Below are 72,089 nucleotides of genomic sequence, written 5' to 3' on the forward strand. Positions count from 1 at the left end.
GAAGCATTACAGCCTCGGGGAATAGCACCATTAGCATGGAACTCATGAATATATCGAAATATATCATGCTTCAAAGTATCCCAAAACTGCTTTATGAATCTGAAATTAATACCATCAGGACCTGGGCTCTTGTCATTGCCACAATCCCAGACAGCATTCTGAATTTCAGATTCCTGAAATGGTGCCACAAGCATGGAATTCTGTTGATGGTCTAAGGATTTGAAGCTGATGCCATCAATTTGAGGTCTCTGAAAATCTGCTTCATGAAATCTGTTGGAGAAGAAGGTTCTGATTTCTTCCTTCACCTTATTAGGTTCATCTGCCTAAACACCTTCAATGAGAAGTCCTTTGATGCTATTTCTATTTCTATTTGCATTCACCCTGACATGGAAAAATCTTGTGTTGCAGTCTCCTTCCTTTAGCCATCTTGTTCTTGATTTCTGCCTTAGTAATGTTTCATGGGCTTGGGCAGCCACCCACAAATCTTTCTACAGCTTCTTCCTTCTTGAAATTTCCAGATCAGTCATTTGTCTATGCAAGGTGTCCTCCTCTAGTTTATTAAGCTCTACTTCCAGTTGCTGAACTTTTTTAAAAGTATCCCCATATTCTTCCTTGTTCCATATCTTTAATCTGCCCTTCAACCTTTTGATTTTTTCTTTTAATACATAAGCTCCCCATCCTACAACTTGGACAGAATTCCAGCAATGATTGACTACATCTTTGAAAGACTTATCTGTTAGCCAGCAATTTAGAATCCTAAAAGGTTTAGGACCCCAATCCACATTATTAGCTTTAATAAGAATAGGGCAATGGTCTGAAAAATTTCTTGCTAAAGTGAACTGCACACTTTCTGGCCACGTGTCCCTCCATTCAGGGGATATTAATGCCCTGTCTAATCTGCTTTTAGATTCACCATTTGGCCTAAACCAAGTGTATTGTCTGCCCACATTAGGAACCTCCAATAACTCCATATCTTCAATCCATTCATTGAATTCTTGCATACTATTATCACCCACTAATCTGTCTGATTTTCCAATTCTTTCATTCGGGTTCCTTATGCAATTAAAATCCCCAAGCACACACCATAGTCTTACTTGAGAGGCTTGTTTCAGCTGTTTCACAGAATCCCACAATAGTCTATTGTTATTTATATCACAGGGAGAGTATACTGTCACAATGCAGATTTTCATGTCTTCTCTGTTGCAAACTCCTTCAAAGAGAATGAAACCATTTCCAGTGACCTTGTTTTGTAACTTGAAAACTAATTCAGTCCACATGCATAAGATGCCACCAGCTGAATTGATTGTAGGTTGCATCTCCCACTTAACTACATCACTACCTCATATAGCCTGGCATAATGTTCTATCAATGCTATCTTTCTTAGTCTCCTGCAGACATAGCATTTGAATATTTTCTTTGTTGATTAATCTCCTTATGGCAGCCCATTTTACTCCCTTCCCCAAACCTCTAACATTGTAAGAGGCTATATTCATGGGTCCCTATCATTATCTCCCAACCTCTCAGCTTCCAATCTATCTCTGGTTTCCATACTGCTTAATTTTTGTAGAATTTCCCTGTGGTGGACATCCTGATTGTTTCCAGCGGTCACTCCCAATTGTTGGATCATTTTCCACATTTTAAGAGCTTCCTGGGTCTGAATAGAGCCTGCACTTGTCTCCTGTTCTTGATCTGAGTTGATGTCTCCGCTTGTCTCCCTCTAGATTTCTGCCTTAATAAAGATTCATAAGCTATTGAGGCCTCCCACAATTCTTGTTGTAATTCTCTCTTAGCCTTTATCTCATCATCAGATAGGCTTCTATTAGATGCTAAATCCTCCACTTCATTGAGCTTCTTCTGAATTTTGTGGATCCCCTTATCATTTATGAATTGTGCAGTGTGCAAATGAAACAACTACTAGTACTATTGTTGACAAGTTTCCTTCTCCATTACTCACGGAAAAAGCTAAACCCATTATCATTATTATGGTTCTTCTCTATTTGAATACTGGACAGCCCTCATATTGTTGATAAAAGGCTTTAAATACACTGTGGCTAATTTCTGTATGGTTTTTTTAGGGTTATCATTTACTACTGCTAATTGGCGTTGCTGTGGAAGCACTTTAATTATATCTTTGAATCCTCGAACTCAGGTATTTATATGTTTGATTCGAAAACTAATTTGAAATTGTTGTTGTATGCATTACTGGTATATTTGTAACTTATGCTATGCCTGTCTACATGACCTTTCTTTCATTGGACTGATATGTTCATGCCTTCTGTATATATATGTTGTGACTGCCATTGTCGTTCTCTCTATCTTCTATTATGTTTTTTTTTATCAGCAAAATTATAATTTGTATTAATAACTGTGAGTACCAAAGGTACTAAATATACAAGTTAGAAACCAGCAGACTAGCAGAACCATAGGTCCTACGAATCAGGTGCCAATCTAAATAGAATACAATAACCTTGCATTGCTACCCTAATCAAAAAATGTTGTTGATAAATTACTAGACCAATAGTTGTAGGGCTGGGCAAAGCCTTTCTCCAGCTGTCTTCTCCGTAAATTCCCTTTAGTTGGGATTCTATCTTTGATCAATCGGCAAGCAAATGTTTTTTTTTTTATCAGCAAAGATTTTTTTTTGCTCAGCAAACATAGATATGATATATTAATAATGAGTACCAGTGGTACTGAAATTACAAATTTTAGGGGCCAGCTGGTTCCTATTATTATTAGAAGGAACAAAGCCAGCACCATAGCACCCTGCTACCTAACCCATGCTACAAGAGTCCAGCCCCCAAACTCCCAAGCTAAGTACAGAAAGCTAGTGTTAGATTGGAAGACCATTGATTAAAGTGAACTGAAAAATCTTTCTCGTTGGACTTGAGCCAAGACCAAAGTAATAGCAAAGCATCATCCATAACTTTGCTGCTGTTGAAACCTTGATTTTGAAAGACTATTCTATTTCTTTGTTGCCAAATGGTCCACGTTACTCCAACCCACCAACACTTCCACCTAGTAGACTTTGTGGTCCCAGTAACCTGATGCCCATGCTGCATAAAGTGCTTCGTTGGGTGTTGAGGAAGTGCAGTGGCTATTCCAATCCAAGATAGTGATTCCCACCATAGAGGTAGGATCTTACTGTAGTGAAAAAACAAGTGGGCAGCATCCTCCTCATGACTACTGCAGAATGGGCACGTCGTGTCATTCACCACCACTTGCCTCCTACTAAGGTTCAACTTTGTTGGTAATCTATCCTTAACTAGCCGCCAAGCGAACACTGAGGCTTTAGGTGGAATTTTAAGATTCCAAAGTTCCTTAAAAACCACCTCCTGATTTATCCCCGTTAGATCTCCCCACAACAGTCCATATGCTCTTTTTGAAGAAAATTTGCCTCCTGGGTCAGGTTTCCACCACCAGATATCAGGTCTGTGTGGAGAAATTTCCTTCTGAGCTATTCTTCCGATAAAATCATCCGCCATTGCAATCTCATTATCGAACAAAGGTCGCCTCCAAGTAAGCTGCCATTCCCATACTGCACCTGAAAAACTCCCCATCTGCATTATAGTCTACTGCTGCTGAGATGAAATCTGGTATAGCCGTGGATATTTTAACTTCAGTGGTACATCATTATGAACCCAACAGTCCTCCCAAAATCGACACTTGTCGCCACAGCCCAGCCTCCATTCAATTTCCCTCCTAAGTGCCCTGTTTTCTTGCAGATTGTGGATGCTGATCAAGTCCTTCCACCAAAATGAGTCATGGCCACCTGTTTTCCCTTCTTCCAAGGACCTCCAACCACCATACTTCGAGAATAGAACCCTGGCCCATGGTTCATCGGGCTACTGGAACAACTCCCATCTCCATTTTACTAACAAAGCAGTGTTGAAAGTTTTGATGTCTTTTATATCAAGGTTCCTCCATCCACCATATTTGGAATTCAAAACTCTGGTCCACAGTTCACCATTTTGTTGCATTAATAGCCCCTATAGGTATGCCAAGATACACAAAAAGAAGAGTTAAGCAGCTGCAGTCAAGTACTTTGCTACATCATGCTTCCATTGATCAGAAATCCCGAAAGCTCCGAATCTACTCTTAGCAAAATTGATTTTCAGACCCGATAGTTCAGCTTCAGATTCAAGCTTGTTAAGCTCAGCTTCTAACTTCTGGACCCTTTTAACACTGCATCGCTTTGTATGCATCTTCAACACACACACACACATACACAGCCACAAACACACACACACACACACACAGTCACACACACATAAAGAGACAGACAAACACACAAAGACACACACACTGAGTCACAGACACACACATACACAAACACACTCACACACATAGACAGACACACACACACACACACATAAAGAGACAAACACAAAACACACACACACACACACACAACTGTTGATGTCCTTGTATGTTCTTGTACGTCATGAATGTTCTTGTATGTCATGAATGTTGTTATACGTGCTGAATGTAATTTGCTATATAAATAACTGTTGTTCATGCTGAGTGAACCGTAGATTCCCGTTTGAGACTGAATGCAATGATTTTTGCGGATAGTTTGCATTAGTCATTGTATTTAGTCTTGAATTGTCCGTTTGGACAGTTTGGGGAGACTTGTATTTTTATGTTAGACTCATTCGGTCAGGTTATTATTATTTTGATTAATTTGATGAAATTTCGGTTGAATGCATTTCAAGTTGTTCTCTGAGTGCATACTTGATTATCGTGAAATTCGTTTCACCGATGTCATGTCGTGTACTTGGAGACCAGTGCGAAATGCTGCCGAAATTTACTCAAATTGTTCAAAATAATGCTAACCATGACGTTTAAGGCTAACATAAAAGATAGTCTTCCTAAATGGGATAGGGCCACACCTATAAATAAAAAAGTGAGATTTGCATGCATGGATTTGCTTAGATGGATCGAAGTTGGATCAATCAAAGTCGCATGAGCCCAGAATATGAGGATGGCGTCGAACAGTTTTTGCAATTTGCTTTAGAAAGAGGTCGACCGAATGAAGAAGGAAAATATTATTGTCCTTGCATCAACTGTTTGAATGGAAGACGACAACTACTTGATGACATACGTGACCATCTATTGTGTGATGGGATGAAGAAGAATTACACGACGTGGATATAGCATGGTGAAGTGACTGACATGCATACTGGGTCCCAATCTGAACCGTTTGATGTAGAAATGGGAGATCGCTTGGAAGACATGATTCGTGACCTTGGACAAGAGTGTTTTCAACAAGCACACGCCCCTGTGTATGAAGGATTGCAGAGTGATTCAAAGAAGCCTTTGTATACAGGGTGCAAGAATTCCTTAACCCTGTTGTCTGCGGTGTTAAGTCTGGTTAATGTGATGGTCAGGTGTGGGTGGAGTGACAAAAGTTTCACCTCACTGCTTGAGGTAGTGCACAATATGCTTCCAGAGGACAACACGCTGCCTAAAAGTTACTATAAGGCGTAGAAGATATTGTGTCCCATGGGTATGGAATATCAGAAGATTCATGCTTTCCCCAATGATTGCATACTCTACAGGCATGAATTCCAAGAAATGTCCAAATGCCCTGTCTGTGGAACTTCACGGTACAAAGTGAAGGATGAAGAGGAAAGCAATTCTGATGAAAACTTCAACAAGGGCCCCCCAGCGAAGGTTTTGTGGTATCTTCCAATCATTCCAAGGTTTAAGCGTCTGTTTGCTAACGAGGACGACGCAAAAGACCTTACATGGCATGCAAATGGAAGGATTTCTGATGGAATGGTCCGTCATCCGACTGATTGCTCCCAGTGGAAGAAGATTGATGGTTTGTATCCGGATTTCGGGAATGAGCCAAGAAATCTTAGACTTGGACTAGCCAGTGATGGAATAAATCCATATGGCACCTTAAGCACTCAACACAGTTCATGGCCAATTCTGCTAGTAATTTACAATTTGCCTCCTTGGTTGTGCATGAAGCGAAAATACATGATGTTGTCTATGATGATATCGGGCCCAAGACAGCCAGGAAATGACATTGATGTTTATCTAAGTCCGTTGGTTGAAGATCTGAGAAAGTTGTGGGACGAGGGGGTTGTAGTGTTTGATGCGTTTCGCAAGGAGACGTTTGAAATGCGTGCAATGCTTTTTTGTACCATTAATGACTTCCCAGCATATGGGAATCTCAGCGGTTACAGTGTTAAGGGTCATCATGCATGCCCCATCTGTGAAGAAAATACAAGTTACACACAACTGAAACATGGGAGAAAAACAGTCTACAGTAGGCATCGCCGCTTTCTAACACCCAATCATCCTTACAGACGACTGAGAAAAGCTTTTAATGGAAGTCAAGAGCATGATATTGCGGCAATACCATTCACTGGTGAGCAGGTATATCAGCGGTTTCAACACCTGAACACTGTATTTGGGAAGACCCAAAAGAAGGATAAAAGTCAGAGTTGCATATGGAAGAAGAGGTCCATTTTCTTTGATCTTCCGTACTGGTGTGATCTTGACGTTAGACATTGTATTGATGTTATGCATGTGGAGAAAAATGTTTGTGACAGTGTGATTGGGATGCTCCTTAACATTCAAGGCAAGACGAAGGATGGCTTGAATACCCGTCAAGATCTAGCTGATATGGGTATAAGATCACAGTTGCATCCAAGGTCTGATGGGAAGAAAATTTACTTGCCCCCAGCCTGCCATACTTTGTCCAAGAAGGAGAAGATAATTTTTTGTCAGTGTCTTCGTCGGGTGAAGGTTCCACAAGGATACTCTTCAAATATTAAGAGTCTTGGCAGTTGAAGGAGCTTAAGCTTGTAGGGTTAAAGTCTCACGATTGTCACGTGCTCATGCAACAATTGTTAGCCGTGGCTATACGAGACATCTTGCCAAACAAAGTCAGGTTCACGATAACTCACCTGTGCTTTTTCTTCCATGCTATATGTAGCAAAGTGATTGATCCAGTAATGTTTGATGAGTTGGAAAATGAGGCCGCAATTATACTGTGCCAGTTGGAGATGTATTTTCCCCCTGCTTTCTTTGACATCATGATTCACTTGATTGTGCATCTGGTCAGAGAAATCAAATGTTGTGGTCCTGTTTATCTATGGTGGATGTACCCGATTGAGCGATACATGAAGATCTTAAAAGGGTATACAAAGAATCTATATCGTCCAGAAGCATCTATTGTTGAGAGGTACATTGCAGAAGAAGCCATTGAATTTTGTTCAGAATACTTAGAGAAGGCTAAAGCTGTTGGGCTTCCGGAGTGTCGGCATGATGACAGAGTGGGTGGTAACGATTCAAGAGGACTGTAGGTGATCACTCCAAGTGTAGAAGATTTGTTACAAGCTCACTTGTATGTCTTGAACAACAGTAATGAAGTTTTGCCATACATAGTTAAGCATGAAGCTTTAGTCAAACAGAATAATCCAAAAATGTCAAAGAATTGGGCGTTGAAAAAGCATAACAAAACTTTCTGTGATTGGTTTAAAGATACAATCTTTGCAGATGAGAATGCTTCAGAAACATTAAGAAAACTAGCAGATAGGCCTAAAAGAAATGTTATAACCTGGCAAGGATACGACATAAACAGGTATTCATTTTACACAAAAGCACAAGATGACAAAAGTACAATGCAGAACAGCGGGGTCACCCTAAGGGCTGAATCTCAACACTTTGCAAGTGTCAATGACGCCAATCCCTGTGTAGCTTCTATCCCTTACTTTGGGTTCATTGATGAAATTTGGGAGCTTAATTATGTGAAATTTACAGTATGTGTTTTCAAATGTAAATGGGTTGACAGCAACACCGGTGTGCGCACCGATGATATAGGATTTACCCTGGTAGATCTAAAGAAACTTGGTTACCACAATGACCCTTTCATCATGGCAGAACAAGCTAGACAAATATTTTATGTGCAAGACCCTTGTGATGAAAGGTGGTGCCTGGTTCTGCAGGGCAAAATAGTTGGTGTTAATCTAGAAGATGATGATTCATACATGGACACCTATGTTAGTCCTTTGACCGCTCAAATCACGGGTAACGTTGTCGGAGAAGAAGAAGCTGATGACGTTCATGCAAATCGAAATGATCATGATGAAGGAGAATTGATTAACATCGGCTAATGTAATTTTCTGCAGAGACAGAGGTCACCAAACCTAGTAAGTGACAACTACATTTTTCTCTGATTGAGGCATCGGTTTTTTGTTTCAATTTGCCTCCTTAGGACTTCATCCAGCTGATGTTTGTCGCCAGTTTCATCATCCACCACCCTTTTCTTCTCTGGCTTCTCACGTTCATTGTTGTTAAACCCATATTTATGCTCTCTTCCCTTCATGTATTGTTTTATCACAACTTTAGCTGAATCTCCCATCTTCAACATAGTTGAAACTCCTGTCTCATTGTCCAATGCCACACTTTGATGGCCTGTATCTCTTTTCTTCGTATGTTCTAGTGCTTCAGCTTCAGAATGCATAAAGCAATCAGAATTTCCGAGTGATCACCAAAGGCTTCTGCATTAGCATTGACACTCTCCACCCTCTTTGGTTTATGCTTCTGTGTTTTCTTCCGTGCCTCTTCGTTATAAATCTCAGCTTTATTCGAGGTTGCACTAGAACGATCACCACCAATCTGTGCTTCTTCCTCGTCTATCAGGTCAATATCTTTCCTTTCAACTTTTGTTTTGTAAATTACAGTGTAGTTTTCAAAAGCAAAGGTGAAAGGAAAGATATTGAGCTGGTAGAGGAGGAACAGGCACGGATTGGTGCTGATCCTTCTAGTGGGACCTCCAATAAATCTGAGAATTATAAGGAGGAAGCATGGAAGAAAACACAGAAGCATAAACCAAAGAGGGTGGAGAGTGTCAACGCTGATGCAGAAGCCTTTGGTGATGACTCGAAAATTCTGATTGCTCTATGCATTGTGAAGCTGAAGCAGTAGAACATACGAACAAAAGAGATACAGGCCATCAAAATGTGGCATTGGACAATAAGACAGGAGATTCAACTATGCTGAAGATGGGAGATTCAGCTAAAGTTGTGATCAAACAAGACATGAAGGGAAGAAGGCATAAATATGGGTTTAACAACAATGAACGTGAGAAGGCACAGAAGAAAAGGGTGGTGGATGATGAAACTGCCGACAAACATCAGCTGGATGAAGTCCTATGAAGATCCTCCTCATTCTCAAAGAGGGGAACGAGCAACAATTTGAAGGTTGTATATTCAGGAACTAAAGAATTCAAAATAGCTAGTAATAAGAGGGATTTGTTTTTGGGATTTTCTGAGCACCAAGAGCGGTTACGCAAGAAGTTTGCACTTGAGGAGGGAAGGATATTTGCAGCTAATGAACAAGTTTCTTAACTATTTGTCCTTAAGATTTTACTGTTTCTTTTTGCTAATATGTAAATATAAATGGTATAAGGGTATGGCGTAAAAACATGGTCTATATTTATTTCTAAGATTGTTAGGGGTAAAAATGACCATGTCCCTATGGCATAACCTTATATTATTTATATTTACATATAAGAAAAAAAACAGTAAAATCTGAAGGACAAATAGTTAAGAAAGTTGTTCATTAGCTGCAAATATCCTTCCCTCCTCAAGTGCAAGCTTCTTGCGTAGCCGCTCTTGGTGCTCAGAAAATCCCAAAAACAAATCCCTCTTATTACTAGCTATTTTGAATTCTTTAGTTCCTGAATGTACAACCTTCAAATTGTTGCTCATTCCCCTCTTTCTTTTCTACAAAAAAGAAAATCAAATGTTGTCAAAACATGGATGAAGTCCTAAGAAAATCAATATCAAAGAAAACATGGATGAAACCACAATTAAAAAGCACAACTACCTATCTTTCAGAGTCCTTTGGTTAATTTGTCTTGTCTCCTTATGTGGTGGGGTTTTGTTTAATAATCTTATACTTTTGCCTTCCAAAAAAAACTTATCACTAATCCTCTTTTCATTAATCCAATTTTGTATGTTATTGTATAAAAGATCATGGGTTCTCCACCTGCCTCCACTACTCCTCCTCCTCCTCCTTCTCCTCCTTCTCCTCCTCCTCCTCCTCTTACTTCGGACGCATCGGCTTCGACGTCTGCCGTGAAGCGGACATGCAAAGCCTCACGCCTACGATCGTTGTCCACTAAACCACCTGGTGTTGAGAGACCAGTGGTGCATGTTGATCCTGCTACAGGGAAGGCCGACGGTCCCCACAAGAAGAAATTAAGAACATATTTGGGGATTGTGGCACGTGATAAGGTGGACATCACCTACGAGAACTAGAAGGAGGTCCCTACTGCTCAGAAGGACCTGATTTGGGAGGATATTCAGGTATTTCTCTTTTCTTATTTGATTGTGTGTAATTAATAGCCAAAAAATTTCATTATTGTAACAAATAAACTTTGTTTCATGTTGTCAAGTGGAATTTAATATCCCAGAGGCTTCTGACAGTAGGACGAAAAGGAAGTTACTACAGACCGTGGGGGAGAGATGGAGGCATTTTAAATCAGACCTCACGAGGAAATGGGCCCTTACAGCCGATCAAGATGGTGTCGAGGACACTGTCTGTGACAAATACGGCATCAGCAAGGAAAAGTGGGCCCAGTTTTGCCAGACTCGCAGAGACCCTTCTTGGGAGGTATGTTCCTTTGCCATTTAAGTTGTTTTTCATACTAAACATGATGTTGTTATACTTCATTCTACCCATTTCAAACATTATTGTTTAATTTTTCCAGGATGTGCGCATGAAGGCACAGGCCATCCAGAAGGAGAATACTGCCCCCCACGTTTTGTCTCGTGGGGGTTATGATTATTTGGAGCAGAAGCTCCTGGCTGAGAAGACCAAGAAGAAGATGCAGGAAGTTGCACAGTCAGGAAGCGTTGATGGCGTCATCGACCCTCCATCCCCGGTCAGACGCCACGTGAAGTGGAAGATGGCCCGCACGAAGAAGACAGGGGAGATGACGACTGAGGCTGCAAAGGAAATCGCTGAGAAGATTGTAAGTCATGTTCAACTAACCATTACAATTATGTTTGAATATTTTGAGAATGCCATGTACCACTGTGTGTTTTCTGTGCAGGATTCGTTTGAGGAGCAGGCCACACAGGGATCGTTCGTCCCCCATGGATGTCAGGATGTTCTGGCCGCTGCTATTGGACGTCTAGAGCACCCTGGACGTGTCCGTGGTATTGGAGCCGGTGTCACCATCAAGCAATACTTTGGATCGGCTCCACGGACGTCCCGCAGTGCTTCCTCCCTGCCTCCTGACGAATTACACCAGCTGACTCAGCAGATCAGGGACCAGCTAGAGGAGTCCATCATAGAGAAAGTGACGAGGCAGGTCATGGCATCCTTCAGCCACCTTCAGTCGCAGATGCAATCTCAGGGACTTGCAGTGCCTCTTGAGCCTCTGGTTGGTCTTGGTCCCTCCGGTCCTCGAGTGAGCACAAAGGGGAGTTGTGTTGATCCCTCAGGAAATGATCCTGAGACCGGTGACTCTGACAGGTGCGGCTTGTACATAGAAGCAGATCCTGCCCGCCTGGTTTCCATCGGGAGAGTTTATGAGGGATCCACTGTTGTTCATAACACTCCTTTGTTGCTTGGCCAAGTAAAGGTGAGTGTGGAGGAGGTTAGAGATGTAGATGCTCCAGTTCCTGTACCCACTGATGAGGTTTCCTTAGTGGGGCAGGCACTTCACACCTTCCTTGCTTGGCCGACACATCTGGTCAAGTCTTTATCACAGCAGGTACTTATTGTCCTTACTATATGTTTCTTCTTTTCAAATTAGGCTATTTAACTTTGTTTCATGAACAGTAGCTGTGTCTCCGCCAAAACCACCTCCGAAGCCCGATCCGGAGGTCGATGATCCGCATTATCTGATGACATTGACCATCCCAGAGCTTTTCTTGAGGCCTTATCAGGTTAGATGGGATGCCACCGTGTTCGGGGTCGTTAATCCAGATTTCCCCCTGTACATAAAGCACGAAGACCTCTCCGAAATCACACACGGTGGTCAATGTCTCAACATATCAGTGTTACAGTTGTGGATTCTGTAAGTCTTTATATAAAAGGCTTTTATTTACCTAAGTTATGGCTTTCAATTCATAAATATTTAACTTTGACTTAACATAAACAGGCATCTCACTGAAACATGTATGCGAGCGGGGAATTCTGATATCTATGGATTCCTCGAGCCTCAGTCCATTCAGAGGTCTGGGCAATCGCAGTTTGAATCTGAAAGTTACATAAAGAGTTGGATGCCGAGTTCACAACGCGATGTGTATCTTGGAGCCTACCTAAATGGGTAAGTCACAAAATAACAAAATTTAATTAATGTTTACTAATGTACTAACCCATTTTAGGTTCCACTGCAGCGGACATTGGCAGATGGTGGTCATCCTGCCCAAGGAACACTTAGTTGTCTGGTTTTGTTCATTGCATAATAGGCCAGACAACTACCTTAAGGGGATTATTAATAGGTTAGTGTTCTTTTCAATACATTTGCATTGTAATACCTCAACGTACAACACTAGTTTTTAATTGTTACTCATATGGAACAGTGCTATCAAGGGTCTTGATGATGCTCCACAGCCTAAATCAAAGGCTCCTGCTAGGTGGATTGTCGTCAAGGTACGTCATTTACATAAAACTTCCACTTATATATATTTCTTTATGTGTCTGTACACTAGTTGTTTAATTAATATCCAAATTTCATTATGTATTTAGTGTAATAGACAAAAAGGAACTACTGAGTGCGGCTACTATGTCATGCACTGGATGTCCACCATCATTTTAGGAAGTTTTAGAAATAATTGGGAAGCGGTAAGTTTATTTCAAAGAAAATCGATTTATTTATAATTTGTATTACATTATTAACTTAATATGATTTATTTAATCATGCAGTATTTTAACGACCCTAGACCATTGGAGCCCGAGAGATTAAAAGCATTGCGGATTCAGTGGGCACAGTTTTATCTCCGAGTTAGAGATCAGGCCTAGGATTTAGGGACATTTTTTAACATTTTTTACATTTTTTACATTTTCTATGTAACACGAACATTGAATTCATTTGTTGATTGTTCTTTATAATAAATAAATCAATTATTTGATGTTTATTATCATTAAAACTGCTTGAAAGCAGAATAAAATGTATATTTGCTGTGAATTGAGCCTCCTGAAATTGCATTTGACAGGTACAATTTTGGGTTTACTGTAAAAACAAAAAGTATATATAAAAAAAATATTTGAAAACAACATCGGTTATTAACAAAAACCGATGTTAATATCATAACCAACATCGGTTATAATAGAAAACCGATGTTAACGTTTGTATATTAACATCGATTTTTTGTGTATAACCGATGTCAGCGTTTGTATAACATCGGTTATCTGTGGATAACCGATGTCAACTATTGTACATTAACATCGGTTAATTATAAATAAACGATGTGAATATTTGAATAGTAACATCAATTATTTATAATTAACCGATGTTATACACAAAGAACTACACCAAATAAGTGTAAGCATCATCAACGTTGACATCGGTTTTCTAGAAAAACGGATGTTAAGGGCATACATTAACATCGGTTATTCTAGAAAACCAATGTTAAACTAAAATATTAACATCGGTTTTACTGGAAAACCGATGTCAACGTTCATCATGCCTACACTTTTTTTGCTGTTGTTCATTGTGTTTAACATCGGGTATTTGGAGAATCGATGTTGTCATATGTATGTTAACATCGGTTCGCCAAAACCGATGTTAACATTCATACATTCAACATCGTCACTTTCAACATCGGTTTTAGAACCGATGTAGAATGTTCTAAATAACCGATGCTGAAAGTGTATTTTCTAGTAGTGATGCTTCCTGTAGATGATGCTCTCCTACAACCTAAGTCAAGGTAGCAGGAGAATAACGTTGTATAGGCTCAGGGTTCTATCAATCAATAATTCATTCAGCAAAAACTGGGTACAAGGGATAATTCATTCAAGCTTTTTGGCTAAGTGGCTATCACAATCAAACATGACCTTCATCATCCTCAATTTCATGGATTTAGTCCATACTTCAGAGATTCATGCAAAAATCAGTACTAAATGATAGTCGTTTCTCTCAAAATTTAAGGATCACACTCTCATCGGGATACGGTCAATGCATTCCTTCACAATCAATCTGACAAACTGACTAACATTTTCAGTCATACTTCCAATCACATGCTCATTCTCTTCTAATGGCTACAAGCTTGATCAAAACAATTATCTAATTATTCCAATCCACTCAAATCATACAATTGCTCATTCAAATCATTCTCAAACACTCATTTCACGCAAAACAATCCACTACAAATCACTTTCAATCAATTCATTGTTCAAACAAGCTTTTTGGTACAAGCAAACTACTCAAGGTGCTGAAATTTAAGTAACTGAAATTTAAATGAACTGAAATATAAAAACTGAAATTAAAATGACTGAACATAAATCATAAAATAACTAAAAATAAACTAAAATGTTCAAGATGCATAATTTTAAATTTCCTGCTCATCTTGTGGCTGATCTTCATTAACATCCAGTGCTGAAGCTGTTGATGAATCCTAGATAGGCTGCTCTGTCTCCATGATTGGTGTAGATGGCTGGGTCTCCTCAGGAACAGGTGCAGAAGATGGCTCATGTATCTGATCTGTGGAAGTCCCTTCCTCTTGAGCCATGTGTGCATCTACATCAAAATAAAAGGGCTCAGGAAGGGTGAGCTCATCCTCCCCTTCTGCTGTTGCTGCTGGCTCCTCAAGAGCAGGCTCCTGGGCTGTGGGGGCCTTACCCCCTCCATAAGGAGAAGGCTAGGCTCCTGGCGAGGCCACCTACGCATCAAACTCATCTATGCTCATAATGGATGGCAAGCCCAAGCCCTGCAGGCTCTGGATGATAATGGACTACCCCCTGTGTATGCTCTAGAGCATGGAGTGAAGCATCTAAGGTGTAAATATAAAGTCTGATGGTCCTGCATATATAGGAGCTGGAACTGGTAGCTGTGTAGATGTAGGAGGAATAACTGGAGCTAAGGAAGGTACTGGAGCTATGGAAGAAGAAGGAGCTGGTGTCTCTGGTGGTGCTGAAGTAGTGGGGACCTCTGATCTCTTACCCCGGGCCTTCCTTGGCCCTCTAAATGTCACTATTGGATCATCAAGATTCCAATAGTTCTTCTTAATATTTGCCAAGTTAATGGCAGAGCTCAAGTTCTCCAGGGATCTAGAATCTGACTGGTCTCCTCTGGCCTTGCATAAAGCTGCGATCAAGGCAGGGAATCCAAGTCTGGATGTATCATGCTGTGAAATTAGAGAGATCTGGTAGGAGATGAGGTACCCCAAGTTCATATCCATCTTCATAATAATACCATAAATCAACTTGGCTCTGTCCAAGGTCACATCAAATGTGTGGGAGGAAGGAATGAGGTTAGAAAAGGAGAGAACACTCCATGTTTGAGCTAGAGTGGTCATGTTCTTCCTCAGAATCTTCAAAGGCTGCCCATCAACATTAAGCTTGAATCCCCTCCCTAGGATACAAAGCTTAGCAACCAACTCTTGAGGATCAGGCCTCAAGAGTGCAAATCGAGAATAAGTACACAAATTCTCCCCCTCTTCCAACACTACAGGTGCCTTTAAGAATGTGTTCAAGTTATCTTCATCAAACTTCACAAAGTGACCTCTCACCCTCACCTGCTTAGGTGATTTATCCTTGGGGCCATAGAGGTGGGCATAAAATTCCTTTACAATAGCAATGTCTATGCTACTGTCAGAAAAATCAGTTAGCTTCTCATCCCAATGTCTCCTCTCGAGTTCCTCCTTGAACTCATCAAACTATGTGTAATAAACTACCACATTCCTCTCTGATAGTAGCTTGCAAGGCACCACAATGTCAGTGTATCTCTCCCAAGCCTCTTGGGATGTGAACCTAGATCTTTCAAATATGGCCTGGGTAGGTGTAGAAGGAGCTTTCCTTTTCTTAAATGCCATCTACAAAATATAAGACAAAACACAAAAGATTAGCACAGGTTATTTTTACAAAAAAATAGAAAAATAAAACTGAAATTTTGACTGGGCGCTTAGCACAGCAGGCTGAGCTTAGTGCAACTTGTGAAATTTTACTCAGGCGCTCGCTTAGCACGAAGACACATAAAACATTTTTTCTACAAAATAGGCTTAGCACACAGTTGAGCTTAGCCTAAGTCTACAATTTTCAAAACCGAAGAGAGTTGGAGCTTAGCGCACCATGCTGGCACTTAGCTCAACCTTAATCAAATAACACTCAGGATTAGCACATAGGGCGCGCTTTGCCTTACTACAAAAACTTAAAGGATAGTGAGGGAGTTGAGCTTAGCATAGTAGGGCACTTAGCTCAACACACAACAATGGCTTAGCGCACAGAAGCGCTTAGCCTTATTCAAAGGAAAAATTACAGAAGCAAAGTGGCGCTTAGGCGTACAGGTTAGGCTTAGCACTGAACAAAAATTCTCAAAACCTTAATGTCTGAAAACTAGTTGTGCTCCGCGCACAGACACACTTAGCAGGCTCATCACTTACGTTCATCAGCAGGGATAAACACACTTAGCACGACATGGTCCACTTAGTGCGTTCATCTGAAAATCCAAAAATTTTGACAGCTGCGATGAACAGACTAAGCATATAGGCACACTTAACGCGTTCATTGCGATTTTCAGACAGAACCACAGGGGTCTTCACCCTTTTTTAGCCACATTGCCCTTAATGAGCTTCAAAGTTACCTAAAATCCTACATTGACTAAGAAAACAAGAAGTCATCTATCCTAAGGTTTGAATAATGAAAAATAAAAATAGAAATGTGCTAACTTACCTGGATTGTTCTTTGAAATGAACCAATGAAGATGCAGGCAAGCAGTACACATGCAGCAGAAAGTTCACAAGAGCTTAAGGGTATGAAGGTGTAGAGGTTTGGGTGCAAAGGTAACACCTAAAGTGCCTCTGCCTTTGATTTTTAAAAACTGAAATTTGTATGGCGCGCTTAACGCACAGCTGCACTTAGCGTGCCAATATGACTTTTGAGTTTAAAACCCAAGCGCTTAGCCTAACCTCGTGCTAAGCCCAACTTGAAGTTGTAAAGCCCCGTAAGCATCTGGGGCTTAGCGTGTCAGGCTGCGCTTGTAATCGCACTTCCAAGAATTCAAAAGCCGTAAAACAATGGCGCTTAGCGCCTCTTGGCCTACTAAGCCCAGCTTAAAAACTCAAGTTACAGAATGGATCTGGGGCTTAGCACAGGATAGCGCGCTTGGCGCTGCTACAATAAAAATTTTCCCGAGAAGAAGTGGCGCTTAGTGCATCAACCACGCTAAGCCCGCTAGTTAAAGTGCAATTACCATGAAGATGTGGGGCTTAGCGCAGTGATGTGTGCTTAGCTAAACTATTCATCAAACCAATCAGGGGTCTGTGCGCTTAGCGTGAGCAAGCTCGGGCTTAGCGCATGAAGATAGAGTGCTTAGCGCAAGGACTACACTTAGCAGATAGACAATTGGAAAAAAATTTCTTAGTCTTTTTCTGTCTATCTCTTCACACAAGCTAAAAACCCCTTGTTCATTACCAGACAAGCTAAAATTAATCACAATCACAAGCAAGATATCCTAACTGCATGCAATAGATAAGAATGAAAGATAGGAAAGGGAAAGAAAAGTTGGGTTGCCTCCCAGTAAGCGCTCTTTTAATGTCACTAGCTTGACGCATCGTCTTGCTATCCAGGATCCAAAAGAGTTCCTACTTCAAGGACCTTCTTCTCAGGTATTTTTTCCTCCATCACATGCACTTTAAAACAAACATTTTGGCTAGCTGGATCTTTGTCCTCCTGGAACAAATCAAAGTTGATCTTCTGATCTTCTATGCCCATCTGCAGTATCTTCTTCCCCAAGTCCACCATGTAGCTTGCAGTAGACATGAATGGGTGGCCAAGAATGAGAGGAATGCCAACATCATCTTCTATATCTATGACAACGAAATCAGCTGGAAATATAAGGTGTTTAACCTTCACCAAAACATCTTTAATGACTCCATATGGCCTTGTAATGGAGTGGTCAGCTAACTGGAGGGTCATGCATGTAGGCATTATGTCTATCTCTCCAAGTCGTCGACACATGGAAAGAGGCATTAAATTGATACTAGCTTCTAAGTCTATGAGAGCTTCGCCTATAGCAACCTCACCAATAGAACACGGTATCATGACAACTCCAGGATCTTTGTGCTTAGGTGCAAGAATGCGTTGAATTACAGCACTACGTTACCTTCCACAACAATTCTGTCACTATGGATATACCGGTTCTGCTTGGTTAACATATCCTTCAAAAATTTGGCATAGAGGGGCATTTGCTAAAGTGCTTCTCCAAATGGCAAAGTAATTTCCAGCTTCTTGAAGATATCAAGAAATTTGGCCAAATGCTGCTCTTTATCTTTCCGGGAGGGTACCGATGGATAAGGTACCTCCTTGCATTCAATAGGAGTAGCCTTTTTCTTCTTTTCTAAGTTAGCCTCACTCTTGCCCTACTTCTTTTCAGTGTCAACACCCTTCTTTTTTTGTTTTTCATTTTTCAACTTTTTTTCTTTTTCTTCTTTTTCTTTTATTTCTTTGTCCTTTTCTTTTTCTTTGTCTTCCTTCTTCTTTTTTTCTCTCTTGACAATCTCTTATTGGTGTCTCTACTTCTTCATCACCTTTTGTTTCCTCAAGAATTTCTTCAAGTTCAACTAAATCATCAACCGGTTCCCGTGCCACTTCATCAACCAGCTGTTGTTTAAATCCCTTCACCTTCTGATCAGCTCTACTTTCCTCTGCTTGGATCGTCATTTTGCTTCTAGTCATCACAACTTTGCACTCTTCTTTAGGATGTTTCTATATGCTTGTTGTAAAGTTGTTTGATGATCTTTCAACTAATTGCTTTGCAAGCTGGCCCACCTGGACTTCCAGATTCTTAATTGCAGACTCAGTGCTCTTTTGGTTAGACATTGACACTTGCATGAATTGAGCTAGAGTCTCTTCCAGCTTTGTGGTTCAGTCATAGAGACTTGGCAGCTGCTGTTGTGGCCTTGTAGATGAACCACCCTGGTCTCTGTTGAATTGGTTACCAAGGTGATTTTGCCATTGTCTCTGTTGTTGATACTGCTGGTTGTTCTAAAATCCTAGAAATACACTTGTATTAAAATTGCCTCTGGGTTGATTCCCCATATAATTAACTTCATGTGCAATTTGCTCTTCATTAGGGATACAACATCCAAATTCATGAGCTCCACCATAAATTGTACACTCTGCAACCTGGAAAATAGAAGAATGTGAAGTTTGTGTAGAATGAAGCTGAGTTGGCAACTTACTTAGTGTTTCTGTTAGTGTCTCTAGTTGCTTGGATAGCAACTTGTTTTGTGCCAACAGAGCATCCTATGAGGTTAGCTCCAATAAACTCTTCTTAGTAGGAATATGGGTTTGGTCTCTAAAAATGGCTATGTCACTAGCAGCCATGCTTTCAATTAAGTCCATTCCTTCATCAGGGGTCTTCATTTTGATCTTACCACCAGATGAAGCATCCAAGAGCTGCTTAGATTGTGGTCTCAACCCATCTATGAATATATTGAGCTGTATTGGTTCTGAAAAACCGTGAGTGGGAGTCTTCCTCAAGAAACCTCTGAATCTTTCAAGTGCCTCACTCAACAATTCATCTGGAAACTGGGGGAAGGAAGAGATGGCAGCTTTGCCTTTTGCAGTCTTTGATTCAGGGAAGTACTTCTTTAAGAACTTTTCTACAACTTCATCCCATGACTTTAGACTGTTTCCTTTAAAAGAATGAAGCCATCTCTTAGCTTCTCCAGATAAAGAAAATGAGAACAGATTCAACCTGATTGCATCCGCAGGCACACCCGCCAACCTAATAGTATTGCATATTTCTATATAGGTGGTTAAGTGAGCATAAGGGTCTTCATTGGGTAGACCATGAAAAAATTATTTTGAATCAACTGTATCAAAGAAGGAGGATATGTAATTGTCTGAGCTTGAACTTCTGGCTGTGCAATACTAGTGAAAAAATGTGGCACCGTAGAACTTGAATAATCCTCCAGGGTTACTCTTCTTGGCTCTTCAACCATGATTGTATCTTCAACTGGTTCTATATGAGAATGCCCTGCAATAGCAAAACTAGAAGATGCCTTGGAAGATCGAGGTTCTTCTTCTGGAGTTGCTGCTGCTTCTAAATCCTACAAAATTTTTCTGATTCTCTCTGAATTACGCCTTCTATATGTGGCGTTAATCTCCAAATCGATGGGAATCAAATCACCTGCAGTAGATCTTCTTTGCATACAAGAAAATAGATCAACAATTATCCAGTTGAAAAGAACAATGAATATAAGGTAACTAAAATATGAACAAAAAGAATCAATGAATTAAAGAGAAAAATATAAAGCAATGTCGTAAAACTGAACTAAACTCTTCTTAAATCTAGTTCCCCGACAACGGTGTCATAAATACTTTGTTGGATTTCCCCTGTAGTTACTTTTTGGTCCACTTTTTCTTTATACAAATATGTTCAAGGGGAAATCCGGTTTGCCAGAAAGTGCACCGGATCGTCAAGTATTTAAAATTAAAATGGATGAATCCGAGTATCGAACTCAGGGAACTAGTCTAAGACATGGTTAAATTCAGAAATAAGGCATTGTTGAAAGAAACATTGATAATTAATGATGTAGAAAAGGATTAAACTAAGTCTAGGCTAAACAAAGTAAAAAAAATGCAAGTAAAATTGACAACAGTAGGTAGCAGTGTTGGGTCTTTCTAACAGACCAGCCGATGTATATAAAGATATTTCTCTAATCAATGATGCTTTTGTGTTCTATGTTGTAGCCTAAATTAATAAACCTCGATCCCTAGTTAGATTGAATCAATCCAAGCTTCGTCCTCAAATCCCTCTTGTTGGACTAGGCTCAATTTAAACAGCCCTTCTAGGTTTAGACTAACTTAAACAAAGCTTCATCCTCAGATCCCTCTTGTTGGACTAGACTCAGCTTAAATAGCTTACGAAAGTTTAGACTAATTTAGCCTAAGCTTTGTCCTCAGATCGCTCTTGTTGGACTAGACTTAGACCAAACAACATTATTGTAACAACATACTTAAAACCAAAACTTAATCCGCAGATCCCTCTTGTAAGACTAAGTTTCAATTCTGCTTCATTCAAGTCCTAAGGCAACAATACATTTTCCAATGCTATAGTCACCTAACTAAGCACATAAATGGGTGATCAGACCAAGAGCATATGAAATTCAAGCACTGAAAGAAGCATTGAACACAAGAAACACAATCAATTAGATATTAAAATAATTACATTAGTTGTTTTCTAGAAATCCCCAACAAGGGTGTTTAGCCAACTATTATAGAAGAAACCCTAACAATAATGAGCTTACAAAACCTAGGTATCACTGCAAAAGTTGTTCCTCTTGCTGCCTCCAGAGCTCTTTTCTTGAAATAGGCATTGCGGTGTGCTCTAGAATCCGTGCAAATCATCTTCCTGCCCTAATTCAACACAAAATAGGCTTTAAATAGGCTCTAAATCTGCGACATTGCACTTAGCGCCACCCTCGCGCTTAGCACGAGTAAGTGGATTTGAGCTTAATGCCAATCGTGCGCTGAGCCTGGCTGAAGACAACTACTGCACTTAGCGCCAGTTATGCGCTTAGCACACGGCCTTGATATTGATGCCCTGCCAGATTCTTCTGTCATGCTTAGCGGTAGATGCGTGCTTAGCCCACTGATGAGCTAAGCTCAACTGTCACTTTTATCACTTCATGACTTAGCCATTTTTTCGCATGAAATTGCACAATTTCATCATTAAATTCAATGGAAATATTCTAGAGATAGCTTTAACCATGAAACAATATTTATTTACAAAATCACTACAAAATAACCATAAATTGGGGAAACTATACAAGTTTTGGAAAATGTTTTCTATACAAAAGTTAGTCGTATATGACGACTAACAGTGGAGATTCTCATGTCAAAGGGCAACGACTTCTTCGATGTGGTGCCCTTGCATTTATGAGACTTGAGCATGTTATCTCCTAACTATTGAAGATAAGTTGGTCTGATCCTGCGGTGATTAGATGGTTGCTCCATTGCTACTGTGTTTGTTCCCGTCCTTGTTATTGCCATGAACACTTGGGGTCGGGATATATCTTACACAGCCCCATGGTGGGTGCCAAAATGTTTTTGTCACAAATGGACCAGACACTTACCCTTGCGTCGAAGGGTCTTCTGCTATGCCGAAGGGTTTTCTTGAGCAGTTCCTTACTGAAGTCTCTGGTGTGTGTGAGTCCAAAAGAACAGGGAGGAAGGGTTCTACGAAAGGCACTCCAACGCTCAAGTTCGGCTCAGAGCTACATATGATATTTAGTGAATATTCAAGAATGAATCAGTCCTGTTACTTGGGGGTTGACCCCATTTTATATTGACCTTACTGGGCCTGGGTACTACTGTGTTTTCTCGAGCACGTCCTGATTACCAATTAAGTAATACACCTCTTAATCCTGATTAGGTACTTCTCATCAAGTAATTACCCTTTAGCATGTTTAGTGGTGATATTCATGGTTGAATGGTACTCGTCATTTGCATATGTTGAAGGTCAAGATTTGCTGTATGAAATATTTGGGTATGTGGCAGAAAGGGTACTTGGTTTGGATGCATCAGGTGTCCTCTTGGCCTAACCAAGTACTTTATCTGATATAAATGATATTTGGAGAAGCGGGATTCATGAGATTACTTTCTCTAGTATGGTTTTTGTGCTAAGCAATGGCAGTCCCACACTTGAGTTTCATACACATAGGGGATTAATGCAGGATGATCCCCTTGCTCCCTTTCTATTTTTGATAGTAACAGAGGGGTTGTCTAGAGTTAAAAAAGAATTTTAATTTATGCTCATGATAATTGGTTTAAATCACATTTCAGAAGGAGGGTTGGTAGTGGGGAGTTCAATTTGTTCTGGTACGATAAGGGGATTGGTAATGTTTGCTTGAAACAATAGTTTTTTAGGCTATCTCGAATTGCTTTAAGCAAACACGTTGTCATATCTGATGTAGAGGTTTTGAATAATTTTGAGAGGTCTTAGCATTAGAGTTGGAAACATAGATTGTATGGATGGGAAGAGGAAATGATAGATTAGTAGAAAGCTTTGTTTGCGAGTGTAAATCTTACTCATCAAAAAGAAGATTCATGGGGTTGGGTTGATGGAGGTTCTATTGTTTTTACTTCATCTGATGCACACAATAGGATTTCTTCGTCATCAACATCAATGCAAAGTGCATTGTCCTGTGCAGCTAAAACATCACTGATGCCATGAACAACCACCCTGTAATTGAAGAACATGTCGGGGAAGAAAACCGGAACTCCTTTGAGAATCAGAACCCTATTAGATTTGGTGATGTCGATGGTAAATCCCTCCAAGAACAGAGGCATCTTTGATCCATCGTCAAAATCCACCAAATCATTCCACAGAAGCCTGCACAACACGATGTGGCAGTGAAAGAATGAAGGATACTCGCCAAAATCACTGATGTGGTTCATCACCATTGTTAAAGATAAGGGAGCAGCAACATGGAACAACCTAAGGCTAAAGCTTGAAGCTCAAGGCTAAAATTTGAACAAGTTTTAGAAGAAGTTTTGGCTTTACATGTCCAACTCCTTTGAGTGACATTTGTATTGATTGTTAGCTTGCTTGCTACATCTTAGTACATTTGATATTGGTTTTGCATTGTGCATCATCATAGTGTAAGTGAAGAAAAGTTTCTAAGTTAAAGTTTTTTTTCAGAGGCAAAAACTCTTTATTTTAATCAATTAATAGAGTTATCATAATCGATTACAACAAGTTCTCTAAAGCTTAGAGTTATGTCTCATATTGATTTAATCGATTACGGTAGTATTTTAATCAATTACACTAGTGTTTGAGACAATGACTTTTTTTTTTCTGAAGTCTCTGCTTTAATCGATTACTAGGTGGATTAATCAATTACTTCTCTCTCATTTTAAGTTGTTCAGAGGTGAATAAGAACACTTTAATCGATTACTTAGGCCATCTAATCAACTACATTGTTCTTGAATTGTTTTCCAGAAGTTGAATGAACACTTTAATCGATTACTTTGTTGAAATAATCGATTACCTTATAGATTTAATCGATTACAGGTGGTTATAACTACTTTTTCTATAAATAACCAACTGGTGTTCTCATCTAAGCAATCTGAAAATCAAGAGATCATAAGAGAATATCCATTACATCTCAAAAATTACTTCTTAGCCTCATAATGAACAAGATTTCATGTTGTTATTCATGAACATGATAAGAGAAGATATAAGCTTTATAGTAACTCACAACTTCTTAATCTTTTGAGTTGGAAGATCTTTTCTTGAAAGTGAGTTATGTCTTTTGAGTAGAAGAAGACCAACATCTCAATCCAGCAAGGTTTTTGTGGAAAGATTGGTCAGGTTGTATTTCTGCTACTAGGTTTTTTCATGTGTATGTTTTTTTACACGGTCTTGTGTTTATGTGTGAATTGCTTACCGCATGCTAGAATAGGATTTTATAGTTTAGGCTAAGAGTAGCGTTCTCTTAGGCTTATATTCATAGAGGGTTCTAGTGTTGGATGCCTTAGTCTCTTTTTCCAGGCTGGGAATTGTAGATTGATCGTGATTGCTTGTAAGAATTCTTGATGCACAGTGGAAATCTAATTTAGGTTATGGATTAGATAACTGGATTAGCTTCTATAGAAATAGAGAGTGAACCAGTATAAAAGATTGTGTCTTTTTCTCTTTATTCATATCTTTCACTCATTCAAGGTTTAATCAACTCATTCAAGTTTTAATCAAGGTTTTAAAGTTTCAAGTTTTTATGATTGTGAAAGAAAAGAAGTTAATGAAGGATCATGTGTAAGGAAGGATTGATTAAGTAATGATTACGTTTGATTCATATTTGTTTTTGTGATACGATCCGGATAGAAAAGTTTTTTGCTACAATTTTGTTTTTAAAAGTACATTGTGTTTGAAAACTAATTCACCCCCTTCTTGGTTTATTGAGTTCCATAATCTTTTTTCATGCATTACATCAATACAATGTCATACATCTAGATAGGACTAGTAAGTAAATTAAAAGAATATCGACCTTTCCTTCCAAAATGTTCTTCCCAATCGCATCCCTCTTTTGTGTCTTGTCAAAGATAGTTATGATGTCCTTCACCCGATCAAAAACTTGGTGTCCAGCTAACAGTTTTAATGTTGTTTGAATCTCTTAGCTTCCATTAAATGCTTTCTTCAATCACCGATAAGGATAATAAGGTTTTAGAAATCTTCGATGCCTTATATATACTATCTTCTTTCCATGTTTGAGTTGGATATAACTTGCTTCTTCTCACAGATAGGACATGCATGATGTCCTTTGACACTACATCCACTCAAATTCTCATAAGCTGGAAAGTCATTGATGGTGCAAAATATCATTACACGCAACTTAAAGGTCTGTTATAGATTTCCATCATACACATCAACCCCGTTTACTCACAATTTTCTCAAGTCTTCAATCATGGGAGGAAGATATACATCAATATCATTTCCTAGTTGTCTTGGACCCGCTATCATCATACACAACATAATGTAGTTTCAAAAATCAATGTTAACAAACTCAACTTATTTATAATTATGTCACCACATTTAGTCTTAACATTGGATTTTCAAAAACTGATGTTAAAAGTTTATTTTGTAATAGTGTAAGCTTGTTACAAATAGAAATCCTAACAATAATATGATTTCCTTAATTATAGCAAGAAATTTAACTCACGGATCTAGACATGAGGCAACACAAAAGATGAAAAAAGAAAAAAAATAATAACGGATGGTTCGGAGTGATGTACAGAAAAGAAATAGCCAAAAAGTTGCATGACAAAGGTGGAAGAGACATCAATATCAGGATGCACATTGGACATTGGAAATATGCAAAATGGAAATCCTAGGATTTGACTTCAGAAAATAGTTTTTATTTTTATTTTTTAAAAAAATTAATGCAACCTAATGCTAGAAAATAGGTAATTAACAAGACCAACTACAATTGATGCCAGGACAAAACACATGATTCACCGGAAGCGTGATAGCCAAAAGCTACACTGGTTGATAGTATGCCAATTAGCTAACACAAGTAATAAGCTCAAGCTCAATTAGTTTAAGGTAATCTAGATTCATCAACAAAATTAGGTAACAAGAACAACTACAAATGATAGCAGAATAAAGCATGCATTACCCAAAAGCATGAAAATCGAAAGCTACTGTGGTTCATAATATGCCAGCGGAAGTAATAGATTCGGCTCAGTTAAGTTTAATATTATAATCCAGCTGCAAGAAATTACATAACAAGAACAAGACTAATAGATTCGGCTTAGTTAATTTAATTTAATCTAGATCAATAAAAAAAATTACGTAAAACTAAAATTTACGGCAAAACAAAACATGGATTCACCAAAAACATGAAAACAAAAACGCTATTGGGGTTCATAGAAGGCCAACTAACATAAGCATAAAAAAAAACCCACAAAATCATAGTCTGAAGAGGAATTTCAATGAAGCTAGCCTCTTAGCCTCTGCTTCTTTCTCCTACTGCTTTGATCATCTGAGACAAAGTTTGAAGAATTATAACGCTTTTTAATTGCAAAAAGGAATTATAAAACAATATTATTTTCTTCTTATGTTATCGACTTATTTGTATTCTTGCACGGTTTCCATTCTTCGAATTCCATTTTTATCTTCTATAAAAGCAATCATAGGAAAGTGTTAAAATATGTATATGGAGATCACCAACATTGACGAAAAAGGAAGTGTGATCAGGGGGCATTGAAGCCCATATCCCATCTCGGAAACAGATTTGCTAGATCTCAAGACATTATTTGTGGGTTTGTGTGCTCTCCGAACCCAATTAAATTTTGTTCACTCAATGCTTCTACTTTCAACTCCGAAGATCACGGGTGCCGATTTACCTTGAAGAAATTATCGCTTATCTAACCCTTATCAATTTGCCAAACACATTCCTTGGTCCTATTCCCAACCCATCTGTCATTAAGAAAAGAAAACTTTTTGAGAAAGGAATGATATGAGTTGGGGTTTAAATGAAGAATTAAAAAGTGAAGTGCGGGAGCTATTGGCTGATGGGTTGGCAATGAGACAAAAGAATGTGTTCAGAAAATAGATAAGGGATAAGAGAAGCGATAACTGCTTCAAGGTGGGTACACGACATGTCCAGAGCTGCAACAAGGACACACAAATAATATGTTCTGAGGTCCAACAATACTTCAGGATTGCAAATCTTTCTCCGAGATGGGACTTGCGGTTCAATGAGATCACACTTCCTTTTCATGAATGTTGGTGACCTCTTGCAGGTACACATTTTAACACTTTCCTATGATTATTTTTACAGAAGATAAAAATAAAATTAGAAGAAAAAAGTGTGTAAAAATATGAATATGTCAAAAAGATAAGAAAATTATTTCGTTCTTGTATTTCTTTTTTGCAAATAAAAAGAGATAATAAAGAAAAGAGAGAATAATGGTGAAGATGAATTGTATCTCCTACCGCTTCGTGTCTTTTGTTTCTTCTTCATTCTTCTTTGTTCTTTCTTTGAATCAAAATCCGAACTTCGTCTCAAAAGAAAAATCCCATTCTGCAACAGATGACTTCTGACTGCCACAAGAAGTCTGTGTAACACCCCGACAAATCTCAACTCAGTCTGTGTGCGATTAGTCCTTCTTGAGTCATTGCTTGTGTTTCTTTTGACTGTGGACTGTGATTTAATTAAAAAAATCAGTGTTTAAGTTCTTTTCTGTGAAGTGATTAGTCCATACTAAATTTCTTTTCAGTGATTACTTGCTTGTCAATGTTTTCATGCAAATTATTTTGTGTATGATATTTTACAGTCCGGGAAATCATTGTTTAGATAAAGTAAATAATTTTTTCTTAGGAATTTCCTCTTTTACTTAAATAAAGATGCCTTTTAATATTAAGTTTATTAAAATTTAGTTGATTAGTTTTAATTATTAAAGTTGATAGAAAAATGTTTTCATTGCAGGAAAATTATTTTCACAATGCACGATTACATTGTGCAAGTTAATTATACAATGCAAATCACTTTTTAGCAATCATCTCATAGCATCAACACAAGCATGGCTGACCATGCTTGCACCACACTCCCACCCAATCACAAACGCTCACCCATTCAATCACTTCACCACTCTCTTCTCTCCCTATACCCCATTCACTTCACACACACTCACTTCTTTTTTTTTTTAAAAAAAAATCTTGGTGATTCAGCAAAAAGTGATTGAATGCCCTCTTCTCCCGCCTACTAAACAGCACTAAGCTTTACACACTCTCCTCTCCACCTCTATCAAATTCCATGGACACTACAAGGTTATGGTGATCACATCTTAGTTTTTCAGCACGGGCTTTTGTTGTGGTGTACAAGGCCAAGGGCTTGCAACTTCACTCTCCCTTCTTTTTTGTGATTTGAAAATCAGTGGTATGGGGGCCTTTGTGATGAACTCAGCTGCCCATGGTTGCCTATGGTGTATTAATCCTCCAATGCATTGCATGCATCAAAGTTCTTTCTTTTTTTCAGTTTTTTCACTTTTGTTGTAGCTAATGTTCTTGATTTTCCTCCTCAGCATCTTTCAGATGTCTCACCTCTCCAAGAGGAAAACATTGATGCAGGTAAATAATCATTTGCAATGTTTTCTATTAATTTAAAAATTCTTATTCAATACTTATTAATTGTTGTTTTACTATAATTTTATTTCATATGAAATCCTTACTAGTGATAATTTAATTCGTGTTGCTGCAGCTGAAGTTCCTCCTGTTGTTGTAGCTAATGCTAAACTTATAATGAGATCCTCAAAGAAGAACATAAAATATGAAGGATTTCAGGTTACACATTAACTATCTAGGATGAAAAAATGAGAAAGGTGAGTTAATAAAAAGCTTATTTTTTATATAAAATTTATTATTGTTATGATATAACATTTTTTGTGTGTATAAAATCAGGGAAAAATTGTCAATGCTGCTAATGCGGAGGAATAAAGGAATCAATAAAGCATTGAATCATTTTTTTCTGTTTGAGGTCTTGTACAATTCAGTGATTGACTCCCTTTTACTTCACTTTTGGGTGTTTGAGACTCATGAGAGCAATATTTTCTTGTCCAAGTTTCTACTATCTATGTGATTGGAGAAGTTATAGGGGTTTTAGAGCAAGTCGGGAGCTTCAGAATTGTGTATGGAGACTCATCTGATGGAGCAGTTTATGTTTACAAGAATGATGGTGATGATCCAGGCTTGTCTTCTGCAGTTCATCAATGAGCACCATTGATTATTCTCAGGAGACTATCATTGGAAAAGAATGGCAATCTGCAGTTCTCTTGATGGCTAGTGCTATGAGAATTCATCTCTTGTTGGAAAATGTTATGGCAAGCATGAAAACTTGACATCACAGTTTAGGATTTTAGTGGTGTTGTAAACCAACTATTATTTTTCTGAATTTTCAATAATGACTAACTATAGTGATATCACTATTACAAAATAAGTTCTAACATCACGTTGTTAACATCGGTTTTCATCAAAACCGATGTTACAAAATGCGCAGTGGCCTTTTTGTAAGTAAAATGTCATCGTTAAAATCGATGTTAACAGGACAATGTTAACATTAGTTTTTAAAAAATTGATGTTGTGAATAATCATTTAACATCAATTTTTGAAAAACCGATGTTAAGATTACCATTTCAACATTAGTTTTTTAAAAATTAATGTTGTGAGTGGTCATATATCATATATGCAGTGTGTGGATCTGGCTAGAAAACAAGAAAGAAAGGACAAAGAAGCTTCCAAAGACCTCCAGACTACCACGAACCCCTTCTCCTTCCACTCCAAAACCACTTCACGTGCATCCATCGACACTATGCTTGACCTCCAAGCAAAAGCACAAGCCACCTTTTCCTCGTTCCTCTGAACCCTAATCGATAAGCTCCACAAGCACCACAGCTACTCCCCCCAGTCCCTCCTCCATCGCCACAAATATGGAGGTCATCATAGTGAACATGTCCTCCGAATGGGGAAGGTCTAGCGCCGCACCGATGACCCTTACTGTGGCTCCAAGTGAGCCATAGAAAGGCTGAGCAAGTCGTCGTGAAGGAGGTGCCATAAGGAATGACCATGGTCATGCTCAACCACTTGGTGAAGAACTACTAGGGTTTCAGAGCTTTTACATGGTTACTAATTAGGTGAAGAACTGCTACTAGATTGGTTTATGAAGCTATATATGAAGCTTTTACCATGGTAATGACTTCGTTGCAGTTGTTGTGGGGGTGGAGGCCAACACCGAAGCAGGAACGACGTCACATGGTTCTAATGGCGTGTTTCATCGCTATAGAGAATGCACAAATAAATGAGAGAGTGAAACTGAATAATTTATTTGAAGAAGCATACGAGACGAAGTCACACTGCTCCCACCAAAGGCGCTCCTCTTCAACAATTCAATTCGACTTGCATTTACAATGCCAAAATTGGCACCAAGGCATGTTCCTCTTCAATAATTCAGTTCAACTTGCATTTGCAATTTTTACTAGTTACCTAAAGCTTAATTAATTATTGTGTATGATGAAAGTGGGAGGGCAAGGTTTTGGGGTTTTGAAATGGATTAGTGATGGTTGTTCGTTGTGTCTTCGTATGTGCATGATGCATGTGTTTGTGTGTGCAATCATGTCTCTGCTTTTGTTGATACAAATTGAATATGATGAATTTCTTCAAGTTGTGGCAATGACAGATTATTCTGCTCCAGCTAAATGCACCAAAGTTCTATCATGACACAATTTAATGGCATCAAATGTTTATTGTGATATTGGATTTTAATGTGTGATTATTGAATCCCTACACTCATGTCCTACTCTATTTTGTTCTCTATCATGCATGATTATTGACTTATTGTCTTCTATTTCTTTTTAGTTTCTTTTTTTTATTTATTCAATTTTTTATTTTCTGTTTTATGATATATTTATTTGTATCAAACATTTACTTTATTTTTTTCTTGCTTTTTCTTTTAACATACTTATTTTTAATATACTTTTCAATCAATATAGAAAAATATATTTGAACAAACTGTGAATGTTGTTGCCTTATTGGACTTCTACTATATTTTTAATATTTCTCATACTTATTGCCCTGTCTTTTTCTCTTGTTTCTATTTATTTTTAGCGCCTAGTTTTAAAACGTTCCCCAACCTGTGCGATCATAACACTGCACTACACTGTTGCCGCGACTGAAGTGCCACGCTCGGCACTTCAGTCGAAGATAGTTAGATAGTTAGTCAGCTATAGAAGCGGATCCACGAAGAGTTTACAGAGGCAAAAGCTCAGGGATGGAGAGGCTAGCGATGTAGCCTAAAGGAGTGCACCTTTTTCTTTCTAAATATACCCTTTTTGTTTCCCAAAGGCAGTGCACCTCCCTCTTTTTATTGTTTGAAATAGCATCAGAACTAACATGAGGCATGTTAGATTTAAGTCCAAAGGAGTGAGTAACCTGAACAAAGTCCCGACCATGAACCCTCTAATTAATAAAAAAAACCCCAACCTTTCAAACTTAGACAAAGCTGGAAAATTACAACGCTCCAATCACCAAAAGCTGCTAGGACCAAAGCATCGAGAAAGTGACCATTCTAAGCCACCTCCTGAACGATTACAATATTAAGTTAGGGAAGGTATAAGATATATCCCGGCCCCCTTGTAATAGAAGAAGCATTATACAAAAGAGGAATTCTTCAAGAAGCACATAATATATGGTGTGCGACGCATACATGCAACAACTACAATAACCCAACCAAAGAATCTCCGTGAATTAATTGGGAGAAAATCAAGGATAGAACAAGATATGCACCAAACACTATATATATATATATATATATATATATATATATATATATATATATATATATATATATATATATATTCCTAATTTTAATATTCTTTATATATATATATAGAAAGAATATTAAAATTAGGAATAGCCCATGGGTCAAAAAAGTTAAGATTTATTTTAAATTGCTAAAAGATCTACTTTATGTTCCTCTATTATCTTTATTTTACTTTCGTCTTTGTTTCATTGATCTACAAAATCATTAGTCCTAGAACAACACATATGCTAATTTCTAATTTAGGAATTTGAAATTTGGATTTAAAATGATTGCTAGCTTACTCCTACAAATCAACTTTTTTAAAATTAAGACACTTATTCTTGTGGCAAAAACTTTTCATTATATTCTCATTTATCCTTTTGTTTCTATCCTAGTAAAGCTGTAAGTAGAAAACAAACATTATAAAGTTACTAGCAAATACACATGGGCCTTTTGTGTGCTCAGATTTTTATCATTCTATTATTTTTTATTGTACTAAAATTGTTATATTGTATCATTTTTTCTCTTATATTGATGTGCATATTAAATTTAATGTAATAATTTATCTTATGTCTAAGTATGTGTTTACATTTTTTTCTAAACTTCTAAATATGATGTTAGGTTTGATAAATATTGTAACACCTGAAATATTTTTTTAAAATGTTGCTTCAAACTTGTTTAAATAATATATTTTGCAGAATACACGTCATTGAAATAGTTTCTATTTCTAAGTTCATAAAAATATCTCAATATATTTTTTTTTTCTTTAAGAAAAGAAGGAACACGTATACATATATACATGTGATGTAAGTTCCATTGGAGCTTGAAGGCCTAGGATCTTCTTTATCAATGGATTCCTTTGCTTCTTGGAAGATGAATGGTAGCGGAATGGAGAAGAAAGAGAGAGAGGAGACGCCACTTCAAGGAGAAGATGAGTCTAAAAGAAGCTCACCACCATAGGAGGCCATGGATAAGAGTTTGGAGGAAGAAAGAGATGAATGAAGGGAGAGGAAGAGAAGAGGACAAAATTTTGTGCTCTAAAAGAGCTATGAAATCTAAAGTTTAATTTTTAAATGATCAAAGTTAAAAAAAAAATACACACACATGACCTCTATTTATAGCCTAAGTGTCACAAAATTGGAGGGAAATTTGAATTTCAATTCAAATTTCACTTGAATTTGTGGAGCCAAACTTTGGAGAGTGAATTTTTGCTATGGTTCAGCCCACTAATCCAATATCAATTTCAAGATTCTTCACTAAGTGTGCTTAGGTGTCATGAGACATGTAAAGCATGAAGGACATGCACAAAGTGTGACTATAGGATGTGCCAATCGGGTGTAGTAAGCAAATGCTCCCTCTAAAATTTAATTAGGTTGGGCTTCTACCAATTCAATTAAATTTATTTCCCAACACACACATCAAATATTCACTTAGTGCATGTGAAATTACAAAACTACTCCTAATACAAAAACTAGTCTAGGTGCCCTAAAATACAAGGGCTAAAAAATCTTATATTTCTAGGGTGCCCTACCTACATTATGGAGCCCTAAATATAAGGACCACATATAATGACATCCTAGTCTAATATGTACAAAGATAATTGGACCCAACCTCGGCCCATGGGCTCAGAAATCAACCCTGAGGTTCATGAGAACCCTAGGGCCTTCTTCAGTAGCTCTAGCCCAATCCTTTTGGAGCCTCTTGCTCATGGCTCTAGTGACTGGTCCCTTCCTAGGGAGGATTGCATCATCCCCTCCCCCTTAAAGAGGATTTGACCTCAAATTTGTTAGTTCCTCCTCCTCAATATTAGCTCCACTTGCAAAAAGGAATTAAATCAGAAATTTTAAAAGTGGTGCCGAGTCCATACTCTTCTGCGAGGTCCAACCTATAGGCATTGTTATTGATCCTCTCCAAAACCTGAAAAGGTCCATCCCCTCTAGGGCTAAGCTTGGATTTCCTTTTTGTAGGTAATCTATCCTTCGTAAGATGGACCCAAACCCAATCACCCTCATTAAGAACTAGCTCTTTTCTTCCTCCTTTGCCTTTAGTTGATTACACCTTTGTTTAGTTCTTTATTTGGTTCTTAACCCTCTCATGCAACTTCTTTGCAAACTCTAACCTTGATTCCCCTTCTTTATATATAAAAGAAGTGTCCAATGGGAGGGGAATAAGGTCTAATTGTGTTAGGGGATTAAACCCATAGGCAACCTCAAAAGGGGACTTTTTGGTGGTTCTATGAACCCCCCTGTTGTAGGCAAATTCTACATGAGGAAGATACTCATCCCAAGACTTATGGTTTCCTTTCAGAAGAGCCCTTAAAAGGGTGGATAAAGACCTATTCACTACCTCTGTTCGCCCATTAGTTTGTGGATGACAAGTGGTAGAGAAAAGAAGTTTAGTTCCTAGCTTAGCCCATAAGGTTTTCCAGAAGTGGCTAAGGAACTTAGCATCTTTATCTGGCACAATGGTCCTAGACAAACCATGGAGTCTCACAACTTCCCTAAAAAAGAGTTTTGAGATGTGGGAAGCATCATCCACCTTGTGGCATGGTATAAAGTGTGCCATCTTGCTAAACCTATCCACCACCACAAAGATAGAGTCTACACCTCTTTGGGTTCTAGGAAGCCCAAGGATAGAGTCCATACTAATGTCTACCCAAGGTGCAGAGGGGATGGGTAAAGGTGTGTATAGCCCATGAGGCATCACCCTAGACTTGGCTTGTAAACAAGCCACACACCTAGTGCAATGCTTAAGAACATCTTTCTTCATATGGGGCCAATAAAACTTTTCTTTGAGTAAGACAAGGGTCTTGTCTATCCCAAAGTGGCCCATGTGCCCACCCTCATGGCTCTCTTTCACAAGTAATTTCCTAATGGATCCTTGGGGTATGCAAAGCTTTCCCTCTTTGAACAAATACCCCTCAGCCAAATAGAATCCATCTTGGGCCTTTTTCCCACAACTCTCGTAAATGGGAGAGAAATGTTCATCTAAAGCATACAAGTCCCTAATATTATCAAATCCTAAAATTTGAGCTCCTATGGAGCAAAACAATGTGTGTCTCCTAGAGAGGGCATTAGTTACCACATTTGTCTTTCCCTTTTTGTATTTGATAACATATGGAAATTGCTCTAGGTACTCTACCCATTTTTCATTCCTTTTGTTTAACTTGCTTTGCCCTCTAATGTACATAAGTGATTGATGATCACTATGAATGACAAATTCCTTGGAAACAAGGTAATGTTCCCAAGTTTGGAGGGCTCTTATTAAGGCATAAAGCTCTTTATCATAGGTGGGGTATTTGAGGGTGGCACTATGAAGTTTTTCACTAAAATAAGCAATAGGGTGCCCACCTTGTAACAATACAGCTCCAATTCCCACTCCAGAGGCATCACAATCTAACTCAAAAGTTTTAGAAAAGTCAGGAAGAGCTAGAACAGGTGCCTTAGTAAGATTTTCTTTGAGAAAAGCAAAGGCTTGCTCTTGTTTTTCACCCCAGGTGAATGCCACATTCTTCTTCACCAACTCATTGAGAGGTGATGCAATTGTAGAGAAATTAGGAATGAACCTTCTATAGAAGCTTGCTAACCCATGGAAGCTCCAAATATCTCCCACACTTTTTGGGGTGGGCCATTCTTGGATGGCCTTGATTTTCTAAGGGTCCACTTGGACCCCATTTCTACCAACTACAAGCCCTAAGAAAACTATATTATCTACATAAAAAGTACACTTCTCTATATTTGCATAGAGGGTATTTTTCCTAAGGACTGAAAGAACTTGCCTGAGATGTCTTAAGTGATCATCTAGGCTCCTACTATACACTAAAATATCATCAAAATAAAAAACTACAAATCTACCTATGAAATCCCTTAAGACATGATGCATAAGCCTCATAAAGATGCTTGGTGCATTAGTGAGCCCAAAAGGCATCACTAGCCATTCATACAAACCAAACTTGGTCTTGAAAGCGGTTTTCCACTCATCACCCTTTTTCATCCTGATTTGGTGATAACCACTTTTAAGATCAATTTTTGAAAGGATATTGGCACCATGCAACTCATCAGGCAAATCATCAAGTCTAGGAATGGGGTGCCTATACTTTATAGTGATGTTGTTTATGGCCCTGCAATTTGTACACATTCTTCATGTACCATCCTTTTTGGGCACCAACAACACTGGCACAACACATGGGCTTAGGCTCTCTTGGACCCAACCCTTCTCCAACAATTCTTTAACCTGAGACTCTATCTCCTTAGTCTCCTGAGGGTTAGTCCTATAGGTTGGCCTATTAGGAAGGCTTGCTCCAGGGACAAAATCTATTTGGTATTTTATTCCCCTTAAAGGAGGTAGCCCATGGGGTATCTCTTTGGGAAATATATCACCAAATTCATGTAAGAGTTCTTGGACCTTTGGGGGTAAGTGTTGGATCGAGTGGCCTCAGAATAATTAAGAAGAAAGGGTTGAATTAATTATTCCTAAACCTTTACTAATTAAAAATTTACTATTCTAAGGCTTTTACTATGTTGTTAAGAGAATAAGGAGTAGAAGAGAAACTTAACCAAAAGTAAAAGCGGAAATTAAAATGCACAACAGAAAGTAAAAGAGTAGGGAAGAAGGAGACAAACACACAAGATTTTTTATACTGGTTCAGCAACAACCCGTGCCTACATCCAGTCCCCAAGCGACCTGTGGTCCTTGAGATTTCTTTCAACCTTGTAAAAATCCTTTTACAAGCAAAGATCCACAAGGGATGTACCCTCCCTTGTTCTCTTTGAAACCCTAGTGGATGTACCCTCCACTAGAACTGATCCACAAGAGATGTACCCTCTCTTGTTCTCAGTCAAACCCAAGTAGATGTACCCTCTACTTGTACCACAAAGGATGTACCCTCCAATGTGTTAAGACAAAGATCTCAGGCTGTTAAACCTTTGATACTTTGTGAATGGGGATACAAAAGAATTCTCAGGCGGTTAGTCCTTTGAACACTTTTGTATAAGGAATGGGAAGAATCAAAAGAATTATCAGACTATGTCGTTTTGAATTCTTTGACAAGGGAGAAGGGAGACACAAAAGAATTCAAGTGGTTAGTCCTTCGTTCTTTTGGAAAAGGGAGAGGAGAGACACAAAAAGAATTCAGGTGGTTAGTCCTTAGCGAATTCTTTTTGGCAAAGGGAGAAGAGATGAAAAGAATGAATAGCACAAGTTTTCAAGGTTTAGAAAACCAGAAAACTTTGGAAAGCTTTTGGCACAAAGAAGAAAAAGAAGTTCAAAGAGATTTAGGGCTTGTAAAAGATTGATTGAATAAGTGTTCAAGATACTTGAAATGCAAAACAAAGCCTTGCTTTTATAGACTCTTCATGTCTGGTCAAGACAACCATTAGAAGAGTTATGACTTCTGGAAAAACTTAAAAACCAATTTGAAAAAGTCAAAAACCATTTGAAGAGTTACATCTTTTGATTTATTCAGAAACAATCACTGGTAATCGATTACCAAATTAGTGTAATCGATTACACAAAGCTTTTATGTTAAAGGATGTGACTCTTCACATTTGAATTTGAATTTCAACGTTCAAAGGCACTGGTAATCGATTACCAAAACATTGTAATCGATTACAACCTTTTGAAATTAATTGGAACGTTGTAAATTCAATTTGAAAACTTTTTCAAAACAATTTTGCTACTGGTAATCGATTATAGCAATCTGGTAATCAATTACCAGAGAGTAAAACTCTTTGGTAAACATGTTTTGTGAAAAATCCATGTGCTACTCAGTTTTTTGAAAAAACCTTTTCAAACTTATCTTGATTAAGTCTTCTCTTGATTCTTGATCTTGATTCTTGAATTCAACTTTCTTCTTGAATCTTGAAGTATTCTTCAACTTTTTCTTCTTGAGTCTTGAATTGTTCTTGATTCCATCTTGAACATCTTGAACTCATCCTTTGATTGACCTTTGAGCTTTTTGTCATCACCTTTTTCATCATCATTGTTATCATCAAAACACCTTTGAATCACCTTTGATTCACCATGAAGCTTTGCTTCTACAGTAAGGTCTCAAATGTAGGAATTGTGGCAGTGCTAAGGGATGTTTCCCTTGATAAGAGAAGGTAGAAAGATTGTTTAAGAAGGAGTGCTCTTTTAATATCACTTTTTGTTGCAAAATAATTTTCCTTCTTAACAATCTTCTTGGAGGAATCCTTTTCCTCTTTTTCCATCCCCTTGGCCTTTGAAGACAAGGGCTTATTATCCTTCTTTTTCTTTTGTTTTGGTAGTTTTTCTTCCACATCCCTCTTATCTTTCATAGTTAGTTGATCTTTGGCCACTTGTGAAGGTGTTTGAGGATGTAACACAAATTTAGTGCCAAGATGGGTGAGGGTAATCTCATTAGTTAGGCCATTGTAAATGATCTTCTTATCAAATTTCCACGACCTTCCTAAAAGAATATGTCTTGCTTTCATGGGAACTATATCATAATTAACTTCATCCTTATATGTCCCAATGGAGAATGGTACCTTCACTTGTTGGTTAACTATCATTTCCCCTTGCTCATTGAGCCATTGAAGTTTATAAGGTTTTGGGTGGGGAATGATAGTGAGGTTCAACTTGGAAACTAATCTTGTGCTACAACAATTGCAACAAGATCCACTATCCACAATGAGAGAACAAGTTTTATCTAAAATTTTGCATCTTGTAAACAATAAAATAAAACATAGTATCACCAAAAGGTTTTATACAATAAAATATTATGACACTGAGTATAGAAATCTTCACACCCCAATTATACATCAAAAGGGAAAATCATCCTACACTTAGCGCAGTCACTACCCAAGACCTGCAACAACCTAAGGCGAAGTCATATCTTTGGAAGGGTCACTCTCATCTCCCGAGGAGTCGCATTCCTCGTCGGATGAAAGCATCTCTCCCTTAAGTATTTGTTCACCAATAACCTCCTGGTAGAAGGCGATCTCAGACAACATAAGATCTTCATCATCACTGAAATCTCCCACATCCTTGTGAACTTCAATGGTCGTGTCTGTTCAAACCCGGCAAGTGCATCAGAGCACGCAAGTAGTATAAAATGGCAAGAATCGAGTATCAAACTCTCGGGGAACTTGTGTTACTTGGTAATGCTATATTCAGTGAATAGGTGTCTAGTATGAAAAGATATGTGTGGACTATGAACAAGCATGTAAACTAACTATTAAAAGGAAAACCACATGAGTAATGATGTGTAAAGACAAGTAGACAACATGTTGGTCTTCCTATTAGGTGCCTGATGTTATAAGGATATTCCCTACTTAACAATGCTCATGTGTTCTATGGTGTCTCCTGAAATGCTAAACCCTGATTCCTCATGATAGTCTAGCCTAATCCTGATCAAGCATTATCCTCAGATTCCTCTTGTTGGACTAAACTCGACCAGAACCGCATTAAGACAAACATATAAATAACTAGGTTACCGTACCCCGATCCCTCGTGATAATACGATAAACTAGCCCTGTCCTATCAAGTTCTAAGGATCAGACCGGTTTCCACTGTTGAATGATCCTAACAAAGCATGCATCTACGTGATCAAGGCAAAAGCACACTAAAATGACGTACTGATAGCATAGAGAACACATAAAACATCATTAAATAGATATACAAGTATTTACATCAAGTACCTACAAGGAAGAACCAACAGAGGATTTAGCTCTCTATAACTGGGAAGCTTCCTTTACAACAAAGAGAAGAGAAAAATGACGGATTGAAGAAATGAAAATAGTGGGGATGTCTCCTCCATCTCTAGAACCTCACAATCACTCATAGACTCATCTCATGCTCTCAGGATGGCCTCCTCTTCATGCTCAGTTCTCTGCCAGTCTTCGCATAGCAAAAAGCTCTCAAAACTCTGTGGAACATGGACCTTTTTCTCTCTAAAAATCTCTAAACATGCAAAAGCTTCGAGAATTGCCCAAACTCCTCCTCCATTTATGATTTCCGGCTTAAATAGGTGGATTTGTTGGTGCTTGCGCGCTTAGCGCAACTCTGGCTCGCTTAGCACGCATTAGTGAATTCCGGCTTAGCGCGCGTCTTCTCGCTAAGCAGATGGACTCAAGCAGTGTGTTTAGCGGGATGAGCCCTCGCTCAGCAAACATGCACAGCTCATCCTTCTTCTAGATTCTTCCTCGCGCTCAACCAAAAGAGTGTTACGCTCTGCGGATGGCTCGCTATGCTGGCAGATTGGCTTAGCGAGCAGATGAAAATAAGCACTTTACAAATTTGCCTAATTAACCTGAAATTGAGAGGAAATGATTATTAAATACACAAAATGGGAGTACTAAGTATTTATTACCTATCTTTAACAAAAATTAATTACAACACTACAAAATAACCATAAATTGGAGTAGTTTGATACAATTTACACAGGTTTCTTACACAAAAGTTAGTCGTATCCATCGACTAACAACTCCCCCAAATTTACAGTTTTGCTTGTCCTCAAGCATATACAGAACAACTCACTGGTCCCCAAGTGACAAGAATATGCAGTGACTATGTACAGAGGTGTCTGTAACAAAATCTATTGATTGCTTGATAAAAGAATGAAGCAAAATGCCCTCATCACTTGTCTTTCACAAAGCATGCAGTTATTCAAAGAGAAGAATAAAATATAACCTGTACAATTAGATGAAGTTAGGCATAAGACAGATATTCAGGAAAGTAGCTTAAACCACAATCTCACGACTACTGTTTCACTCAAGCACAAGTGTTTAAGCTATTCATCAATAACAACTAGCAAGAGGTCCAATCTTTGAACTTCATCTCAAGCCATAAAGTCAAAAATGCATAAACAAAATCCAAAGGACTTTCACAGGCTTATAGTGAGGCTTGGTGATGTGTCATTATTTTTTCCTATTTCTTAATCCTTTTTGTCGCCATTTTAATTATCGAGTAGCCTTATTTGTCAAATTAATTATGCAGTTTTATCATTTGGGCCTACTTGACTAATTTTGTGTTATTAATTTAATTTCAGGAGAATTATAAGTGATTGGGCTTGGATTCAGAATTGGGCTGAACCGGCTCGGACTTGAAGAAAGCATACAATTTTATTTTTCGTCCAGTTTTATTTTTTACTTCATTTTTGGGCTGTATTTTTGTAATTGGGCCACCAGAACTTATTTTGTTGAGCTCAACTACTAGGGTTTTAAGGGTTTTTGTGTTACTGTTCATGTAGGCAGTTTTTGTAGGGTTTCACTCAGCTTCCTTGAGGGTTACTGTTCTCGCGCACTGTTCATGTAGCTTCTTCTAATTCCAGTTTCGTTTTATTCTTTAATTTCAATTTCGTTTCTACTGATTATGGAAGGCTGAATCTCTAGTGTTGTTTTCTCTTGAGGATTAAGCATATCTCTCTTTGAGGTTTTGTTCTTAATACTAATTTCTGATCAGCTTTCCCCCTTCACCGATTATTTTGTGCTTGTTGCTGATATTAATCCATGCATGCTTAATGCTTGATTAATTGTCTCTGTGCTTAACTAATGTTCATGCTTAATGGACATGTAAGAGGAATTAATTGGTGTATGTGTTGCTTAATCACATAATGACAGCCTTGTGTTAATTTTCGCATAGTAAATTAATTTCGGGTTGGATTAAGTGGTTGAACTGATTAGGGATGAATTTGTGTAACCTAGGATAAAAGACTTGCTTTTGAATCAAGGGGAAACAACGCATTTTAGTTTTGTTATTTTCTTATTTAAGTTTGCTTGCTATTTAATTTGCAAAAACAAACACCCCCCCCCAATTCGTTACTGTTTTATTGTTATATGTTATGAACGTTTGGTTGATCATTGCTCACTGGGAGACAACCTAGGATCACTTCCTAGATACTGCATTTTTAATGTTTATTTGATTTGAGTACGGTCTCGATCAAATTTGGCGCCGTTGCCGGGGAGTAGTGGTCCAAAGGTTCATAATAGTGTTTAGTTGTTTTGTGTGTAGCTCTGTTGTTTAGTGTTGTGAGTGTGTGTTGTTTTGTTTTGTGTAGTGTTCTATTTTGCATTTCAGTCGCATTCACTGTTTAGCGCTCCCCTGTTTCAGTTTTGTGTAATGCTGTGAATAGTGATTAGCAACTGAGAACTAGCAACTGATTTTATAATTTAATTGGCGATTTTTGTTTTGATAGTTAGAGTTGTTATTTTTGGCTGATTTTTTGTGTGGTAGTTTCTTTTGATCCATATTTTGTGTGAAAAATACCAGGATCACTTGGTGTGGTTGAGTTTTGAGAGAGACAAAAAATTTGGGAACTTGCTTTTAGCAAAACTTTAAACGACCATAACTTTTGCTCCGGTTATCAGAATAACTATTATTATATATGCATTTGGGGTAGAAAAAATTTCCCATACTATGAAAACCTTTTTTAGTTGGTTGGGGTTTCCCAAACTTGAAAAATCGGCTATTTACTAAGTTTTTTTTATTTTTCAAGTATTATTGTCCTATTTTTCTAAACTTTCCTTAGGCAGCTTTCATAGTTAGACTTTTAATTTTTGTCTGAAAATTTTTGTGCTATCTTTTCATGATTTTAGGGTGTTGCTCACAAAATTTTAGCTCATTTGGATATCGTTTGACTATAGTTGTAGTTTTAACCCTCCCCTAGTGCTTGTTTGAGAAACACATGATTTGCTGCATATAGTGCATGACTAGGGGAAATCCAGGTGATTTACAACCCTTTGATCCTGAAATAGATAGAACCTTTCATAGATTAGTTAGGCATAGTGTGCATCCTGGTCATTTTGAGCATTTTGAGCATTCTGTGCAGTTTGAGCATTTTGTTGCTAGTGATTTTGAACATTCTGATTTTGAACATTCAGTTGCTAATTTTCATACTGAGAACATGGCTCAATCTCCACCTCGTGAGAGGACTCTTAGGGAGATGGCTGCACCTGATTTCACTTATGAAAGCTTGTGCATTCAATATCCTGATGAGGATGTTCCATATGTTCTCAAGACTAGACTAATACATTTGCTGCCCAAGTTTCATGGTCTTGTAGGTGAAGATCCTCATAAGCATCTTAAAGAGTTCCATATTGTCTATTCCACCATGAAACCCCCTGATGTCCAGGAAGATAATATATTTCTAAAAGCTTTTCCTCATTCTTTGGAGGGAGTGGCGAAAGATTGGCTGTACTACCTTGCTCCCAGGTCCATTACCAGCTGGGATGATCTTAAAAGGGTGTTCTTGGTAAAATTCTTCCCTGCATCTAGGACCACTGCCATCAAAAAAGACATTTCAGGCATCAGACAACTTAGTGGAGAGAGCTTGCATGAGTACTTGGAAAGATTCAAGAAATTGTGTGCAAGCTGTCCGCACCACCAGATTTCTGAGCAACTCCTTCTGCAATATTTCTATGAGGGACTTAGCAATATGGAGAGGAGTATGATTGATGCTGCCGGTGGTGGAGCTCTTGGTGATATGATGATGCAAGCTCCATTGGAGCTTGTAGGCCTAGGATCTTCTTCATCAATGGATTCCTTTGCTTCTTGGAAGATGAATGACAGCGGAATGGAGAAAGGGAGAGAGAGAGGAGACGCCACTTCAAGGAGAAGATGAGTCTAGAAGAAGCTCACCACCATAGGAGGCCATGGATAAGAGCTTGGAGGAAGAAGGAGATGAATGAAGGGAGAGGGAGAGAAGAGCACGAAATTTTGTGCTCTAAATGAGCTTTGAAATCTGAAGTTAAATATTCAAATGATCAAAGTTGAAAAAAATGCACACACATGACCTCTATTTATAGCCTAAGTGTCACACAAAATTGGAGGGAAATTCAAATTTCACTTGAATTTGAAATTGAATTTGTGGAGCCAAACTTTGGAGCCAAAATTTCACTAATTATGATTAGTGAATTTTAGTTATGGTTCAGCCCACTAATCCAAGATCAATTCCAAGATTCTCCACTAAGTGTGCTTAGGTGTCATGAGGCATGAAAAGCATGAAGGACATGCACAAAGTGTGACTATATGATGTGGCAATGGGGTGTAGTAAGCAAATGCTCACCTCCCCCTCTAAAATTTAATTGGATTGGGCTTCTACCAATTCAATTAAATTTATTTCCAACCACACAATCAAATATCCACTTAGTGCATGTGAAATTACAAAACTACCCCTAATACAAAAACTAGTCTAGGTGCCCTAAAATACAAGGGCTGAAAAATCCTATATTTCTAGGGTACCCTACCTACATTATGGAGCCCTAAATACAAGGTCCAAAAATAATAAAACCTTAATCTAATATTTACAAAGATAAGTGGGCTCGTACTTAGCCCATGGGCCCGAAATCTATCCTAAGGCTCATAAGAACCCTACGGCCTTCTCTTGCATCTCTGGCCCAATCTACTTGGAGTTTTCTATCCAATGCCCTTGCGGGGTAGGATTGCATCATATGACTCCTGTTGAGGCTAGGAATTTGATTGAGAAGATGGCTTCCAACTCCCAACAATTCAGTGCAAGAAATGATGCTATTGTCCTTAGAGGATTCCATGGTGTGGCCATGGATTCATCTTCATCTGCTGAAAATAAAAAGCTTGAGGGAAAACTTGATTCCTTGGTCAACCTAGTAACTCAGCTTGCCAGGAATCAGAAATCTGCATCTGCACCTATTGCAAGAGTCTGCGGTCTATGTTCTTCTGCAGATTACCATACATATCTCTGTCCTTCTTTGCAGCAATCTGGAGTCAATGAGCAACCTGAAGCTTATGCTGCAAACATTTATAATAGACCCCCTCAGCAGCAAAACCAACAACAACAGAAAAATTATGATCTTTCAAGCAACAAATACAATCCAGGTTGGAGGAATCATCCAAATCTGAGATGGGCAAGTCCTCCACAACAACAACAGCCTCTCTCTCTTTTCCAGAATGCTGCTAGTTCAAGCAGGCCATATGTTCCTCCTCCAATGCAGCAGCAACAACAACAAAGACAATAAGCAACTGAGGCCCCTTCTCAGCCTTCCTTAGAGGAGTTAGTGAGGCAAATGACCATCCAGAATATGCAATTTCAGCAAGAGACAAGAGCCTCCATTCACAGTCTGACAAATCAGATGGGGCAGATGGCTACTCAGTTGAACCAAGCTCAGTCCCAAAATTCTGACAAATTGCCTTCACAAACTGTGCAGAATTTGAAAAATGTGAGTGTCATCACCTTGAGGTCTGGCAAGCAAATTGAAGTGCCTCCACCAGTAGCAACACTTGCACCTGAACCTGTCAAGCTTCATTCTACACCTAAAAAAGAGGATGAGCTAGCTGCACAAAAGAGAAAGCTTCCTGATCTTGAGGGAGCTAACAAAAATTTTCATGCAGGTGGACCTTCTTCTAGTAGTTATGACTTGCAGCAGCCTCCTATCCCTCTTCCATTTTTACCTAGAGTAATTCCCAACAAAAAAATGGAAGAAGTGGAAAAGGAGATCTTGGAGACCTTCAGGAAAGTAGAGGTGAACATACCTCTACCAGATGCCATCAAGCAAATTCCAAGATATGCCAAGTTTCTAAAGGAGCTGTGCACCCACAAAAGGAAGCTCAAAGGCAATGAAAGGATTAGCATGGGCAGAAATGTGTCAGCATTGATTGGTAAATATGTTCCTCACATTCCTAAGAAATGTAAGGACCCAGGTACTTTCTGTATACCTTGCATTATTGGGAACATCAAATTTGAGAATGCCATGCTAAATCTAGGAGCATTAGTTAGTGTCATGCCTCTGTCCATTTTCAATTCTTTATCTCTTGGACCTTTGCAACCTACGGATGTGGTGATTGATTTGGCAAATAGAAGTGTTGCTTACCCCGTAGGTTTCATAGAGGATGTGTTGGTTCGGGTTGGTGAACTTATTTTTCCTGTTGATTTTTATGTTCTTGATATGGAAAAGGGATTTTCCCATGGTTCAGTTCCAATTATTTTAGGCAGGCCATTTATGAAAACAACCCGAACCAAGATAGATGTTTATGCTGGCACATTGTCTGTGGAATTTGGTGATATTGTTGTTCATTTTAACATTCTTGATGCCATAAAACACTCATCTAAGGATCATTCTATTTTTCGTGCTGAGATACTTGATCAGATTGTTGATGATTATATGTTTGATTTTGAATCTCTTCATGGTAGGAAACATCCATTTTTATCTGATCTGCATACTTGTTATTCCTCATGCATTGAATCTGAATCTGAGATTGAATTTGATCCTATATCTGATTTTTATGCTGAGAGTAAATTTGAATTTGAGTCTGGTTCTGATTTTCTGGGTGTTGTACCTCTTGATGTTGATTTTTTAGAGTCAGAAAGCACTAACCATGTTGCAGGAAGTACATATACTTCTGACTTGCTTTATGAGGTACAGGCTGAGGAACCCTCTTCTTCTTCTCCTACCTTAGTTCCTCCCACTGTTCAGTCACCACCCACACCAGAGTTGAAGCCCTTACCAACAAACCTCAAGCATGCTTACTTGGAGGACAAGGAAAAATTTTCAGTGATCATCTCTGCCTCCCTTGCTGCTAAGCAAGAGGAGAAGTTGTTGCTAGTGCTCAAGAAGCACCAAAAAGCCATTGGATGGACTTTAGTAGACATTCCTGGTATTAGCCCATCTACCTGCATGAATAGGATACTTTTAGAGGATGAAGCTAAGCCAGTGAGGCAGCCACAGCGGTGACTCAACCCCGTCATTCTAGATGTGGTGAAAAAGGAGGTGACTAAGCTCTTACAAGCTGGAATCATCTACCCCATTTCTGACAGCCAGTGGGTAAGTCCAGTCCAAGTTGTTCCTAAGAAGACAGGCCTCACAGTGATCAAGAATGAGAGGGATGAGCTTATCCCCACAAGAGTGCAGAACAGTTGGCGAGTCTGCATTGATTATAGGAGGCTGAACCAGGCAACCAGAAAAGTTCATTTTCCCTTGCCATTCATTGATCAAATGCTTGAGCGCTTGGCAGGTAAGTCTCATTACTATTTTCTTGATGGTTTTTCTGGTTATTTACAAATTCATATTGCTCTCGAGGATCAAGAAAAGACCACATTCACCTATCCCTTTGGCACTTTTGCCTATAGGAGGATGCCCTTTGGCTTATGCAACGCCCCTGGTACCTTCCAGCGGTGTATAGTTAGCATTTTCAGTGACTTTTTTAGAGAGTTGCATAAAGGTGTTTATGGATGATTTCACTATTTATGGATCCTCTTTTGATGCATGTTTGGATAATCTGGATAGAGTTCTTAATAGATGCATTGAAACTAACCTTGTGCTAAATTTTGAAAAATATCACTTCATTGTAGAACATGGTATAGTTTTAGGGCATATCATTTCCAGTAGGGGCATACAGGTAGACCTTGCAAAGATAGTTGTTATTTCACAATTGCCTTACCACTATTCAATCAGGGTTTTATAGGTGCTTTATCAAGGATTTCAGCAAAGTGGCCCTTCCACTATCCAATCTGCTGGAAAAGGAGGTGGAGTTTGATTTTGATGACCGGTGCAAAGAGGCTTTTGATTGCCTCAAGCGTGTGTTGACTACCACCCCTATTTTAGGCACCTGATTGGACAGCCCCATTTGAGTTGATGTGTGATGCATCCAATTATGCATTGGGGGTTGTCCTTGCTCAAAAGATTGACAAGCTGCCTCGGGTGATCTACTACGCTTCCAGAACATTGGATGTTGCCCAAGCAAATTACATTACCACAGAGAATGAGCTATTAGCGATAGTTTTGCTGTTGAGAAATTTCGTTCATATTTGCTTGGTACTCGTGTTATTGTTTATACTGATCATACAGTTCTGAAGTACCTGTTGAAGAAGGCTGAATCAAAGCCTAGATTGATCAGGTGGATGCTTTGGCTCCAAGAGTTTGATTTGGAGATCCGTGATCGGAGCGGTGCACAGAACCTCGTGGCTGACCACCTAAGTAGGATTGAGCGTGTGTCTGAGGACTCACCCATTTAGGATGATTTTTTGAATGACCATTTGTACATTCTGTATAATATTTCTGATTCCTTCCCCACTCCTTGGTTTGCTAATATTGTGAATTATTTGGTTGCTTCTATTTTTCCTCCCTTAGCATCTAAAGCTTAAACTGATAAAATTAAAAGCGATGCTAAGCATTATATTTGGGATGACCCCTATTTGTGGAAGTTGTGCAGTGACTAGGTTATTATGAGATGCATTCCAGACCATGAGATTGACTCGGTCCTACAATTCTATCATTCTTCCGCACCAGGTGGCCATCTTGGCATCCAGAGGACTGCTTGTAAGGTGCTTAACTGCGATTTCTATTGCCCACCATCTTCAAGGATGTGTGGAGAATCTGTAGCACTTGTGAGCCTTGTCAAAGAGTAGGCGACTCACTTTCATGGAGACAGCAAATGCCTCAACAACCCATGTTGTTCTGTGAGGTGTTTGATGTCTGGGGTATAGACTTTATGGGGCCTTTTCCTGTCTCTTTTGGTTTTGTTTATTTTCTCCTTACTATTGATTGTTTCAAAATGGGTGGAAGCCAAAGCTACCAAAAATAATGATGTTAAGGTTGTTGTGGATTTTGTTAGATCTAATTTGTTTTGTAGGTTTGGAGTCCCTAGAGCCTTCGTTAGTGATCAAGGCACTCATTTTTGTAACAGATCCATGTATGCCTTGCTCAAAAAGTATGGGGTCATGCACAAAATTTCCACACCTTATCACCCCCAAACTAATGGGCAGGCTGAGATTTCAAACAGGGAGATAAAAGGGATCTTGGAGAAGATTGTGCAGCCAAACAGAAAGGATTGGAGCACCAGGCTGGATGATGCTCTTAGGGCGCATAGGACTGCTTACAAAGCACCCATAGTAATGTCTCCTTATCGGGTTGTCTTTAGCAAGGCATGTCATCTTCCTGTAGACATAGAGCACAGACACTACTAGGTTGTAAAGACCTACAACTTCTCTATTGATCAGGCTGGAGAGGAAAGGAAGTTGCAACTAAGTGAGCTAGATGAGATCTGTTTAGAAGCCTATGAGAATTCCAAATTCTACAAGGAAAAGACTAAGAAGTTCCATGACAGCTTGGTAGCTAAGAAGGACTTCGTGGTTGGATAGAAAGTTTTATTGTATAACTCTAGGCTCGAACTCATGAGTGGTAAGTTGAGGTCAAAGTGGATTAGTCCTTTTGTGGTCACTAATGTTTTTCCTTATGGTACAGTTGAGATCAAAAGTGAATCCACAGATAAGAGCGTCAAGGTCAATGGACACCGGCTGAAACCATTCCTCATAAATCCCTCCTTAGTGGATGTAGTGGTGGAGGAGACCTTCTTACTTCATCCTACTTCTCTTCCGCCATGACTTAGGGAGTTTTCTTTTTCTGTCTCCTTCTTTACTTTTATTGCACTTGTCCAAATTTATTGATTGTTCTGATTGCTCTTGTTCTTATGACTATGTTACATTGAGGACAATGTGTTGTTTAAATGTGGGGGGGGGGGGAGATTGTTCTTTGTTTGGGGTTTTCTAGGTTAATTTTGTTATTTTGGTTTTATGTTTTGTGTACAACATTGCATGTTTCTCTTTGAAGTTTGGGTTATGTACAGATAATGGGTAATTTTTTTTGAAATAGGAGTTTCTTGGCATTTTGTGAATTGAAATCCTTGTTTTTCTCTACATGTCAAGTTAGTTTTGAAAGATTGAATTGAAAGTGATAGATTTACCCTTGGTGAGATTTTGAGCCATCATCATTTATTTTATTCAGTGTGTTTTGCCCCATTGATTGATTGCGCAATATCCTTGGCTTGACTCTTGTTGATACTTCTTGGTTCACATGCATGTTGGGAGATGATTTAGGCGTTTTGTTCTTATAAGCCTTTAGCCAAATGGGCCTACCTTGAATTAATCCCTTTGATAGCTGTGGAAGCAATGCCTTCCAAGGTTATTTTGATGATGCCAAAGAATCAAGAGTTAAGCAAAGTTTCAAGAAAAGATTCAAGAATCAAGTTTCAAGATTCAAGTTCCAAGAATCAAGATCAAGATTCAATACTCAAGATTCAAGAATCAAGAGAAGACTCAATCAAGATAAGTATTAAAAAGTTTTTTTTTCAAAAACTGAGTAGCACATGAATTTTTCTCAAAAACCTTTTACCAAAGAGTTTTTACTCACTGGTAATCGACTACCAGATTATTGTAATCGATTACCAGTAGCAAAATGGTTTTCAAAAAGCTTTCAACTGAATTTACAACGTTCCAATTGATTTCAAAATGTTGTAATCGATTACAATGATTTGGTAATCGATTACCAATGTGTTTCAACGTTGGAATTCAAATTAAATTGTGAAGAGTCACATCCTTTCACAAAAAAGCTTTGTGTAATTTATTACACTGATTTGGTAATCGATTACCAGTGATAGTTTCAGAACAAAATCAAAAGATGTAACTTTTCCAATAGTTTTCAAGTTTTTCTAAAAGTTGTAACTTTTCCAAATGGTTTTTAAGTTTTTCTAAAAGTTATAACTCTTCTAATGGTTCTCTTGACCAGACATGAAGATTCTATAAAAGCAAGACTTTGATTTGCATTTTAACAATTATTACAATCCTTAACAACCTTTGAATCTCTTTGAACATCTTCTTGAATTTCTTCTTCTTCTTCAATTGCCAAAAGCTTTCTAAAGTTTTCTAGTTTTCCAAACCTTGAAAACTGTGCTATTCATCATTTTCATTCCCTTCTCCCTTTGCCAAAAAGAATTCGCCAAGGACTAACCGCCTGAATTCTTTTTGTGTCTCTCTTCTCCCTTTTCCAAAAGAACGAAGGACTAACCGCCTGAATTCTTTTGTGTCTCCCTTCTCCCTTGTCAAAGAATTCAAAATGAAACAGTCTGAGAATTCTTTTGATTCTTCCCTTTCTCTAAAACAAAAGATTTCAAAGGACTAACCACCTGATAATTATTTTGTTTCCCCATTCACAAAGTTTCAAAGGACTAACCGCCTGAGAACATTGTCTTAACACATTGGAGGGTACATCCTTTGTGGTACAAGTAGAGGGTACATCTACTTGGGTTGTTGACTGAGAACAAGAGAGGGTACATCTCTTGTGGATCAGTTCTAGTGGAGGGTACATCCACTAGGTTGTTCAAAGAGAACAAGGGAGGGTACATCCCTTGTGGATCTTTGCTTGTAAAAGGATTTTTACAAGGTTGAAAAGAAATCTCAAGGATCGCAGGTTGCTTGGGGACTGGATGTAGGCACGGGTTGTTGCCGAACCTGTATAAAAACGCTTGTGTTTTTGTCTCCTTCTTCCCTACTCTTTTAATTTCCGTTGTGCACTTTAATTTCCGCTTTTACTTTTGGTTAAGTTTCTTTTCTATTCTTTAGTTTCTTAACAACATAGTAATAGCCTTAGAAGAGTAAATTTTAATTAGTAAAGGTCTAGTAATAATTAATTCAACCCCCCCCCCTTCTTAATTATTCTGAGGCCACTTGATCCAACAATAGCCCCTTTTGTCACCATTTTAATTACTGAGTAGCCTTATTTGTCAAATTAATTATGCAGTTTTATCATTTGGGCCTACTTGACTAATTTTGTGTTTTTAATTTAATTTCAGGAGAATTATAAGCAATTGGGCTTAGATCCGGAATTGGACTGAACCTGCTCGGACTTGAAGAGAGCAGACAATTTTATTTGTCGTCCAGTTTTATTTTTTATTTCGTTTTTGGGTTGTATTTTTGTAATTTGGCAATCAGACCTTATTTTGCTAAGCCCAGCTGCTAGGGTTTTAAGGGTTTTCGTGTTACTATTCACATAGGCAGTTTTTGTAGGGTTTCATTCTCAGCTTCCTTAAGGGTTACTGTTCACGCGTACTGTTCACGTAGCTTCTTCTAATTCTAGTTTCGTTTTATGCTTCAATTTCCATTTTATTTCTACTGATTATGGAAGGCTGAATCTCTAGTGTTGTTTTCTCTTGAGGATTAAGCATAACTCTTTTTGAGGTTTTGTTCTTAATACTAATTTCTTATCATCTTTCCCCCTTCACTGATTATTCTATGTTTGTTGCTGATATTAATCCATGCATGCTTAATGCTTGATTAATTGTCTCTGTGCTTAATTAACGTTCATGCTTAATGGACATGTGAGAGGAATTAATTGGTGTATGTGTTGCTAAATCACATAATGACAGCCTTGTGTTAATTTTCGCTTAGTAAATTAATTTCGAGTTGGAATAAGTGGTTGAACTGATTAGGGATGAATTCATGTAACCTAGGATAAGAGACTTGCTTTTGAATCAAGGAGAAACAACGCGTTTTAGTTCTGTTATTTTCTTATTCAAGTTTGCTTGCTATTTAATTTTCAAAAACAAACAACCCCCCTCCCCCCAATTCGTTACTATTTTATTATTATATGTTATGAACGTTTGGTTGATCATTGCTCACTGGGAGACGACCTAGGATCACTTCCTAGATACTGCATTTTTAATGTTTATTTGATTCGGGTACGACATCGATCACTTGGCTACATAAATAATTGGTTTTTCTTGGATTCAAAGGCTTAGATTCTAAGAGAGCACAAATCCTAGACTTATCCCAATAGTCTTTTTTAATACAATTAGCTTACTCACTAGCCTTTCACTTTAACTTGTATTTGACCTTATTACAACAACACATATTTTCTTTGATTTCTTTTTTTTAACACAATTTATTTGTTGTGTGTGCTGATGTGCTTTACCTTCCGCTTTACATCACGGTTAACTCCCCCAAATTTGGGGCAAATTGCCTTGAACCATTTGCTCTCCTAGAATCTAAGCAAGGTATCAAGAGATATTCATTCAAGTTCAGGGTTCAATTTTGAAAATGTAATTTAGCTTACAAAGGGTGCAAAGGATACAATTATAATTCAAGGTAAGCTTTTTGGTCAATTGGCTTGTATATACAATGATGGCCTTCATCATGTCCTCATTCATACATTTCATTCTAAAATTTAGACATTGATGCAAAGACTATTACTCAAAGCTAGTCGTTCACTCATAGTTCAAGATCACACTCTCACCGGTTATGGTTCAAGTTTTTCTTTCTCAACCAATCTGTCTATTGACTAACAATTCTAATTGGAAGTTCACATTCTTGTTCTTTCTTTGTCTAACATACATACTTGCTCAAACTTATGAAAAGAAGCACAAACTCCATCACAATCATGCATTCAATCCAAAATCAATTTATAACACCAATTTTCACAAAAAGATAAAGTGTTTCACTGCATAATCATCAAAGTCAAGTTAAACTGTTCCATATGCTTCAAAACAAGCATACCAACTATCCACAAAAAGCAGAAGTATATAAACGTAAATCAAAATCACTAAAAAAAATGTACTGAAACTAATATAGTTATAATCATTATCCAAAAAGCAAAATCATCAGGAATTTAAAAGTCCTGAGATAGATCCTGTGTATCCTGAGTCTGAGCCTCCTCCTCATCTATCAGATGGAAAAATAGGGGAATCATAGAGAGCAACAACTTCTCCACATAAGGAATCAGAAAGATCAGTAGCTTCTCCAGCTAGGGAATCAGAGAGGGCAATAGCTTCTCCAGATAAGGAATGAAAAAGATCAACAACTTCTCTAGCTGGGGAATCAGGGGGAGCAACAGCTTCTCTAGAGGGAGAATAAGAGATGATAATAATAGGTGGAGATGGGGGAACTACTTCAAGCTCAGGAGAAGGTGGATTCGTCACTAGAGATTATGGATCAGCCGGTACTGGTTCAACCCATGCAGGTGTGGGCTCAAGAGGAGCAGCCTCGTTGGGTCTCACCACTGAAGGTAGAGCTCCAGGCCATGCTACTTGCTCAAGGAATTGCTCCATAGTTATAATTGGCCTTTGGTGAGCCAATTCTCGCAAGCTATGCATGATAGTAACCTATCCTTGGAATAAGCTCTGTAGAATAGGGACTAAGGTTTGGGAGATCTGGACATCCGGTCCTATTATTGCTGACGGAGGAGCTGGAGTAGATGATGAAGGGCTGTCATCTACTCTGGCTCTTTATCTCGATGCCATATGTAATGAAAAGAACTCAAAATTCACCTTAGATCAAATTTATTCAATTTTAAAATCAGAAATAAAGCGCTGAAATTAATGATGGGCACTTAGCGAGATGCAGCTCGCACAACACCATGGTTGCCGCAAAGAAATGAGCTTAGCCGAGATAGGCTCGGCTTAGCGTGCGGCTATGAACAAAAAACAAAAAATTTGACTAAGTTACCTGGGCTTAGCGAGTCAGCCTCGCTTAGCCACAGGCATCTCAACAGGAAGATGAGTGTTCATCCTCACAAGTTGAACTCGCTTAGCGCGGTAGGCATGATTAGTGAGTTCGTCTGAAAATGCACATATTCAATGAATTTGATGAACTCGCTTAAAGCAGCAAGGGCGCTTAGCGAGTGCATTGCGTTTTCCAGAAAAATGCAGAAAATGCAGTTCGTTTTCTCCTCTATTTTTCAGCCTCTAAAAGGCATATCAAACATGCAAACCAATCAAAACTATCTACACAGAAAAATCATTCAAAAAATCCTAATCTTTCACTAATCTAAAATCATTAAAACCGTAAAAATTAAAAGCTAAATTCTATGGTTTTCTAACCTAAGGTTCAACAAAATAAAAGAGAAAGAAAAGGAATGAGGAACTTACTTGGATCTTTAATAGCTGACGATGCGTGAAGATGCAAAAAGAAAGCAAGAATGCAGGTTGCACAGATTTGGGCGAGAGAGAAAATGCAAGCAGTGTTCTGAAAATTTTAGGAAAATATGAGTGTAACTGATGTTACACTCACTTAAGCAATTTTTGACCCTCTCACTTAGTGAATCGCAGCGCTAAGCGAGCCAGAGAGACGTTTGGTTTCTCAAAGTGGGTCACTTAGAGGAACTATGTGCTTAGCCCAAGTTTGAAATTCAAAATCTGAATTTTTTTTAACACATAGCTGGGCTTAGCGCACAGAAGTGGCGCTTAGCGAATTCTGCAGATCATAAAACCTGTAACTCTCGGTAAGCCTGGCTCTCGGCCGGCTTAGCTAAAATAATGCATCTTGAATATAGGGGGGCAGGAGCTTAGCGGATTATGGATCGCTTAGCGCTACTATGGCCGCAAGGAATTGGGCTCAGCTAGCATGAGTAGCGCTTAGCTCAATGAACCCTAATTCTGGCTTCAAGGAAATGGGCTTAGTGGCGATGTGTCACACTTAGCCATTGAATACGATGCTCTTAGCAAGAAGGCCATCGCTTAGCCAAATTCAGATCGAATAGAAATGGGCTTAGCTTAGCCTTGGCCAGCTTAGCGGACCAAATCAGCTTGAGATACAATGGTTGAGCGCTAAGCGCTAGAGACTCTCCGCTTAGCGCATGACAAAAGATGCGCTTAGCGCGAGGCTTGCGCTTAGCGAAAGGACTATTTTTCAGAAAAAAAATTCTAAGTTATTTTTCAGTCCCTTCCTCAAGAAATTGAAACCCTTATATCTATCATTCAAAACAAGCTGATATACCCCAATGTAATGATTATGAAGCAAGTTCCACATTATGCAATGCATAAAAAAGAACAGAATAGCAGAAATTAAAACTGGGTTGCCTCTCAGGAAGCGCTTCTTTAACGTCATTAGCTTGACACTTTTACCTCAATGGGCGAAATCACATTTTGGTTCTTAGTTCCAGAATCTCCTTACCCACTTCCATTACTTGTAAGCAAACATTTTGTTCTGGAGTAGGCTTGTCTTCGACAAATAAATCAAAATCAATTTTCTTATCTTCAAAGCCCAGCTCCAGCTTCTTTCTCCTCATATCAACTATGCAACTCGCAGTTAGCAGGAATAGCCTTCCCAATATTATAGGAATGTCATTATCTTCACAGATATCCATTACCACAAAGTTTGTCGGGAAGATAAAATGTTTTACACTGACCAACACATATTCAACTACTCCATATGGTCTGGTAATGGAGCGGTCAGCAAGTTGTCAAGTCATCCTAGTGGGCATGATCTCCAACTCTCCCCACCTTCTACACATGGAGAGTGGCATTAAGTTAATACTGGCTCCCAAATCAATAAGAGCCTTTCCCACATTGACTTCTCCAATTGAACAAGGAATGGTTACACTCTTAGGGTCTTTATGCTTGGCTGGAAGGATCTTTTGAATCACAGCACTATAGTTTCCTTCCACAACAATGTTTTCCTGGTGAATATACTTGTGTTTCCTTGTTAACATATCCTTTAAGAACTTGGAGTAGAGTGGCATCTGCTGTAAAGCTTCTCTGAAGGGCATGGTTATTTTCAGTTTCCTGAAAATATATAAGAATCTCACCAAATGACGGTCCTTCTCCTTCTTGGAAGGTACCACAGGATATGGTACTTCCACACCTTCATTCACAACTTTTTCTCTTTTCTTCTCTCTAGCTTGTTCACTTCTACTCCTCTCTTCATTCTTATTTTTTTCATCTTTTTCATTTTTTTTCTTTTTCTTTTTCTTTTTCGTTTTCTTGGTCATTTAATTCTTTTTTCATTTTCTTTTTCTTTTTCTACTTATTTTCCTGATTGCTTTCACCTCTTACATCATATTTCTTTTCATCAATACCTTTCTTTTCAGCAGCTTTCTTCTTGGATACAACATTATCCTCATCCTCCGCCTCCACAAACTTCTTACTTCTTGTCATCATAGCTTTCCATTCCAACTTGGGATTCTTTTCTGTATTCACCACAAAACTGTTGGATGACTTGTTAGCTATCTGCTTGGCCAGTTGTCCCACCTGGACCTCAAGGTTTTTCAGTGTTGACTCAATGCTTTTATGATTTGACATTATTACCTGCTTTAACTGAGTCAAAGTCTCCTCCAGCTTAGTAGTCCTCTGAAAGATGTTAGGCCCTTGTTGGATTGGCCTGTTAGAAGGTCCACCCTGGTCCATTGATTGACAGGGTGTGATCTCCACTGTCCTTGTTGGTTATAAGGACCCTGCTGGAAGCTTGAGAATCCTCCTTGAGTATATCCTTATCTCTATTGATTTCCCATATAATGAACTTTTTGAGTGTTTTCTTCAATGGGAATACATTGGCCTGTTTCATGAGCCTCACCACAGATGGTACAACCTGTAACCTACAAAACAGAAGAATGTGTAGGTTTACCAATAGACAGTTTAGTTTACAACTTACCAAGTGTTTCTGTTAAAATCTCAAGTTGCTTACAAGCAACTTATTCTGTGCCAATAAATGTCATGTGATGATAGCTCTAACAAGCTTTTCTTTGTGGGTTGATGAACTCTATCGCGCAGAATGGCATGATCGTTGGCTGACATATTTTCAATTAGCTCAATTGCCTCTTCAGGGGTCTTCAACTTTATTTTTCTCCCTACTGAAGCATCTAGCAATTGCTTGGTTTGTGGTCTTAGCCCATCTATAAACATATTCAGTTGAATTGGCTCAGAGAACCCATGGGTGGGAGTCTTTCTCAATAAACCTCTAAACCTCTCCAACGCTTCACTAAAGGACTCATCAAGGAATTGATGAAATGAAGAGATTGCAGCTTTCCCTTCCGCAGTCTTTGACTCTGGGAAATATTTCTTCAGAAACTTTTCAACAACTTCTTCCCAGGTTTTCAGACTGTTACCCTTAAATGAGTGGAGCCACTTCTTGGCTTCTCTTGCCAAGGAAAATGAAAATAGGCTAAGTCTAATGGCTTCATCTGGCATGCCTGTAATCTTTACAGTGTTACAGATTTCAATGAATGTCGCCAAATGTGCATAGGGGTCCTCATTTGGTAATCCTTGGAATACGTTCCCCTGTATTAAATGAACCAAAGAATGAGGGTAATTTATGTTGTGAGCTTGCACTTCAGGACGTGCAATGCTAGTAAAGAATTGCGGCACTGAACTGCTTGAGCAGTCCTCAAGGGTGACCCTTTGCTAATGTTCATCAGCCATGGTAACGGCCTCTGGTAAGTTTGAAGCGGATTCCCTTGATGATGGTGAGTCAGATGATGAAGAATCAGAAAAATGAGTTTCTTCCTCAAGAATGGACGCTACTGTCCTGTCTTGCAGTAATTTTCTTCTCCTCTCGGCTCTGCTCCTTCTTAACGTAGCTTCAATCTCCAAGTCCAGAGGAACTAAATTTCCTGTGGGAGATCTATGCATATAAAACACTAACAGAAACAACGGTTATCCAGTTCAAGAGGAAAAAATATGAATTGAAAACAAATATTCATAGTTAATCAAAGAATAAAGAATAGACACCTAGGAATGAACTAACTTTCCAAATAGAAAGAAGTTCCCTGGCAACGGTGCCAAAAACTTGTTCGAACCCGGCAAGTGCACCGGATCGCGCAAGTAGTATAAAATAGTAAGAATCGAGTATCAAACTCTCAGGGAACTTGTGTTACTTGGTAAAGCTATATTCAGTGAATAGGTGTCTAGTATGAAAAGATATGTGTGGACTATGAACAAGTATGTAAACTAACTATTAAAAGGAAAAACACGTGAGTAATGTTGTGTAAAGACAAGTAGACAACATGTTGGTCTTCCTATTAGGTGCCTGATGTTATAAGGATATTCTCTACTTAACAATGCTCATATGTTCTATGGTTTCTCCTGAAATGCTAAACCCCGATTCCTCATGATAGTCTAACCTAATCCTGTTCAAGCATCATCCTCAGATTCCTCTTGTTGGACTAAACTCGACCAGAACCGCATTAAGACAAACATACAAACAACCAGGTTACCATACCCCGATCCCCCGTGATAATACGATAAACTAGACTTGTCCTATCAATTTCTAAGGATCAAACCAGTTTCCACTGTTGAATGATCCTAACAAAGCATGCATCTACGTGATCAAGGCAAAAGAACATTGAACTGATGTACTGATAGCACAGAGAACACATAAAACATCATAAAATAGATAAACAGGTATTTACATCAAGTACCTACAAGGAAGAACCAATAGAGGATTTAGCTCTCCATAATTGGGAAGCTTCCTTTACAACAAAGAGAAGAGAAAAATGAAGGATTGAAGAAATACAAGTAGTGGGGATGTCTCCTCCACCTCTAGAACCTCAGAATCACTCACAAACTCATCTCATGCTCTAAGGATGGCCTCCTCTTCATGCTCAGTTCTCTGCCAGTCTTCGCACAACAAAAAGCTCTCAAAAATCTCTGGAACTTGTGTAGAAGAAAGTTTCATGATGAATAAAGATTGATTCAAAGAGTTTTGATGATAACAAAGATGATGACAAAAAAGCTCAAAAGTCAAGAACACTTCATGTTAACAAAGATGATGACTTCAAGAATCAAAGAATGAGTTCAAGATTGAATCAAGAACACTTCAAGGATCAAAAGGAAATTTGATTTCAAGAATCAAGAATCAAGCTTCAAGATTCAAGTTCCAAGATTCAAGATCAAGATTCAAGACTCAAGATTCAAGAATCAAGAGAAGATTCAATCAAGATAAGTATTAAAAAGTTTTTTCAAAAACTGAGTAGCACATGATTTTTTCTCAAAAACCTTTTACCAAAGAGTTTTTACTCTCTGGTAATCGATTACCAGATTATTGTAATCGATTACCAGTAGCAAAATGTTTTTCAAAAAGCTTTCAACTGAATTTACAATGTTCCAATTGATTTCAAAATCTTGTAATCGATTACAATGATTAGGTAATCGATTACCAATGTGTTTGAACGTTGAAATTCAAATTCAAATGTGAAGAGTCACATCCTTTCACAAAAAAGCTTTGTGTAATCGATTACACTAATTTGGTAATCGATTACCAGTGATAGTTTCTGAACAAAATCAAAAGATGTATCTCTTCCAAGAGTTTTCAAGTTTTTCTAAAAGTTGTAACTTTTCCAAAAGGTTTTCAAGATTTTCTAAAAGGTTATAACTCTTCTAATGGTTCTCTTGACCAGACATGAAGAGTCAATAAAAGCAACACTTTGATTTGCATTCCAAGAATCTCTTTCAATTCATTCTTTAGACAACAAACTTTTGCCAATTGATTTTTGAGTCTCTTTGAACTTCTTCTTCTTCTTCTTCCTTTGTCAAAAGCTTTCTAAAGTTTTCTGGTTTTCCAAGCCTTGAAAACAAAACTTGTGCTATTCATCTTTTTCATTCCCTTCTCCCTTTGCCAAAAAGAATTTGCCAAGAACTAACCGCCTGAATTCTTTTTGTGTCTCTCTTCTCCCTTGTCCAAAAGAACGAAGGACTAACCGCCTAAATTCTTTTGTGTCTCCCTTCTCCCTTGTCAAAGAATTCAAAACGAGACAGTCTGGGAATTCTTTAGATTCTTCCCTTTCCGATATACAAAAGATTTCAAAGGACTAACCACTTGAGAATTCTTTTGTATCCCCATTCACAAAGTTTCAAAGGTTTTACCGCCTGAGAACTTTGTCTCAACACATTGGAGGGTACATCCTTTCTGGTACAAGTAGAGGGTACATCTACTTGGGTTGTTGACTGAGAACAAGAGAGGGTACATCTCTTGTGGATTAGTTCTAGTGGAGGGTACATCCACTAGGTTGTTCAAAGAGAACAAGGGAGGGTACATCCCTTGTGGATCTTTGCTTGTGAAAGGATTTTTATAAGGTTGAAAAGAAATCTCAAGGACTGCAGGTCGCTTAGGGACTGGATGTAGGCATGGGTTGTTACCGAACCAGTATAAAACTCTTGTGTGTTTGTCTTCTTCTTCCCTACTCTTTTAATTTCCGCTGTGCACTTTACTTAACAACATAGTAAAAGCCTTAGAAGAGTAAATTTTTAATTAATAAAGGTTTAGGAATAATTAATGCAACCCCCCCCCCTTCTTAATTATTTTGAGGCCACTTGATCCAACAGGTGGTATCAGAGCATGTATCTTGTAGAAAGTTTAACCACTTCAAGATTCATGGCCTCTTCAAATCCTTTGTTTGCTGAAGGAAATTCCATTCATAGACCACCCATTTTCATTGGTGAGGGTTACCATTATTGGAAAACCTGTATGCAAATTTTTATTGAAGCCATAGATTTAAACATTTGGGAAGCAATAGAAATAGGACCATACATACCCACTGTAGTAGATGTAAGCACAAGCACTACAACACAAAAACCTAGAGATAAGTGGACAGAAGAAGATAGAAGAAGAATCCAATATGATCTTAAAGCCAAAAACATTATTACTTCAGCCCTAGGAATAGATGAGTATTTTAGAGTGTCAAATTGTACAAATGCCAAGGAGATGTGGGATACTCTCCAACTAACACATGAAAGAACCACTGATGTAAAAAGATCTAGAGTCAATACCCTTACCCATGAATATGAATTATTTAGGATGAACCCTAATGAAAATATCCATAGCATGCAGAAAAGATTTACACATATAGTAAACCACCTTGCCTCTTTAGGAAAAATCATTCCTAATGAAGATTTAATTAACAAAGTTTTAAGATGTTTAAGTAGGGAATGACAGCCCAAGGTAACTGCTATTTCTGAAAGTAAAGATCTCTGTTCCATGTCTCTTGCTACTTTATTTGGAAAATTGCAGGAACATGAGATGGAACTCCAACGTCTTAATCAAAATGAAGAAAATGACAAAAAGAAGAGAAGCATAGCCCTTAAAGCCTCATCATTAATGCAAGAAGAAAATGAAGAAGAAGATTCAGATGATGAAGAAGACTTTTCATTCTTTGTGAAGAAATTTCAGAAATTTATCATGAAAAGAAGAATTGACAGGCGTCAGAACTTCAACAATGGAAGAAAATCACAAGAAGATTCTCAAGTCCTTAGATGTTACAAATGCAACCAAATTGGTCACATCAAAGCCAATTGTCCTTCAAATGAAGAATGGCCTGAGAAAAGTGAAAAGAAAAGATATGATGAAAGAAGGACCAAGAAGGCCTACATTGCATGGTGTCATACCCTAATTTCGTCCGGGGACCTTTGCTTGATGACATGCGACCTTTCTTTGGTCCTTGTGAGGTGCTTGGCATCCATCATTGGGCAATTTGTGAAATTTCAGGACATGCCGAAAAACCAAAAAAAATATATTGATGCACAATCCGTAAGTTTCCGTGACACACCGGAAATCAAATGGAAGCATCGTTGCATAATTAAGTGAGGTTCCGTAACATTCCGTAAGTCAAAAGGGGGATGATTATGTAATCCGCAAGGTTCCGTAACATTACGGAAAGAAAACAAGTATCGTTACGAGATTCGTAAGTTTCCGTAACTTTACGAAAAAAGAATCACCAAAAAAGGTAAGGGGGTGAACTTATCAAGATAGGGGTGTAAATAGCAATTCAAATCTAGGCCCTTCTAGAACATTTTGGAAGTTGGGTTGCTTAAGGAGGAAGCAACTGGGCGGCAAGCTCCTCCACGTTTTTGAAAAAATGGTTTTCGGGGCTTCCGCGGCTTCCGTAATACTTCCGTAAAATTTCCGAAAACCTTGGGTAAGCATATTCCACTTAACATTGGTAAAAGGGAAAAGAAAAAAGATGAAAATCAAATTCGAAAACAGTTCCGTAAGGCTTCCGTAACTTTTCCGTAAAATACGAAAAGGGGGGTGAACTTAGTAATTCGGGTGCGCTTAGAAATCTTCTTCATTAAGTCTTTGGGCGGCAAGCACCTCCCTTTTTTTCTATAAATAGGGGAGGGGGGAGCTGTTTCAAAATGTTCAGCCCCTTTGGCACTTCTCTCTCTTTCGAATTTGCTTGGAAAAATCGTTTCCGTGAAGAAAATCTAAGCCGAGGCGCTTCCGAAACGTTTTCGTAACGTTTTCCGTGAAGAATTTCGCAAAGGTTTCAACCGTTCTTCGACGTTCTTCATTCGTTCTTCATCGTTCTTCGATCTTCAACGGGTAAGTACCTCGAACCAAGCTTTTCGATTCATTCTATGTACCCGTAGTGGTCCACATTGTGTTTCGTGCATTTTTATTCTCGTTTTGTTTACTTTTTATACCCCCTGTTGACGTGCTTAAGCCATTTTACTTAAGTCATTTCTCGCTTAACTTAAAAATAAAATAAATTTCCACCGAACGTTTGAATTGTATTATCCATTAACTTTGGTTAAAATAAATTCCGACCGTTCGGTCGTGCCGTAACCACGTTGGAAATCAAAAAGAGGTAAAAAATAATATAATAATCAAAAAGACATCTTTTAGTAAAATAAAGCGGAAAATCAATCGGACGTTTTCTCTGTGGGATTTCTCATTCTTAATCGAATTGATTAATAACTAAAGTGAAACTAAAGGCTAAAATCAATTCGCCTAGTCAAGCTCGTCCATAAAAATAGGCTTTTGAAGTTTGTCATTTCATTTTCTCACTAAGTAAAATGGATCATTTTTAAGGTCCAACGCCTTAAAATGATCACCTCTTAAAGTAAAAAAGAATCACTTGATAAAAAAGAACTACGTAGGTCTGATTTTCTCATCCCAAATTGAGGAATACGTAGGAGCAAAGGGAAACACCCTTGTCGACCACAAAAAGAGAAAATATAAAAAGGGTATGAAGGATATAGAGACATAAAAAGGGAACATAAAAAATCAAAGTCATGTTTGCACATTCGATTAAAGGCTGCCGTCCCTTGGGGCGGACGTGTGGGGTGCTAATACCTTCCCCGTGCGTAAATACAACTCCCGAACCTTTCACTTAAAAGTTCGTAGATCGCGTCTTTTCCGGTTTTTCCGACGTTTTCCTCAAATAAACGTTGGTGGCGACTCCGCGCGTATTCCTTTCGTGGAACACGCATCCCGCGAGTCACGCGTCGCCCTCCCGCCGAAGGGTAGGTTGCGACAGTTGGCGACTCCACTGGGGATCTGTTTTTTGAGAGTTAGGCCATTTAATTTTGTGCAATGTTTTACCGTGACTTACCCCTTTGTTGGTTTCCTTTCATTATGTTCTTGTGTATATAAACTCTTTGTTGCTTTTAGTGCATTTTAAAATGTATGCATGAAGTAAATATTTATTCATTTGATGCACACAAACACCAACACTATTTGCACACACTGTGAGTGAAAAAGGGCCCTATACCCGGGTTCATGGGAGCATAAGGAGTGGAGGTGAATCTGTGATCATGCTAGGTCTCCGACTTGCTTGATTACAGTGAACCCTCATCTAGAGCTTTTCTCTTTGAAAACCTATTGTTGCTAGTAGTCCCTACTGCTACAATATGTTCTTCGAAGGGGATGATACCTCTAGAAACCATCAAGAGAGATATAACTACCTTGGGGATTATTGCTAAAAGCCTAGTTAGTTCTCTCCCTTATAGGTCCCTTAAATAGGGGCACGAAGCAAACACGCTGCGTGCCATTTTTCACACTGCCATGCATGAGTATCATATACCCTTTTGCTTATGTTCGGTAAATATTGTCATACTGTGCACATTCCCGCATTGTGTCTTTTGCATAGGCATTGCATATGGGTTCTGTCTTGATCCCTACTGTAAACAAACCAACGGAGGGTCCGTGTCGCCTTCTTAAAAACGTGCGTTGGGGCATTTCGCTACCCCTAGACGTCGTATCTAAGAAGGGGACAAATTCCCCGGACCCCCGCATTCCTAGATTGCATCTGTGTCATATGCATTCCATCATGCATTCATCCATCCCACCCATGAGATATCGGAGTTTTGATTTGCACCAGCTTTTGTCTCACTTTAGTAAGCATGGGAACAAATCAAACCGGCAAGAGGTTCTACCAAGTCAAGGTCAAAAGCCTAGATACCACCAGCATCAAGGAATTAGGGCGGTTGATGGAACCCCTCCAAATGCAAGCCTTCCGCAAGACTTACGGAAAGATCTTAGAGTTGACCATAGCAGAGGTGTCCATAGAAGCCATTGCATCACTTACCCAATACTACGACCAGCCTTTGAGGTGCTTCACATTCGCAGACTTCCAATTAATACCAACCATTGAAGAATTTGAGGAAATTCTAGGATGTCCTCTCGGGGGAAGAAAACCATATCTTTCCTCCGGGTGTCTCCCCTCTTTGAGCAGAATTGCAACTGTGGTCAAGGATTCAGCAAGAGGTTTGGACCGCATAAAACAGACTCGGAACGGCATAGCGGGCCTACCACAGAAGTACCTAGAAGACAAGGCGAGGGGTATGGCCAATCAAGGAGACTGGGTCCCGTTTATGGATGTGTTAGCTTTGCTAATTTTTGGGGTCGTCCTCTTTCCAAACGTGGATGGTTTGGTAGACCTAGCAGCAATCGACGCTTTCCTTGCCTACCACCATAGCAAGGAAAGTCCGGTGGTAGCTGTCTTGGCAGATCTATTTGACACATTTGACCGAAGGTGCGAAAAGAGTAGCGCACGGATCATCTGTTGCTTACCCTCTGTGTTTGGTTGGTTTCACACTTGTTCCAACAAGACACAAGACATCCATGTCCGCTCCTGAGCCATCGCTCGTGTACTGAAAAAAGGAGAATAGATTGGGACCAGCTCTTGGCCGGGATAGGAGGTAGAACAATCAGTTGGTTCTCCCGATGGAAGGAAGGAAAAGAAGGAGTCCTTTTATCATGTGGAAGATACCCAAACATTCCGCTGGTAGGAACGAGGGGTTGTATTAACTACAATCCCGCGCTCGCTATAAGACAACTAGGGTACCCCATGAGGGGAGCACCGACGGAAGAAAGCATGTCTCCTTTCCTTGTGAGGGATTTCGGCGCACAAAATTCCAAGACTATACAAAGAATCCATAAGGCATGGGAAACCCCGTTAAGGAAAGATCAAGAGCTTAGAGGCATTCGTAATGGCATCATTGGTGGGTACCACGAATGGCTGAAAGTTCGCATACGAGGTTTAGATTGGCTCGCCAAGTTAAAAGTCGTCAGCGAAGAGAATTTTGAAGCACCGGAAGAGGACGAAGAAGTCCAAGCTCTCAAAAGCGAGTTAGGAAAGGCAAAACTTGCCAAGGAGAAGTTCAAGTTGGCCGTTACACACGTTCGGAAGGAGTGTGCCGGGTTACGGGAAGAGAATGCAATTACTGCAAGAGCCCTTGAACAAGAGACCAAGAGGGCTCGCAAGGAAGAGTATGGCCGGAACAAATTTCGCGGAGCTCTATGGGGTAGCAATAGTGAACTCAAGTTGCGAAAGAAAGAAAGGGACCAGTCGCGAGCACATAGCATGGTTTTGAAAGAGGAGTTAGTTGCCTGTTCAAGGTCCAAAAGAAGCTTGTCTCAGCGTTTATGCGAGACGGAGACCAACATGCTAGCTATCATCGCCAAGTACCAAGAAGAGTTAGGTCTAGCCGCGGCCCACGAGCATAGGATTGCGGATGAATATGCCCAAGTATACGCGGAAAAAGAGGCTAGAGGAAGGGTGATCGACTCTTTACACCAAGAGGCAACCATGTGGATGGATCGGTTTGCTCTTACCTTGAACGGGAGTCAAGAACTTCCCCGATTGTTAGCCAAGGCCAAGGCGATGGCAGACACCTACTCCGCCCCCGAAGAGATTCATGGGCTTCTCGGCTATTGTCAGCATATGATAGACTTAATGGCCCACATAATTAGAAATCGTTAGGAAACTTGTATGGTCTCTCAGACCTTGACTAGATACGACTTCCTTTTTGAAATAAAATGAGTTGGTCCCATGTTTCTACTTCAAAAAGCTTGTGCAAATCAAATCACTCCTACATTTCATCTCTAGCATGCATTTTCTTTCTTTACCCACTCCTCACGTTTGGTTTTTTAGGGAAAAACACCATAACTAAACGCGCCGCAAGGGATCCCTATCGCACCAGATCCAAATCTAGAACGATGGGTGATCAAGAGGAGACGCAGGAACAGATGAAAGCTGACATGTCGGCTCTGAAAGAACAAATGGCCTCCATGATGGAGGCCATGTTAAGTATGAAGCAGCTCATAGAGAAGAACGCGGCCACCGCCGCCGCTGCCAGTTCGGCTGCCGAAGCAGACCCGACTCTCTTGGCAACTACGCACCATCCTCCCTCAAACATAGTAGGACGGGGAAGGGACACACTGGGGCACGATGGCAACCCTCACCTGGGATACAACCGAGCGGCTTACCCTTATGGATTGCCGCCCAACTATTCACCACCCGTCTTGCAAGAAGATGCGGGCCACATTGCTTCTCCCGTCCATGAAAGAGAGCCTCCTCAGCAGCCCGACGAAGTCCACAAAGACCCTCAAGATTATGCTCGGAGGGATGTCGAGTTCTATCCCCCGATCCTCGAAGGGCCGGCACCAGGCACGTTGCCTCAACCCAACATCGCAGTACCACCAATAGTTCTGTCCACGGAAGGGCCGCCCCCAGCAACTGAAGAAAGGAGGAAGCTCGATCTCCTTGAGGAAAGATTGAGGGCCGTAGAAGGATTTGGGGACTATCCGTTCGCAGACATGACGGATCTTTGCTTAGTACCCGATGTTGTTATTCCCTCGAAGTTCAAAGTGCCGGACTTCGACAAGTATAAAGGGACAACTTGTCCCAAAAACCATCTCAAAATGTACTGCCGTAAGATGGGCGCCCACTCTAAAGATGAAAAGCTGTTGATACACTTCTTTCAGGATAGCTTGGCCGGAGCTGCGGTAGTGTGGTACACTAATTTGGAAGCTTCCCGTATCCGTACTTGGAAGGATCTGATTACCGCCTTCCTAAGGCAGTATCAGTACAATTCTGATATGGCTCCTGACCGTACTCAACTGCAGAATATGTTCAAAAAAGAGGGTGAAACCTTTAAAGAATATGCGCAGCGATGGAGAGATTTGGCGGCACAAGTAGCTCCTCCCATGGTTGAGAGAGAGATGATCACCATGATGGTGGACACTCTGCCAGTGTTCTACTATGAGAAGCTAGTAGGTTACATGCCGTCCAGCTTTGCGGATCTGGTGTTTGCCGGGGAAAGAATCGAGGTTTGATTGAAAAGAGGAAAGTTTGATTACGTTTCCTCCACAAACGCGAATGCCAAAAGAATCGGGGCAACAGGGGCAAAAAGGAAGGAGGGAGATGCCCATGCCGTCTCTTCAACACCTGCGTGGGTCAAAACCCAGCAAACACCTCATGGTACCCATCAGTACGCGCAACATCACCCAAGCTTCTCGGTTCAACACCCGTGCAACCTAAGGCACCCACCCAAAGGGAAGCTCCCCAAGTTCCAACTCCGAACACGACTCGACCGGCCGGTAATTCCAACACGACAAGGAACTTCCCTCCGAGGCCATATCCAGAATTCACCCCACTCCCAATGACGTACGAAGATCTTCTGCCATCCCTCATCGCCAATCATTTGGCCGTGGTAACTCCCGGAAGGGTCCTCGAACCCCCTTTCCCGAAGTGGTATGACCCTAACGCAACTTGCAAGTACCATGGGGGTGTCCCGGGGCATTCCGTCGAAAAATGCTTGGCCCTTAAATACAAGGTCCAACATTTAATGGATGCTGGATGGCTGACTTTCCAAGAGGATCGGCCCAATGTGAGAACCAACCCGCTCGCCAATCATGGAGGGGGAGCAGTTAATGCAGTTGAATCCGATAGGCCGCACAGGTCTAAACCTTTAAGGGATATGGCAACCCCTAGGAGGTTTATCTTTGAGGCCCTACAAAAGGGAGGTGTGATTCCCCATAGTGGGTGTAAGGAGGATTCCTGTCTGCTACATTCCGGCGAGATGCATGACATGGAGACGTGTTTGGAAGTAGAGGAATTGTTACAGCGGATGATAGATCAAGGTCGACTGGAAGTCGGCATTGAAGGAAAAGAAGAGCAGCATATATGCATGCAATCTACGGAGGGGAGCGGTGTTGCGAAGCCCAAACCCTTGGTGATATACTTCACTAAAAGCGCAGCTTCGCAAAAGCCCGGACACCCCTTAATGGCCAAACCTGTTCCTTTCCTGTACCAAAATAGTCACGCGGTCCCGTGGAGATATACACCTCCGGGGAAGAAGGAAGAAGAAGTCATTGACGTCAGCTCGCTGTCAGCTAAAGTAACAAATATCACGGGACTGAGTGGTGTGACCCGTAGTGGTCGTGTGTTCGCACCTCCGGACCTACCAGTCCAACCCGCCGACGTCAAGGGAAAAGGAAAAGTGGTGGAGGAACAAGATGGCGAAGCACCCCACGCTTCGAATAAAGATATTCCAGCAAAGGGGCCCCCGGAGAAAAAGGATGGTAGAAAGGAGGTGTCGCTAGAGAAAGCCAGCGAGTTCCTTCGGATAATTCAGCAGAGCGAATTCAAGGTTATCGAACAGCTCAACAAAACCCCGGCTAGGGTCTCGCTGTTGGAGTTACTTATGAGCTCCGAGCCTCATCGGGCTCTGCTAGTAAAAATGCTGAACGAGGCTCACGTGGCCCAAGATATCTCGGTAGAAGGTTTCGGAGGGCTGGTCAACAATATCACTGCCAACAACTATCTTGCCTTCGCCGAAGAAGAAATCCCCGCCGAGGGGAGAGGGCATAATAAGGCTTTACACGTATCAGTCAAGTGTATGGACCATATCGTAGCCAAGGTGCTCATCGATAATGGTTCCAGTTTAAACGTGATGCCTAAGAGCACTTTGGAGAAGTTACCATTCAATGCTTCCCACTTAAAACCAAGTTCAATGGTGGTTCGGGCCTTCGACGGCACTCGCCGAGAGGTTAGGGGAGAGATCGATCTCCCAGTACAAATAGGCCCTCACACCTGTCAAGTCACCTTCCAAATAATGGATATTAACCCCCCCTACAGCTGCCTGTTGGGGCGCCCGTGGATCCACTCAGTGGGAGTTGTGCCTTCTACACTCCACCAAAAGCTGAAATTCGTAGTGGAGGGACACTTGGTCATCGTGTCAGGCGAGGAAGATATCTTGGTAAGCTGCCCATCCTCCATGCCTTATGTGGAAGCCGCAGAAGAATCGTTAGAAACTGCTTTCCAGTCTTTTGAGGTGGTCAGCATTTCCTCCGTGGACTCCCTCTTTGGGCAGCCTTGTCTGTCCGATGCAGCGGTAATGATGGCCCGAGTTATGTTGGGGAACGGTTATGAACCCGGGATGGGTTTAGGAAAAAACAACGGCGGCATAACTAGCCTGATAAATACCCAAGGAAATCGTGGGAAGTATGGTTTAGGCTATAAGCCCACTCAGGCGGACATGAAAAGAAGCATCGCGGGAAGGAAGAACAATGGTCAAAGTTCGCGTTGGAGACAAGAAGGTGAAGGAAGCCCGCCCTGCCACATAAGTAGAAGCTTTATAAGCGCGGGTTCGGGAGACAAAGGTCAAGCGTTCGCGATATGCGAAGATGATATTCCGAGTACTTTGGATTTGGTACGACCATGCCCTCCTGATTTCCAGCTGGGAAATTGGCGAGTGGAGGAACGCCCCGGCATTTACGCAACAAGCATAATGTAAACCTTTACGGTTTTAAAAGCTCTATAGTTGGGCCTAGGCTTTAGAGTTTTTCCTTTTGTTAAGGCTTTGTGTCTTTTGTTTTTGAATTTATAATACAAGGATCTTTCTTCATCTGTTCCTGGTCTCTACCCATTCTCATTCATTTGCATGTTTACTTCTTTTTCTGAAACGGCAGATCCAATGACGAGTCCCCCGAAGGTACTAATACCTGGGACCCGTCTATCGACTTCGAGCAAGAAATGAATCAAACGGAAGATGAAGGAAATGAGGATGTGGGACTTCCCCCAGAACTAGAAAGAATGGTCGCCCATGAGGACCAAGAAATGGGGCCTCATCAAGAAGAAACAGAGCTAGTAGACTTAGGAATTGGCAGTGGAAAGAGGGAAGTAAAGATAGGTACAGGTATTACCGCACCTATCCGTGAAGAATTAATAATCCTGCTAAAAGACTACCAAGACATCTTTGCTTGGTCATACCAAGATATGCCCGGTTTGAGTTCTGACATTGTACAGCACCGATTACCTCTAAATCCCGAGTGTTCCCCGGTAAAACAGAAACTGAGGAGGATGAAGCCCGAAACATCCTTGAAGATAAAAGAAGAAGTGAAGAAGCAATTTGACGCTGGATTTCTGGCCGTCGCTCGGTATCCAGAATGGGTTGCCAACATCGTACCAGTTCCTAAAAAAGATGGGAAAGTACGAATGTGTGTAGATTATCGGGACCTGAATCGGGCCAGTCCCAAGGACAATTTTCCTTTACCACACATCGATATCCTCGTAGATAACACGGCCAATTTCGCTTTATTTTCCTTCATGGACGGTTTCTCTGGTTACAATCAGATAAAGATGGCGCCCGAGGATATGGAAAAGACTACTTTCGTCACCCTGTGGGGAACGTTCTGTTACAAGGTGATGTCCTTTGGACTCAAGAATGCCGGGGCAACTTATCAACGGGCCATGGTAGCTTTGTTCCATGATATGATGCATCAAGAGATCGAGGTCTACGTGGACGACATAATTGCTAAATCTAAATCCGAGGAAGAACACCTTGTCAACCTGCGGAAATTGTTCGAAAGGCTTAAGAAATATCAATTAAGGTTGAACCCCGCTAAGTGTACCTTTGGGGTCAAATCAGGGAAATTGCTTGGTTTCATTGTAAGCCAGAAAGGGATAGAGGTAGACCCCGAAAAAGTGAAGGCTATCCTTGAGATGCCAGAACCCCGTACAGAGAGGCAAGTCCGAGGTTTCCTGGGGCGCTTGAATTATATTGCCAGATTCATATCGCAGCTCACCGCCATTTGTGAGCCGTTGTTTAAACTCTTGCGCAAAAACCAAACTGATCGGTGGAATGAGGATTGCCAAGAGGCTTTTGGAAGGATCAAAAAGTGCCTAATGAATCCTCCCGTGCTTATGCCACCAGTACCTGGAAGGCCTCTCATTTTGTACATGACAATCTTGGACGAGTCAATGGGGTGTATGCTGGGGCAACATGACGAATCCGGGAAAAAAGAGCGCGCTGTTTACTACCTAAGTAAGAAGTTCACGACCTGTGAGATGAATTACTCCTTGCTCGAAAGAACGTGTTGTGCTTTAGTATGGGCATCCCATCGCCTAAGGTAGTACATGCTGAGCCATACTACCTGGTTGATATCCAAAATGGACCCGGTTAAGTACATCTTTGAAAAGCCAGCTCTCACGGGACGAATCGCCCGGTGGCAAGTCCTGCTATCTGAGTTTGATATAGTCTACGTCACCCAAAAGGCGATAAAAGGAAGCGCTTTGGCAGATTATTTGGCTCAACAGCCTCTTAACGACTACCAGCCCATGC

General features: G+C 39.5%; 1 protein-coding gene across 1 annotated transcript; it reads right to left on the minus strand.

Annotated features, from left to right (window-relative positions):
* Positions 1-488: 488 nt before the first annotated feature.
* Positions 489-1,316, minus strand: LOC102664559 (uncharacterized). The gene has a single exon (XM_006579171.1). The coding sequence runs from the start codon at positions 1,314-1,316 to the stop codon at positions 489-491; it is 828 nt and encodes a 275-aa protein (XP_006579234.1).
* Between the last annotated feature and the right edge of the window lie 70,773 nt (positions 1,317-72,089).

The sequence above is a fragment of the Glycine max genome, chromosome 4 (assembly GCF_000004515.6).
Source record: "Glycine max cultivar Williams 82 chromosome 4, Glycine_max_v4.0, whole genome shotgun sequence".
In the NCBI taxonomy this organism is placed as follows: domain Eukaryota; kingdom Viridiplantae; phylum Streptophyta; class Magnoliopsida; order Fabales; family Fabaceae; genus Glycine; species Glycine max.

Excerpts from the sequence above, each read along its gene's own strand:
- LOC102664559 (XM_006579171.1), bottom strand. The coding sequence starts at position 1,316 with ATGCAACCTACAATCAATTCAGCTGGTGGCATCTTATGCATGTGGACT.